The sequence below is a fragment of the Benincasa hispida genome, chromosome 7 (assembly GCF_027475165.1).
Source record: "Benincasa hispida cultivar pf3 chromosome 7, pf3_genome.v1.1, whole genome shotgun sequence".
NCBI lineage: Eukaryota > Viridiplantae > Streptophyta > Magnoliopsida > Cucurbitales > Cucurbitaceae > Benincasa > Benincasa hispida.
The window spans coordinates 49,656,837-49,728,925 of NC_143484.1; the positions used below are offsets into that span (position 1 = coordinate 49,656,837).

At 36.0% G+C, this 72,089-nt stretch overlaps 4 protein-coding genes and 1 non-coding gene across 5 annotated transcripts in view; 3 read left to right on the forward strand and 2 right to left on the reverse strand.

Annotated features, from left to right (window-relative positions):
* Positions 1-1,362, forward strand: part of LOC120080775 (uncharacterized) — a 1,819-nt gene extending 457 nt beyond the window's left edge. The window contains exons 1-3 of the mRNA XM_039035402.2: positions 1-733; positions 805-882; positions 1,075-1,362. The exon at positions 1-733 is cut by the window's left edge and continues 457 nt beyond it. Of these exons, the coding sequence (XP_038891330.1) occupies positions 1-733; positions 805-882; positions 1,075-1,080 (817 nt within the window). The 3' untranslated portion in view covers positions 1,081-1,362. The remainder of the gene's footprint in view (positions 734-804; positions 883-1,074) is intronic.
* Positions 1,363-12,426: 11,064 nt separating this feature from the next.
* TRNAL-CAA (transfer RNA leucine (anticodon CAA)) lies at positions 12,427-12,510 on the reverse strand. Its single transcript has one exon. It is a non-coding gene; the product is annotated as a tRNA-Leu (tRNA).
* Positions 12,511-12,548: 38 nt separating this feature from the next.
* LOC120081720 (acyl-acyl carrier protein thioesterase TE3, chloroplastic-like) lies at positions 12,549-15,004 on the forward strand. Its single transcript, XM_039036819.2, has 5 exons — positions 12,549-12,820; positions 13,235-13,335; positions 14,153-14,262; positions 14,390-14,485; positions 14,586-15,004. The coding sequence occupies exons 1-5, from the start codon at positions 12,633-12,635 to the stop codon at positions 14,703-14,705; spliced, it is 615 nt and encodes a 204-aa protein (XP_038892747.1). The 5' UTR covers positions 12,549-12,632; the 3' UTR covers positions 14,706-15,004.
* A 2,801-nt stretch (positions 15,005-17,805) lies between these two features.
* Positions 17,806-18,882, reverse strand: LOC150035220 (uncharacterized). Its single transcript, XM_090315271.1, has 3 exons — positions 18,814-18,882; positions 18,332-18,537; positions 17,806-18,172 (listed from the first exon to the last, which is right to left on the reverse strand). The coding sequence occupies exons 1-3, from the start codon at positions 18,880-18,882 to the stop codon at positions 17,806-17,808; spliced, it is 642 nt and encodes a 213-aa protein (XP_090171397.1).
* A 4,821-nt stretch (positions 18,883-23,703) lies between these two features.
* Positions 23,704-24,798, forward strand: LOC120081944 (acyl-acyl carrier protein thioesterase TE3, chloroplastic-like). Its single transcript, XM_039037132.2, has 5 exons — positions 23,704-23,891; positions 23,959-24,071; positions 24,153-24,262; positions 24,341-24,436; positions 24,514-24,798. The coding sequence occupies exons 1-5, from the start codon at positions 23,767-23,769 to the stop codon at positions 24,649-24,651; spliced, it is 582 nt and encodes a 193-aa protein (XP_038893060.1). The 5' UTR covers positions 23,704-23,766; the 3' UTR covers positions 24,652-24,798.
* The last annotated feature ends 47,291 nt before the right edge of the window (positions 24,799-72,089 follow it).

Sequence of the window (72,089 nt, forward strand, 5' to 3'; positions counted from 1 at the left end):
GAGGTATCTCCGCTGTATGAAATTAGACTCCGATGCCCCTCACACCGAAGACGACGACCTTCCTCCGCCCGTCGATCGCCGCCCTTCTTCCGCCCACCGGTGGAACTGCCGGAAGTTTCACACGGACAGACCGGCGTTATTTAAGGATTCCGGTAAGAGACTTAGGGCTTCTAAATCCAAGATCCACGATAATTACGATGGCGATGAAGATATAGCGGCGGTGAGAGAGAAACTCATGATTGATCTAAAAACCGCTGCCGATAGAATGAAGGTTGCATTCTGGAGAGATGGAGTGGTCGACGATGATGATGAGGATGACGACGATATGACTACCCCGGTGAAACAAATTCCGGCGGCGCCGCCGCCGGCGTCGGTACCGGCGCCGGCACCGGAGAAGGAGTTAAGACCGTGGAGTTTGAGGGTGAGGAAGGCGCCGTCGAAGGCTCCGATTGATACAATTTCCGAAGGTAGAGGCGGTGGTGGCGGCAAAGTGTTGAAGATCGAGAAGAGGTCGGAGAAAAAGGCGATTCGTAATTCGCCGTTGAGAAGCGGTGACGGCGGCGGTAGCGTGAAGTCCTCAGGGCGGCGATTGGTAACGGAGAAGAAGGAAAGGGAGAAATTCTCGGTATCACTTTCCAAAAAGGAGATCGAAGAGGATTTCATGGCTATGATTGAACGTAGGCCGCCGCGAAGGCCCAAAAAGCGGCCCAGAATTGTACAAAATCAAATGGATGTAGGGTTCTTCTCATTCTTCTGTTTTTTTTCTTTTTAATCTTCTCTGAAATTGGGTTTTCTCCATTACAGACGCTTTTCCCCGGATTATGGTTGACGGAGATCACCGCCGATCTCTACGAGGTGCCGGAAATCCAAGAAAACGGAAAGGTATTTTCCTGGCCGTCACCCTGTTTTTCCTCTGGATTTAAAATGTACGGATAACAAATCCGATTGAATGAAATCCCCTCCATGCTCGATCTATCTTCGTTTGAGAATAACCCTCGTCTGAAATCAATTCGTATGATCGGAATCTTGTGTTGTTGAAACTTAATCACACATTTACGGGAATTGATTTTACAGAGATAGTAACCGGAACCCAATCGACGAGGAGCCTTAGAAGTTAGACCACCGGCCAGCAACTTGCGTCACTGCTAAGCTAAATCCATGGAAGAAGACGTACGACGAAGCTTCATCTTCTGGAGTCGAGAAATAATTGCACATTGACATCCAGTTGATTTTGTGTGTTGTGTGTTTTTGATTCCATGGCTATGAGAACTCTAATTCTTGTGTATTAATTATAATTACATTTCATTCTTGTGTGTTCTTCCTGAATAAAGAATAATGTTTTTAGTGGAAAAAGAAAGAAAACACAAATTAATTTGTTGGGTTTATGCGATTATAGATCCAAAATGAATCCTAATTCATTCATGAAGATGAATGATTTTGTTTGTGGGGTTGAAGAAAGTGCAGAGCGGTGGTTTAATAGATTGATATATATATATATATTATATTGGGTAATGGCTCTTAATGGGAGAATTGGTGCCAGTTGGTGTTGAATTCTTCCGCCGTGGCGTTTTGGCCTTGCTTCTTTCATAGACAAGTTTACATGTGGACAAAATCTATTATATTTTTATCATTTATTTTTAACGTTTTTTTCCCCTTTAAATTGCATCCTTAATTGGACAATGAGTTGCTATTTGTTTCAGAAATTTTCGTTTTACACTTTTTTTTTTTTTTTTTCTAAAGTTGCCTAAGACATATTTTTAACCTTGCAATATTGAGTAATAACTTATATTTGTAGGATTTAGAGAGAACAAAATAAAAAACTGTACAGTGGGTACTTAAGAATAACGATCAAGGTCAAACTTTTGGTGACCTCAGGGACGAACAAATATGGTTTTCTTAAGTCTACTTAAAAAAGATTTTTTTTCCTGTTAACAAATATGTAACAAAAATTAAGCCCAATGACAACCAAGTTCAACAACATTGAAAAATTAGACGGGGTAACCCAAACATTGGAGCCATTAATCAAGACTCTACTAGCTAATTAGTGAGTTAGTTCGTTGTGCATAGTGGTAATGGATATATATACTTTTAAGTTCAAATTCTCATTTATCTCTAATTTACTCCGTTGACAAAGAGTGAGTTAAAGTGAGGGCAACTATTAAAATGAGTTAATTGATTGAGCTCAGTGGTATGCTTTCTTATGATTGAATATTCAAATTTTCATACTTACACATTTGTGTGTGTTAAAAAAGGTGAACACCCAATTCATGAGTTGGATTGGGTTATGTCCAATTTTAAGAAATTAGAGAAAATGGAAAAATTTGGGGTCCTTTAGATTTATGTGAAAAACGGAAATAATAAGAATTTTGACAAAACGTGGGTCGCTCACGTGATGTCTACTTTTATAATACCAATTTTGTAATTGCTATAGTGTGTATCAGTTCTGATTAGAAATACAATATAAATGGAAATCAACTATTAATTTTGAATAGAAATATAGTGTAATTGTTATTTCGTGTATCAATTATAAGATTCCAACCCAACAGATTCAAGAAAAAAATGTGCTGTTTTTTTTTTGGGGGAATTTGGATTTCGAATTGGTAGTTTAATATCACAATTGATTTGGTATAACCATTTTTCAAATTTATTTAAAATGAATCAATCTCTAATTTGTATATATCCATTTTGATTTTAATTTATAATAGATCTTCAAATTTTACATTATCTTATTAATTTTTTTTTACTATTTTCAATTCGTATTAATATATGATTTCGATTAAGATTTTATTAATTATTTTTATACATATTATCATCCAACAAATAATATATTTCATTCAATTTTATCATTTATCATTTTTTTTTATCATTTTCTATTACTTGTCATCTTATTATATTATTACATCATTTAAATTTTTTTATATATACTTTGTTTTTCAGTATCTAAAAAAAAGTCATCTTTTCCACAAAAAGGACGGCATTGTTTCAATCTTTATATTTTTGCTATGTTCTACAACGAGTAAGGATTCTTTTCGATGTTAGATGGGATGAAAAGTTCACACTATCATGATTATTGTGTTGGTGAGGCTTATATTCCATCAAATTAACTGTTCCAACAATTTGTTGGTTATATTCAAGGTAAGCTTTTCCGTCCTCCAATGTTTCTATATCTTGTTCGACATTATACTAGATTGTTCCAACAATTTAAATCTTATATGAATGGTTGAAGATAAGGATGTATTGTGGTTGATGTCAATTTTTTTGAAATCCCCCAGAATGATTTATGTGTAGTTGTTAACATTGTATCGTCTGGTACTTCTGGAAATACAATGTATTTTCAATAGTGAGTTAGCAGGAACAAACAAACCTCTTTCAGGTTTTAAATTTATTTTTTATTATCAAATTTGATTACTAATTTATCTTTATTTTGTTACTCTCTACTAATTCTCTGATTCCTACAAATACCTTGTATTTGAATAATAATGCATAAACAATTCCTTCTACTCAATCTTCTGAGCACGTTAATCATTGAAAATTAATTTTATCTTAAATTATTTTGGCTATGTCTCCATTTAATTTTGAATTTTAGGTCGAAATCAAAATTAAATTATTTAGGAGAATATATAAATAGATAGTTTCTATGTATATATATAATTAAATTTATTTCAGGGTTTGAGTTATATACATAAAAGTTAAAAAAAAAAAAAAACAAAAAAACAAAAAAAAAACAAAAACAAAAACAAAAGGAGGAAAGATGATGTAGGGATATTAAGGGCATTTTGGACATTTCTTGTAAAAAGGGTATTTTGGATATTTCTTGTAAAATGTAGGATTATATATATTTTTTAAATAGTTTTAATTTTAGAATAGGTGTGACAAAATCCTTCTCCTTTGGGTCTATTTAAAGGAGATTATATTAGTTAATTAGGTTGTATAAACCCTTTCCCTTTGGGCCTATTTAAAGGGAACTTATCGCTCATTTTAATCAATAAATAAAAACTTCAGCTCCAAGATTCTTCCAAGATTTCTCCAAAATTCTTTAGTCGTCACCATTTAGTATTAGAGCGACCTCGTGAAGAGACCTCATGGCGAGTAAAGGGCTCGGTAAACTCCTCACTCTTCTAATGATGCGAAAGCATCTTTTTCTACTTATGCAAAGTTCTACGACGGGTTTGCAATAAACAATTGAAAAACTGAATTTGGACGTGGGAAGAATGGTTGAAAATCAGTCAAGAACTCATCAAGAAGCACCAGGTGGACTCCAAGCTGGTGGAAACAATCAAGATCAGCTACAAGAAGTTCAACAAAGGCCTGAACCAATATCAATTACTTCAAAGAAACCAAGATTTGCCCAGGAGGGTCCATGAAATTCCTCCAAGAATTCAAAAACCAACAATAGTACATAAAAGATTTGAAGATAGAGGAGTGCATTTGCTAAATCTTGTTTATAATCATCAACATCTACCGATTTACCCACCTTTTAGACCCGTGCCACCAAATTTGTTGAGGCTGGATTCTGATACATCTAAGGATGAAGACTTGGTTAGTTCCCAACCACATTACCGAGCAAGAATAATACATCCACCTCATGGGAATAACCCACTTTTTAAATAACAAATTACTTTTATACAAGCACAAAGATATGGAAACCAAGATTATTATCAAGATTGGCATGGACAACCAAATTGGAGGTAAGAAAATGACTTTAAAATGAAGATCGACATACCCATATATAAGGCAAGATGAATATCGAAATCTTTTTGGATTGGATGAAAAAACATGGAAAATTTCTTTGATTATATAGGAACCCAAGAACAAGAAGGTAAAACTTGTTTTTTTGAAACTTAAAAGTGGCGCATTGACATGGTGGGATCAAATTCAGAGCAATCGATGTTTGTATAGTAAAAGACCTATCACTAGTTGGCAAAAAATGTCAAAATTAATGAAAAAAACGGTTCTTGTTGGCTAATCATGAGAGACTTCTTTACAACCAATTTCACCATTGCAAGCAAGGAACTCGTACAATTGAAAATTATACGGAAGGATTTCATTGCCTAAGTGCTAGGAACAATTTGGCCGAAAGTGATAGCCAACAAATAGCTCGGTTTGTCGATGGCTGGAGACAAGACATCAAGGAAAAATTACATTTATTGCCCCCATATTCTTTGACATTAGTAGTATCTATGGCATCTACGGTCGAGGAAGATGAAGTATTAAAATATAAATGATGAACTGACCAGAGTAGCAATTGGAATAGAAATTCAACAACCACCAGAAAATCCATGGTAGAAATTTCAAAAGGGTAGTCCAGTGAAGTACCTACCAAAAACAAGGGGAAAGAAGTTGAATCTAATGGAAGTCCTTATATTTTTTCTTTTAGAAATAATAATAATCCTTACAATAGACCTAATCTTTATAGATGCTTTAGGTGTGGTCAAACGGGACACCTTCTAACGATTCTCCCCAAAGGAAGAACCTCACAATTCAAGAAGAACATGAAGATGAAGAAGATGAGGACTACTTTGAGGAAGACATCAATGTGGCCTAACCGGATGAGGGAGACATTCTTTCTTGTGTAATCCAAAAGGTCTTCTTGACCCTGGTGATCGAAACAAATCCTCAAAGGCACGCTTTTTTTAGAACCCGTTATACCATCGACGGGAAGGTGTGCAACGTTATAATTGATAGTGGTTGCTCGGAAAATATGGTGTCTAAGAAACTTGTGAACCACCTTAACCTAAATTTGACCCCCATCCAAGCCCCTATAAAGTATGATGGATTAAAAAAGGGGGAGAGGTTATTGTTAATAAACTTTGTACAATTCCATTGTCGATTGGAACATATTAAAAGATCAAATCATATGTGATGTCCTAGACATAAATGCTTGTCACATTCAACTTGGAAGACCTTGGCAATATGATAATCATACCAAACATAATGGTAATACTAACACATATGAGTTTGAATGGATGGGTAAAAAGGTGATCCTTGTACCTATTGATTTGAAAACTCCTATGAGCAAACATACCATCAAGGAGAAGCACAAGGCAAACATTTTTCTATCATACCTTATAAACAAGCTTGGGCAAATGCAAACACATTCAAACTAGCTTTATTTGTCCATGCCAAACCCAAGGCCTTATTACCAACCCCTATGGACAGCAAAGTGCAAAACCTTTTAGACAAGTTTTCGTCCATTACTAAGGTCCCAAATGACTTACCTCCACTCCAGGATATCCAACATAACATAGATTTCATCCCTGGATCTTCATTACCCCACTTGCCCCACTACCAAATGAGCCCTGGTGATATCAAGCTAAGCCATTATCCAAGATCTTTTACATAAGAAACATATTCAACCTAGCCCCTCAGCTCTTGTGCTGTCCCAGCTCTTTTAGCTCCTAAAAAAGATGGTAGTTAGCGCTTATGCATTGATAGTCGTGCGGTCAATAAGATAACAATCAAATATAGATTTTCAATCCCAAGAATTTCGGACCTACTTGACCAATTAACCGGTGCAAAGGTATTTTCCAAGGTGGATCTACATAGTGGATACCACCAAATAAGAATTAGACCGGGGAATGAGTGAAAAACCGCATTCAAAACTAACCAAGGACTATTTGAATGGCTTGTAGTGTCCTTTGGGCTGTCAAATTGCACCTAGCACTTTTATAAGACTTATGGACTAAATATTTTTACCTTGCATCAACAAATTTGTGGTCATTTACTTTGATGACATCCTAATTTATAGCAAGACTGTCAATGACCACCTTACACACCTCCGGGAAGTATTCTTTATCCTTGAATCTAATGCTCTATATATCAATCCTAAGAAATATGTCTTCTTATGCAGAAACATCAAATTTCTTGGCTTCATTATTGGACAAGAAGGTGTCTAAGCGAATCTTTAAAAAAATTTAGCCATCAAAGAATGACCAATACCTATACCGGTCAAAGAGTTACAATATTTCCTTGGTTTAACATCATTTTACCACAAATTTATTAAGAATTTTAGCTTCATAGCTGTTCCTTTAACTCATTGCCTAAAGAAAGGTAAATTTGTAAGGTTTAAAGAGACTTTAGATAGTTTTAATGCTTTAAAAGACAAATTAGCCAACCCACAGGTTTTAGCTCTCCCGGATTTTACTAAAGTATTTGAAGTAGCTGTAGATGCAAGTTTTATTGGCATAGGGGCTGTCCTTTCACAAGAATCCCATCCTTTAGAATTTTTTAGTGAAAAGTTAAGCGATGCACTAGACAAAAGTGGTCCACTTATGAACAAGAACTTTATGCATTGGTCAGAGCTTTCCATCAATGGGAACATTATCTTATAGGCAAGGAATTGTTTTAATAACTGATCATTATTCCTTCAAATTTCTCCATTCTAAAAAAAACATAAACCGAATGCATGCTAGATGGATTTCTTTTATACAAAAATTTGATTTTATCATCACGCATGCATTTGGAATCACTAACAAAGTGGTTGATGCCTTGAGTAGAAAGTCATCTCTCCTTACCATGCTTCAAAGTAAAATTATTTCCTTTGATCATCTACCAAATTGTTATGAGAATGGCCCTGATTTCCATGATATTTGGCATAAATGTTTCTCTAACTCTCCTCCTAAGGACTACCACCTTTTGGATAGTTTTTTATTTTGTGGTAATAGGTTATGCATCTCACAAGGATCTTTACGCGGGGCTATCGTCATGGAAGTCCATTCGGGCGGCCTAGCAGCTCATTTAGGCCATGACAAAACCTATGAAACCTTTGCCACACGAATTTTCTGGCATCAGCTTCGAAAAGATGTTAACAATTTAGTAAAAATGTGCCTTACTTGCCAACTCTCTAAATATTACGCTCAAAACACCAGTTTGTATACTCTGTTCCAATCCCTACTAACATTTGGGAGGACTTATCGATGGATTTTATACTAGGGTTGCCAAGGACATAAAGGGGGTTTGACTCTATATTTGTCGTTGTGGATAGGTTTAGTAAAATGACTCATTTCGTACCTCATATAATGCTTTGAACATTGTTAATCTTCTCTTTCAAGATATTGTCAGGCTTCATGGAATTCCAAAGACAATTGTGTCTGATAGAGATGTCAAATTTATGAATTTTTTTGAAAAAGTTTTGGCACTAACCTCAAATTTAGCTCTTTAAGCCACAAACAAATGAACGGTCAAACATAAGTTACAAACCGAACATTGGGTAATATGCTTCGATGTCTAAGTGGAATCAACTAAAATAATGGGACACTAACCTTGCACAAGCGGAGTTAGCTTACAACATGCAAAATAAATCAACAGGGAAGTATCAATTTGAGATTGTATACACTGAACCCCCTTATTTGACTTTTATTCTTACAACTATTCCTCATAATGTAGATATTAACGAAGAAGCTGAACAACTTGCGGAACGTATTCAAGAGCTACACTCGAAAGTTATTGGCCACCTAGAGAAAGAAACCTCCACATACAAAGCTCAAGCAGATAGTCATAAAAGACATGTTGCAGTCAAGTCGAGAGACCTTGTAATGATATATCTTTGAAATGACTGCTTGCTAAAAGGAGCATACAACAAACTTAATGAAAAAAAGCTCGGACCATTTGCTATCCTTGAGAAATATAGTGATGATGCTTACAAGATCGACCTCCCATCTTCATTCAATATAAGCAATACTTTCAATGTTACAGACATCTTCCCTTATCAAGCCCCAGATGAGTTCAAGCTTTCAACTTAAAACTCGAGGACGAGTTTAATTCTAAGAGGGCCGAGTTGATGTAGGGATATTAAAGGTATTTTGGGCATTTCTTGTAAAAAGGGTATTTTGGATATTTCTTGTAAAATGACAGATTATATTCTCTTTTTAAATTCAGTTTTAATTTTAGAATAGGTGTGAAACAATCCTTATCCTTTGGGTTTATTTAAAGGAGGTTAGGTAGGTTAGTTAATTAAGTGTGTACAAGCTCTTTCCCTTTGGGCATATTTAAAGGGAACTTATCACTCATTTTAATCAATGAATAAAAACTTCAACTCCTAGATTCTTCCAAGATTTCTCCAAGAATTTTAGTCTTCACCAAAAGAACTATACAACCGTCATCCGACCCCCCTCCTATATCTCTCACTCTCGCATAGACGCTTCGCAAGGTCACCTTGCCATCGCTCCCCTTCGGACGACCTTGTTTGCCATTGGTTTGGCCACCCTGTCGCTCCAACCATGCTGGTTCTTTATCGATCGTTGTTAGCTTTTGCTACTGTCACATCCAAGGGTGGATTTTTCTGCTCCTGTTTTGTTATTCTTTCACAACTTTTTCTCTATCTCTCTCCCCTTTTTTTTTTCTTATATTCTTCTTCCACAACATAGATTGATTAGAATTGCCACTTGTAAAATTATGAGTTTTGATGTCCTTTAGAGAGATAAACGAGTGTTAGAGAAGAGTATATATGAGAAGGTTAGACTTTCTTCCATGATTTACAGTCGCTTACCGGAATGGACGAGATTATTGTGAGGGTTTGCAGAGAATTCTTGTTGTAGGTGGCTCGAGAAGTGAGGGTTTGTGATTGGTCGACCGAACAGACTTCCGCTTTTATCTTCACGCTTATGGTGTGTGTGACTTTTAGTTTATAAAAATCGAAATCCCTAATTTTGTTTTGGGGAAGATTGTTTGGTATTTTGAATGTACTCTTTAGGTTGTGTATCAATCATATCAAATAGGCTTTGATTTGATTTTTAGCAGGTGCATCGAGTACTGTGGTATTTGGTTTGGTTATAGGGTATTTTGGTATTTTATGATTTATTTATAAACTTCGCAAGTTGAATTCTTAAGTTGGATGTTTTAATTAAAGTGAGGATATTTTTAACAATTTTACACTTTTAATTTTTTTTTTTATTATTTATCCAAATTAGTCATTTTAACAATTACAATTTTTTTTTGTTATTTGTCCAAAGTAAACCTTTAGGAGCTATTTGAGACGCAGAGTTAAGATAGGATGTCTGGAGTTCATATGTCTGTAGAGTTCATATGCCTGTGTTTGGGATGCAGAGTTATTTGGTTTGAGTTCATATGTCTGTGTTTGGGTATAGAGTTCATATGTGTATGGGGTGCAGAGTTCATATATCTGGATATTTGATGCAGTTTTTTGAAACTCTTTTAATTCCATAATATGCTTTTATGATTACTATTTTTGCTTTGAAACTTTTTTTATTCAATAATTCTACCATTTATTTGAATAAAATATGGATTGCAATTTTTCTTTTAATTTTTAAAATTTTTCTTTCTTTTTTGGGCAATGACAATTAACTCATTACATTTCTTGTAGAAACATGTTTAAATAAAATAAGAAACCAAAGTAAAATAAAAACTTTTGATTCTAGTTAATTTTTCTTTATGAATTTCATTATCATCTTTTTCTTCCTATTGTTGCTCTATATTTTTACTATGTTATGATTTTTTTTTTAAAATTAAATCTCCCCCATCATCGTAACAGATAATAGAATGTCACCACATTTCTTCAACAATTTTATTTTCACTTCCTCTAAATTTGGAGGATCATCAGAGAACTAATCTCTATTTTTCACTAATTTTTGCTGGAAAATGTTCCATGATTTCTTTTCTATTTTATGGTTTTTTTTTGTTATATGTTACATACTTTTTATCTAATATTCTTAATATTTATTTGATATGTGAATTCAATTAAATAAAAATATTTTTTTACAAATTTTTACGTATAAATATTGTACTTAATGTAGAAAAATAATATTTTTTTATATAATCAATAACCCGACAACATACTTTAACAGTCATAAGTCTTATAGTCGGAAGTGGTTGTCGAAGTTGATTATCGAAGATGATTTTTGCTAGAGTTTGTAGTCAGAGATGGTTGTCATAGCCTGAAGTTGGTTGCATGAAGGTGTATTAGAGTTGGTTGTCGAAGTTTGTCATTGGAGGTGGTTGTTGAATCCCGGAGTTGTTTCGAGTGAAAGTGGTTGTCAAAGTTGATCATCGAAGATGATTTTCGCTAGAGATTGTAGTCGAAGGTGATTGTCGGAGCCCGAAGTTAGTCACATGAAGGTGGTATTAGAGATGGTTGTTGGAGTTTGTTGTCGAAGATGGTCGTCAAAGCCCCGAGTTGGTCGTTGGAGTTGCTCGCTTAAAGATGATCATTGAAGGTGATTTTCATCGGAGTTTGTAGTTGGAGTTGGTCATTGGAGTTTGTTGTCAGAGCCAATTGGTTGTTGGAGTTTGTTGTCAGAGCCAATTGGTCGTCGGAGTTTGTTGTCAGGGCCAATTGGTTGTCGGAGTTGGTAGCATGAAGGTGGTCGTCGGAGTTGGGTCATTGGAGGTGGTTGTCGAAGGCCAGAATTGGTTGTTGGAGTTGGTCGTGTGAAGGTTGTCGGAGCTCGGAGTTGGTCACTGGAGCTGTCATCGGAGGTGGTTGTCAGAGTCTGGATTTCATCTTCGAAATTTTCATCAGAGGTGGTTGTCGGAGCCCTGAGTTGGTCGTCGAAGTTATCATCGGAGGTGGTTGTTGGAGTCTGGGGATTAGTTCTCGGAGTATGAAAATGGCTGATGGGTAGAGCCATTGAAAATATGAGAAGAAGGGAGAGTTGAGGTGAGTTGGTAAAATATACAACTCAACTCAATTCATGTTGGTGAGCCAAACACCCTCTTAATTTTGCCATTTATCTAGTCAATCCTTCAATCTTTTTTCTATTTTTGCCCGATTGGGTTGGATCTCTATTTAAATAATTTTTTTCAAGTTAACCCAACCCATACATACATACATATATATATATATATATATATATATATATATGTCTGTCTGTCTTTGTCTAATACTTGACTGAGTAAGGATTCAAGGATTTTTGAATTTTTAATGTTTGACTTTTGAGATTATTACGATTTTTTCTTAGTCTAAAGTTTGTGATAGACATCGTGCATATTTGATTTTTTTTTTTTTGAAAAAATAGATATTTGATATTTAATATTTATGTTTTGTGAGATTTTAGTTATTACTTATGTGTTATAAATGAATTTAAGTATTTTAAATCTATAAGGAAAAAAAAAATAATCCGACGATCTTATCTATGGTTTTAAGCAGCCAACCTAATCAACGAAAAGTTTTGAGATTCTCAAAACTTCTCAACCCAACCGTTATTTAGCTTTAGGTGAGCTAACTGCCTGTGTAGCTTTAGATTTGTCTTCCTCTACTATCAAATTTGAAAAGCAAATTATTTCTGAAGAGACTATTTCTAATGTTTTTAAAAGACAACTTAGAAAAAAAATGACAGAGGTTTACATGAAAATTTTATGAAGTTAAAGATAATTGAAACTATTTCTAAACTTTGAGAGTATTTTATAAAATTTAGCCTCTTATTTATAAAATTGTTATACCCAACAGAAAGAAGTAAAAAGAAATAAAGATGTCAGAAGTGGGATTTGAACCCACGCCCTCTCACGAGGACCAGAACTTGAGTCTGGCGCCTTAGACCACTCGGCCATCCTGACTTCGTTTTAATATTTAATCCATTGTCTATATATTTTGTAATTTTATTTCACCGATAAATCCGGCTGACAGTACGATTCCCATTCTCGACAGATCCGTCGACGACAGCACAAGAAACCGCCCAATGTTCCAGGCTTCCATTTTTCCGATTCCGTCACCGCCTCCGATCTTCCATAACAACACTTCAGGACTCCCAATTTCTCCATCAGTTTTCTTCCCCATCAGCCGGCCGTCGACATCGTTACACCTACGATCACCCCCAGTAACGAGAAGCTCCATCACTTCTTCTTTTGATCTCAAACCCGGCAAAGGGTACTTTCCACATTTCAAAAATTTTTAATCTATTCTTCCCATTTAGCATTCTCTGTCAAGATCTTTGACATATGTTGTCCCCCACGGCTTCTTCTTGGTCGACATTAGCGGACCTTCGCGCATTATGTCCCCCCGCCCCCTCTCTCGAGGAAAAAAATTGCTAATGATTTTGACAATCGTTTCATGTCTTTACTCTTGTTTGGAATTTGGGGTGGAGTGTTGATCTTTTTTATATATAATTGCATCGGTTTCTACAATCAGGGGATGAATTATTTTGATGTTTATCCTTTTACGTTGCAATTGTTGTTTCTTAATTATCCTGAAGTAATCCCTTCCGTGTTGTTTTGGATAAAATGTCTTGTTGTTATTGAAAAATGCCAAAGATTGAACATAGAACACCTTAAACCATTACAGGATGGATGGTTTCCTAGATATTGAACTCAAAGTTCGTGATTATGAGCTGGATCAATTCGGTGTTGTGAACAATGCTGTTTATGCAAGTTATTGCCAACATGGTAAAATCCAACATCCGCTTCTATAAAGCTTCTTAGTGATGATCTTTCTCAAATTTGTTTGCTCATTATTCTTCTAGTGATCTTTGTGTGAATTGGGATGTATTTATTTTTCCTCACCAGGGTTTCTGTTTCCACTCCCTCATTTTTTTAATCTTTTTCATTATTTTATTGAGCTGTCTGACTGTATAAGTGTGGAGGCTTACACGATTTCAAATGTTTTCGTTTGTTTATAATTATGTCCTGTGGGTCGAGAATTTCTGTTTGAAGCTAATAAGCATCACATCTCATTGTAGTTTATAACCATTATGATTGCTTATTTTCTGGGGAAAGGTGTTCTAAGTAGTAAATGGTTGGTGCAAGAGCTAGTTATATCAATAATTATATTTAGTTTGGAGACAAGAATGCTGTTTGGAAACATTAGAATTTTTTTTTCTTCTGTTTGTTGCCGAAGTTGACATGAAGTTGGTAACTCCATTTGTTCGGTAAACTATATCCTATTTTCATGATAGTTCAATGCTATTGTGAATAAGCCAAAAATTTGGGGGTTAGTCTGGAAGATGTAAAATGTTGAATTTGACAGGTGCTCATAGATGACTTTTGTGGTAGGTTTAGAACTTTGAAGTGTTTTCCGGCCTAGATTGAGTTGGGAAATAGATGATTAAAGCACTTTTCGCCCTCAAGATTTTCAATCATCGATCAGTAGTAGCCTGATTTCTTAAATCTTATTATTCTCAAAGAAATAGACTTACAGCATTATCACTGAATTCAAAACATGTTATATCTGGTTTCCAAGACATTAAATCGAGGACATAATCAGGTCGTCATGAACTGCTGGAAAGTATAGGCCTCAGTCCTGATGCAGTTGCTCGTGATGGAGATGCATTAGCTTTATCAGAATTGTCTTTGAAGTTCCTTGCACCACTTAGAGTATGATGTCTTTTGTAGCTTCCATGGGATGACTGATAACTGATAAACCATTGTGCCATAAATTTTGCACCTAAATAATTTACTCAGTATCTTACTATTTATATGTTGTCTTGATGAATGCAACTAGACTGGAGACAGATTTGTTGTTAAGGTGAGGATCTCAGGCACATCAGCTGCTCGCTTCTACTTTGATCATTTCATTTTCAAGCTTCCAAATATGGAGGTTGGTAATGGAACAATTAATTTGCCTCTCAGTTTAATTACCTTATTTGGATGCCTGATAACTTTGTAATCTCATTTTCTGTCTTGTGTTCTTTCCCTAGCCAATCTTGGAGGCAAAGGGTACAGCAGTTTGGCTTAATAAAAGTTATCGCCCAGTGCGTATCCCACAAGAATTTCTATCCAAATTTGCTCAATTTGTTCGGGATCACGAGTCGAAGTGATCTACTTTGAGGTGATTTAGTATCTTCTAGAGAAGGCCAAAGGAGGTACTTTGCTTTAGCCTGAGAGAACACAATGGAGAAAATATCTGATTCATATACTAAAATATATGCTAATGAATTCTTGCTTTTTCTCATACACTCATACCACAACTACTCAAACAGTGGTACATATATACACAACATCACTGATTTGCATTGGTTTTGCTGTAGTAAAAAGTATAGAGAAACGTTCTTACTGAACAAGATCTATTCTAATACCTTCGTATGCAGCTATAAAGATTTCATACTCATATATATTATATCCATCTTCTTCGTTCGAGAAAAATGGAAGCTTTTCATATTGTTGCTTGAGATTTTTTTTTTATAAAATAATAATAATAATTATTTTTAAATAGTGTACAAAGTTCCAAATTTTTCTTAAAATTTAAATATATATTGCATCATTATTATGAAAATTTAATTGTATTTGAATGATCAATTTTGTTTAATGATTTCTATCCGATGATTAAAATATTTGTCGATTCGTTGATAAGCCTAATGCACTACTCGAGATATGAATGAAGCCCTGGAGAGTAGCCTGCCCAATTCTGCTTACTCTCATTACTTCGATTCCTTTTTCTGAAACCTACATTTTACATTCACTGAAGGTTGGGCAAAGGGTTGTCTTTTATGAATGCATATGGTTTTCATCTTTCTTTGGCTGGTTAACGCACCTTTTTCTAAATGCGGTGGTAGTAATTTTGGTTTTATACAACTCGGAATCCTTAAATGGAAGAGTTTGACATAGATATCAAAGTTGATATCTTCAATATTTAGATATTATTTTATTTTTGACAACTGTGGACTCGGGGTGAAACCTCTAACCTTGAGGTTATCATATATACTTGATATTAGTCGAGTTATGTTCATTTTGGTAAAAAATATACACCAATTAATCACCAATAAAAATATAAATATTAATAATAAGATTTATAATTTATCTCGAGAGTGAAAAGAGTTTAATTAATTATTTAAATGATTTTGGTTTACATAAATATTTGTCAATGTCAATACATCTATAGAATTGAAACCTTTTATATATATTAGAAAAAAATGTGTTTATTTTCTCTCAATTTATTTACTATAATTTTCAAATTCTTTAACCAATTTCTAAAACCAAAAACAATTTTTTTAAAAAAAACTAAGGCTCAATTTGGTAACTATTTTGTTTTTCAAAATTAAGCCTATATCATCCAATTTTTTTTTACCATGATTTGTAACTTTTTTAAGTACACTGGTTGAATTCTTAGCCAAATTCCTAAAATAAAAATAACTTTTTGAAAACAACTATTTTTAGTTCTTAAAATTTGGCTTGCTTTTTTTAAACCATTGGTGAAAAATGATAACAAAGGAAGAAATTGGGATGTGAAAGTAGTGTCTATAGACTTAATTTTCGAAAGTAAAAATAAAAAATAAAATGGTTACCAAATGGGATCTAAGTTTCTTTATTTTGTTATTCATTTCTACAATGTTTATAAAACTAAGCCACATTTTGAAAATTAAAAAAGATAAAAGTAGTTTTAAAAAAATTATTTTTATTTTTAAAATTTAATTAAAATCAAGCGTTTCTTTAGGGTTTAGGAACGGTGAAAATGGTTAGAAGAAAGATTAGGTTAATTATCATGAGGATATATATATATATATTTAGAATATGTGATATTATTATACAACAACAAGGGGATCCCACAGTCCAGGATTAAAGTATCAAAGCAACAAAGCACAAGCAAAAACAGGACAACAAAACCAAAACAAAGGCAATGCCAACAGGATAAGACCAGAACAAAATCAACACATAAATGCAAACTCGCAAACCACCAAGGAGAAAGATAGAGAAAAGAACCCAAAACCCCACAAACTAAGGGCTACAACAAAACAGAGAATAACGTAAAGCTCAAAAAGAAAAAAACATTCGTACACACACTAGATAAGACCAAGAAGGTCAACTCGCTAGGAAGTAGTATGAGCATGAACCGTAGAGACCATAAAGTGAACCAGAGCAGACACCGACCTTGGTTGACCTCCATGCAGTTGCCGATTACGCTCCTACTAAATGTAGTATATGGAAGCACACTAGAAAATACAGAATAACTTACTACGCACCCCTTTACCCGACCCCACTCTGCACAACCAACTCAACTCTACATCCCAACCAGCCACCCGATGCGTCGATCTCAACTGACGCAACACACTAGACCACACCTTTCTCCCAAACCCACACTCAAAAAATAAATGATCCCGCGACTCCACACCTCTCCCACACAGAAGACACCCCCCTCTGACAACACACCCCAACTCCTCAACCAATCCCGCATACCCAACCTGTCCCTCACTACTAACCATGCACAAAAGGAGTGGTGCGGAATACTACCCTCCGCCCATAAAATACCAGCCTAAGAAACCCTAGGACGACGAGGACGTATACTCTCCCAAGCACTAGCGATAGAAAACCAACCACTAGCATCCGACACCCAAACCCAATAATCCTTTCCCCTCACCCTAGGCCTGGATAAAAATCTAGATCTCAAGCAGCTCCCAAGACACTGTAGGCCACTTTCAACCTCCCTCACCATCCATGAACTCCGACAACCACACTTCCAAACTACTCCTTGCATCATGAACCACCGTAGACCCGTATGAATCCAAAATCGCACCCCCCGGCAGCCAAAGATTCCACCAAACAAAACAAGACCGTCCATCGCCAATCATCAAACGAACCAGATGCTTGAATCTATCTCTACTTCGCAAGATAGCCTCAAGCACCAAGACCTCCCAACTTCACTCCGAACAGCCCACAACGACCGCCCACGCAAAACATACGCTTCCACCCACGTCACCCATAGTGACCTCGATTTAATTAAGAGAAGCCAGAGCAGCTTCATAATAGCAGACTGGTTCCAAGAGGCCACATGCTTCACACCCAACCTCCCCCTCCCCCAACGGCAAGCACACCTCATCCTACGCCACCCGTGCACCACCCCGACTCACCACACTACCCTTCCATAAATAATTATGTAATAGATGATCAACCTCATGAGTTACACACGCAGACAACACGAAGATGCTACACCAAAAAAACCTGAAAAGACTGTAAAACAGACCTAACAAGCTGCAACCTTCCAGAAAAGGAGAGGAACCTCGCTGCCCAGCTTCTAATACGAGCTGTAATCCTCTGTATCAAAGGTGCACAATCCACAGCCCTCAACCGACCCGCCAATAAAGGTAAACCCAGATACCTAACAGGCAACAAACCAAGAGAGACACCCATATACGCAGTTAGTTCCTTCGCCTCCCCCGACTCCACATCCGTAACAAACATGGAACTCTTTCCAACATTTGTAACTAACCTAGACAGCTCTGCAAACTCTGTCAATACTTGCCTCACAAACTCCAAAGAATCTCTCTCAGCTAACAGAAAATCATCAAATCGTCTGCAAAAACCAAATGAGTTAGGCTGAAACACTCACACCGATCATGGTACCTAAAGCACACAGGATGTTTATTCAACAACCTAGACAAGACCTCCATCATCATCACAAACAAAAAAGGAGACAACAAATCCCCCTGCCTCAACCCCTACCAGAAAAAACCCTTTAAGGGAACCATTAATCATCACTAAGAACTTAAGCAAAGTAACACAAGCCCTCACCCAACTCACAAACTGAAGGGGCGTATCTATAGCCAACAACACACCAAACAGAAAATCCCAATTCATCGAATCGTACGCCTTCTGAAGATCAACCTTTAGCATACAACACGGCTTCCCTCTGCCCTCCTTATAGTTCCCCATGAGCTCCTGACACAATAAAATGTTATAAAAAATCGACCTACCTGGAACAAACGCAGACTGATTTCTACTGATGAAATCAGGCAATCACAACCGCAATCTCTCAGCTAAGATCCTCGAGATACACTTATACATAACATTGCAACATGAAATAGGACAAAACTCCTCCATACGTTCAGCTCCCTGCCTCTTAGGGATGAGAGTAACGGCTGTAGAATTAACTCCACCAGGCAGGTAACATGTCTAAAAAAAATTCAGCACAACGCCACAAAAATCATCCCTAACCACACTCCAAGCAGCTCTGTAAAAATCCACTGAAAACCCATCAGGCCCAGGAGCCTTCCCAGACTTCATCGAGAATCAAGCCTTCTGTATCTCCTCTCGACTCACTGGCCAACCAAGTGTCTCCACCCCCTCATCGGGCCAGCTGAACTGCACAATATCCCCAATTCGAGTAGTAAGATCCCTATACCCCACATACTGAGTCCCTAAGCAACCTCGAAAGAATTCTACCACCACCCCTACCACCCTGTCATGCATCGTCTGGTGAGTTCCCCCAGTATCCATGACTATAAACAAACCACTACAGCTGCGATGAGAACGAACAGACAGCGATGAAAAAAAGCTATGTTCATATCACCTAACTCTAGCCATCTGACCCTGGCCTTCTACCGAAGGATGCCTCCTTCAATCTCGCCACTGACCAAAACATCTCAGTAGCCCGAGCTGCCTTCGCACACACCGACTCTGAATCAGTATTCCATTCTACCGCAGCCTGAGCAGCCTCCATAACCTGCCTAGTTGCCCACACCTCATAAGCTAACACAGAGATACACCTACCAAATGAAGTACGAAAAACTCGCTTCACTACCTTCAAATTTCGTACAAAACTAACCATAGGAGACACATCCTCAGACCTTCTCTACACTGACCTGATAGTATCAAGAAAACCCTCTGCCTCAGCCTAATGAGAGAAATAACGAAACGTAGCAGGCGGCCTACTCCTCGTCTCCCCTGTAGAAACCAGAAGAGGGCTATGATCAGAAATCCTCACTGACCAACCGTAACCTCCGAATACGGAAAAACTACATTCCACGCCTTAATGGACAAGCATCGATCCAAACGGCGCAAGATACCATTCTTCTGAAGTTTACTAGTCCAGGTAAACCAGTTACCTGTCACACCCAACTCAACCAGATCCGCCTCCAATAACACCCCTATCAAACCCCCAAGTTAGGGCAACCACCAAAATCCTCCGAGCTACTACGAATAGCATTAAAATCCCCCAAAACAACTCTAGGAAGCTACCACGAGGCACACACATCAATCAACTGAGACCATAAGTTCCTCCTCTCGCTCACGTGATTAGAGGCATACACAGCACCAATATGTACCCTAGCACTAAATACAATATCCATTAAGGTTCCAGAAATGAATTGATCCCTACTGACATCAATGGAAAAATCATAGACACTCTTCCTCCACATCACCCAGATCCTCCCAACTCTCTGCACACTATAGCTACACACACAACTCCAAGCATCACCAAGCCTACCCATCACTATACCAAAATTCTCACGACGAACCCTCATCGCAAGCAAACAACAGAAAGTAACAGATGAGGAAGCTAGAAAGTCTGCCACCACCCTACATTTGATAGGGTCATTCAACCCCCTAACATTCCAGGAACACCAAATCATGAATCTTGCAAGAGATCACACCTATCACTTCCCACTAGGCCTCTGCCCAAACTCCCGAACATCCCATCTATAACAAACAACAGATCAGGATCTGTCTGCATTAGTGCCAATGCCAACGAGTCTCCCTTCTTATCATACAAAACATCAAACTGATTACGATCATCAACATGCTTTACAAACCCAGTTATTCCAGGGGGACCCATAAACTACTCTGCTCTTCAATGGCGTCGTACCCGGTGACCCACTACCACCCTTATGCCCTACACCTTCTCTATCACGCCTACGCCAACTAACCATAGTAAACTCTTCAACCTTCCCCACGCCCTTAATCTCATCCATTGGGCCAGTTCCCTTTGCACCCATACCCAAGTCCTGCCCCTTACTCACACTCTCGATTCCCCCATTCTCCTCCAAACACCCTTCATTGATTGCCACAATACATAACTCCTGACCTTTCTCCACTTCCTGTTGCTCACACACTGCCTCAGTATGCCCAAAAGAACCACAACAAGAACACCTACGAGGTTTCCACTCATACACAACTGGAATAATAAACTTCTGACCCCGCATTCTAACAGTGATTGAAGGGGGCATTAACGAATCACCATCCACTTGAACACAAACCCTAGCATACGATAACTGTCGCCGCTCTCTTGTTGCAACATCAAAAGAGATAGGTTTACCCACGACATTAGCTAACATTGCTAAACCTCTATCCGTCCACAACTCCAAGGGAACATGCTCCAATTAAATCCAAATAGAAACAGAATAAAAAATAAAGGTTTTAGGAACAATACCTGGAGACCACTGTCGTAATAAGATGGGCTTGTTACCCAAGTGCCATGGACCATTCTCCAGCACCCAATCCCGTGACTCTACCTTCTGAAATTTAAAGATAATAAAACCGTTATCCAACAAGGTAATAGTTGGCATCTCTACACGTCCCCAAATTCTCTGAATAAGACGACAAATAACAGAATGCGGGAGTTTGGCATCCAAAAACTGACCAACCAGAGATTTTTCCCACATACAGACACCCTCATCAATAATCTCCTCACAAGGTTCAACGATAACTTTATCATTTTCAACTAATGGGGGAATGAACTCCAAATTACTCCTCAACTTAGACCCAAAAAGGCCTGCCCACGAATTTCCCTCTTTCACACCAGAACCAGAACCATACCCCTTCTCCAACGGAACCACCTTTGGACTAAACCCCCTAGCTAAATCGGTTTTAGGAACCGACTCCTCTCGCTCACAAAGAACCTGAGTGTCCACCAAACGATCCTCACTTCCACAAAGCCCAGCCCGTGAAACCTCCTTACTATCTGACTTCTGCCACCCCAAGCCTCCCAACTCTGACCCAACACCATGCGGCCCACCCCCACGCCTATCGAACCTTTCCCCAGCTCCCCCTGCACCATTCCACTCCCTTCACTCAGCCTCAGCCCATTCCTATCAGGCACACTCAATCCAACTTCCTTAAGGACCACCTCAACACCCCTCACAACCCGGTTTTCATCTGGGCCCCCAACATCCTCAAGGCTCCCAGACATCCCTTTCATTTCCTGCCCATCAACTAACCCAATACCCAACCCACCTGGTTCAACCCTCACAACCCGAATTTCCTTCTTCAACCTAACACTCCCCAAACCAGACCCTTCACCTTCCTCAGAGCGACCGTCAGACAATCCAAAATCCTTTACCTCCGAAGAATGAGCACCCACTCCCACATTGATCTCCGGTCTATGCAGATGAAAGGGTTGACGAGCAACTCGCCCTCCATTCTTCTCCTTCAGTCTTAGAGGCGACCACTTATGCAACATCATCACCAACTCTCACCGTTTTAAACCCACACCTCAATAAGATCACCGTTTGCCAACCAACAGAACCCAACCTACCAGTCGACCACGGACACCTCTACAGCTTCGAACCTACCAGTCAACAAGTTGCAAGCTCCTTTACCAGTCAGTCGACGACGGCCTTTGAACACATCTACGGATCCAGGAACCCAGATGACCGGCGGCACGGCGGCAGGAATACAGGAACGCAACTTCTGTCAGACGTAGAAGCAGCAAAGAAGCTTTTGTAGCAACTTCTGTCAATCCAGGCGAAGACGAAAGCTTTTGCAGAAGCTTTTGGCGCGAACCGACGACTGGCAAAGACGAAACAACGGCTCCCTACCCATATCGAACGAAGCAGCGACGACAAACCCTAGGCAAACCCGTATCGGTTGAGGATATTTGAGTTTTTGTTATGCATTGATAATTAATCGGGAAGATCACAGTATAGTCAATTAACTATTAAATATTTATTAATTAGCACTTCTTAGCTATTGGGTAAAAAATATTTTGTCCCTAAACTTTTATGAATGTAATAATTTAATCTATGAACTTTGGTTTGGAACGATTTAATCCTCATATTCATAAATTTGGAACAATTTAGTTCCTAAACTTTCAGTCTTTTACGATGTAGACTTTGTAGCTTATAAGTATATTGGGTCTCTTATTAAATCTTAACACTAATTTCAATAATAGAGACCATATCGTTATATATTTTGTAGTATAAAGACTAAATTGTTACATACTAAAGTTCAAGATCTAAATTGTTACAAAATTGAAAATTCAAGACTAAATAATTATACATCAATATTTAGGAACTAAATTATCACTTACGTGGAAGGTTTGGAACCAAAAATGGTTTTTAACCAAACTTTTAAAATGAATCCATTTAAATGAATCCTATTTTACCAGAGTGTATATACAAAAATTTAACTGCAATTAGTGGCAAATGGTTGAATCAATTGTGTAATACAATTCATACAAAATTATATGACAAATTTTTATTTGATACTACGGTAGGATTTTGGGAGAAAATAATAAAGAGATACACCTTCATTAACGGTGATTTGATCCTAGAAACTGACGCCCAATTTGTTAATAATTTGGCTTTTATTTTTTTTATTATTTAAAAATTAAGCCTATAAATATTACTTTCATCTCCAAATTTCTTTATTTGTTATCTACTTATTATCAATGATTTAAAAAATGAAGCCAAGTTTTGAAAACTAAAAAAAAAAAACTTTTAAAAACTAGTTTTTGTTTTTGAAATTTGGTTAAGAATTCAGTCATTATATTTAAGAAAGATGTAAATCGTTATAAAAAATTGAAGGAAATAGATTTAATTTTAAAAAACCAAAAATAAAAACCGAAATGATTACTGAGACTTAAAAAGTTAAGCGTACTTGAAAAAAACTAATCCTAACCCTAGGTTGAAGCATTGCAATTTTCCATCAAACAGATTAATTTGTTTGGCCAACCATATAAATGTAATTTAATTTAAAGTTTTGATTGATAAATAAATATCAGCATTAGAAATGATATTAATTACAATAATAATGACATTATAATCAATGACACTAATTAGTTTTGGAAGTGTTTATGAAGAAGAAACAGAATGTCCATATTATTAATACTTACATTAACATTCCCCAAATTCTCATGGATCGAGGAGAGAATTAAGTGAGAAATTAGAAGATATGTTGCAGTTTCAAGCAGCTTCCATGAATCCAATGATTCAATTCTCACCTACCAAGCCCAAATTCCCTTCTTCTTCGCCAATTTTCTGCACCAAAACCTCTGTTTCTCAAACATTTTCCAATAGGTACTCTGCTTTTCTCCATCACCACTAATTATGATATATACTAAAAATCTTCAATATTGATTGGCAGTCAGAGTTACAAGATGGATTGGTTCCAAGAATTTGAGCTAAAAGTTCGTGATTATGAGCTGGATCAGTTCGGTGTTGTCAACAATGCTGTTTATGCAGATTATTGCTACCATGGTCTAAACTCTAAACTAAACTTTATGTTTTTAGAATTGTTGGATTTGATTAATGAATTAAGCTGATAATCCTATTAAACAGGTCGCCACGAACTGCTAGAAAGGATCGGGGTGAGTCGTGATGCAATTACTGGGAGAGGGGATTCCTTAGCGCTATCAGAATTGTCTTTGAACTTCCTTTCACCACTTAGAGTATGAAACTAACTATAAACCATTAGAAATTTTGCTTTAATCAAGATACAAATTGAATTAATTTAGTACTTACTATAGAGTGGAGACAGATTTGTACTTAAGGTCAGGGTGTCGGGAACCTCAAGGGTTCGCATCTACATTCAACACTTAATCTTCAAGCTTCCAAATATGGAGGTTAGTAATGAAATTAAACTTAATTAGATGTGGATTAAAGTTACTAATATATGTGTTGTGTTTTGCATTGTGTATAGGCAATCTTAGAGGCAAAGGCTACGGCCGTTTGGGTTAATAAAAACAATCGTCCAGTGCGTATTCCAGAAGAGTATATGGCCAAATTTGCTGAATTTGTTGGGGATCAGCATCACTTCAAAACAGAACAACAAATATGAACTTGATCACTTCTTGCTTTCTCATATGCTCAATAATACCACACTGATACTACTATTGCCATCTTTCAAATCTTTACCCCAATATATGTGGTTGAACTTTAAAAAACATAAAAATAAACTTACTTTTTATCCTTTTGATTGAGGTGATTTAAAGACTTATTCTGAACTTTTTACTATTAGTTTAAGATTCGTTAAAAAATACACATGAAAAAAACTATATAATACGATTATTGAGGATAATTTGACTGACATAAAACAAAGATCGAATTATATATCATGGTGAGTTAAAATTTTCATTGATATTTTCATATGAGAGTTCAACATTGATATAAAGGGGCGAATATATTGACATTTTAAAACAAAACTTTCTAATGATGTTAGTAAGCCTCTTTTCAAATTATTTTTTTTTCACTTTTGTTCTAGCTCTAGCCCACTTTCTCGCTCATGCTTTTGTTCTTGCTCATGTGTTCACTTTTGTTTTATACACTTGGTTGGTTTAGAGTCTGGAAAAACTACTTTCGTGTTAAACTTTGTCATGGAAGAAATAATTTTACTAGTTATTGTCGTTGTCGTTGTCAAAGGCAAAACTAAAGCAATAGAGTATTATCTTCTGAAACCCCATGCAATTCCATGGCCAAGCGATACATTTTACATCCTCATATTCGTCGCCAGTGGGAGCTTGAAGTGCTCGGGGAGCTTTTCCACCGTGATGTTATTGATGAAGAGGGCACTATCTGTTTTTAGTAGTTCTTTGGCGAGCTCCACGCACCCTAGTGGTGCATTGCCTTTTTTTTCTTTTGTGGCAATTTTGGCGTCTACCTCTCTCAAAATCTCCAACTCCAACCTCTCGTAGTCGAAGACCCCTTGTTGGTTCAGTCAGTAGGAAATCTGGATGGTGCGGCCTTTTCCCATCCGCGTCGACCAACGATCTTGCAGCTCAGGAGTTCTCTCAGGTTGGTGCCGGTTCCTTCTAGCCGACTCATGAGAGTATGGGTGGGAACCAATTGAAAAATATAGTGCAAAATATGTAAAATTGAGGGATGCATAACCTTTTAAATAAATTAATACAAAGGGGAACATACTTTGAAATACTCTTTTTAATAATTTTGAAAGGTTTGTTATATTTATTTTAAAACAACTATGAAAATAGAACTTGTTTTTGTCATCTTTTGTGTTTTAAGGAAAAGAAAAAAAAAAATTATGAAGTCAATTTTTTAGGGCTTTTTATTCAAAAGAATGTCAATAGGTTGTTTTAGAGAAAGTCAAAGTTTCCTTTTGAAATAAAACCACCTTTTAGGATATCAAACCAAGATAAGAAAGGAAAAATAAAATGAATTTTTTTTCTTAAATACTTTTTTTTTAAAAAAATAAAACACATTGAAATCGAATTTTAATATCATAATAACAAGTGTTCCCACCTCAGCAGCCCAAATATCCATATCATGAATATTCTAGGTTCCATCATTGGAAAAGTTTACCATTTTTTTTTTTTTTTTTTTTTTTTTTTTTTTTTTGTAAATATTGAATCAAGTGCGAAAAATAAATCTACATACACATCATAGACTGAATATTATAAAATAGGAAAGATATTTAAAGAATCAATCCTAGAAAAAATAAAAAAAACCATATGAAAATTGTTAGGATTAGTGCCCTAAGTCTCGTGGATCTCGTAGTTCATAATATTATATAGACGAATTGTTTAATTAATAAAATAAAGAATTATTTTATTTGTGCATAACCCATTCTATTAAACTAAGATCCAAAATTAGGTTATTGTATGTAACTTGAATAGCATGTGGTAGATATACAGGAGAATCATGTTAAAGTAATAAGTTAAAAGGTCTATAGTATATTGATAAGGTTGGGTGCCTTATCTTAGTAACACTACAGATATGACCCATTTTGTAAATGTTACAAGAGTCGTAAGTGTTACAAACGATATGATCCAAATCGTTCATGTGGAGACATGTGAGCATGAGTAACCTATACAAAGAGTTTGTATAAGACCGGACCATGAAATGATTAATCTCTTTTTATAACACTGTTGATTGAAGAGATTAACATGTCATAGGATGACTATGGATAACTCAATCTCAATCCTAAATGAGTTATGAACGAGTCTATGAGGGCAGTCCTTTGATTTGTATGAGTGAGAGTGGCTCGAGCCGTTGGCTCCAATATGCCTACTATTTTGGGGACTTGTCTAAGTATGATAAGTAGATGAATTGATCTTAAGACTGGTTGTAGGTCTTGAAAAATGAGGTCTCACCCTCTCATTGGTCCGAGAGAGATTTAATTTATAGTTGGACTATAAACTGATTATTCATTAGAGAGATCAATGATACTTAAAGAGTAAGAGATAACTACATGGGTAAAACAGTAATTTGACCTAATTGTAATTACGTGAAGGGTTCATTTACTAGTAATTGGTTATATCCATAGATACAAAAATATATTTATAATGCGAAAAGTGTAGCTGTGAGCTTTTAGTGGAGCGACTCGCAGTTAATGAATGTTGATTAACATAATTAAAGAGTTTAATTATTTTATCATGAATCATTGGAATTTCTAATATGTAGGTCCATTAGGTTTTCTCTGCTAGCTTACTAAGGATAAACAAGGAACATTTGTTTTTGAAAGAATTTGAAGAGTTCAAATTATATTAGGGAATTAATTGTATAAGGTACAATTAATATGTATACTGAGATATAATGTAAAGTTAATTTTGAAGAGATTCAAAATTAAACTTTATAAGATAAGAGAGATATCTATTTGAATAAAATTCAAATATTAATTATGTTGAATAAGATTAAAATATTATTTAATATGAACCATATTTGTATTAAAACTATAGGTTAGGAGGGGGGAACATATTTAAATATGATTAGAATATAAATTAAATAAATATGCGATATTTAATCTATTAATTAATTAATTAATTAATATTTATTTAATTATATATTAAACTAGATTTAATATTAAATTAAATAAATAATAAGATAACTCTACTGTGTGAGGAGGATTAGTTCAAGTCTTTCTCTAGACGATGATTGTTTTTGCAAAAGAAACACACGAATTTTGAAATTAAAACAATATTTTTCTTTTAAACTCTCAAAAAAACTTTGAGGAATAGAGAAAAGTTCTCTGAGGTATTCCTCCCCTTAATTCTTTCATAATTCTCGGATCTCACCATCCGTTCCTTGTTGGAGAATAGCGGAGAAGATATTAGTGGTAGTGTCCCTTTGATTCTATTTGTGGAAAGAGTTCTTGAAGAGAATAGGAAAATTGTTGAAGTCTTTAAGGACAAACTTTTCTTATTCCTCTATACTATATTGTAAAACATGCTTAGTACTGAAGAGTTCCGAATACTCACACCGAAAGTATGTGAATGCGATTGAGTCTCAATTTCATTTTACAGAATGTATAATAAACTAGAGGATGTAAATTGATAAACAAAATTCATTGAGCATGTTTTTTACAACTGTGATTTACAGAGGAGAAAGGGAACCAAGAACTCACCATTAAAGATATCGGTCTTTTCACTTCCTCTCCAAACCACAACACGATCACAAACAGATCTCCGTCTCCCTTCTGGTTTCACCAACTTAGCAACAACAAACCAGAAGGAACATCACCACGAGAGCTTACTTGTTATTCTCTAGAATGAGAATCAGAGGGGAGGTGTGGGCTTGCTGAGTTTAATTTTGGGGAAAAGGGAGCATCTATAATAATAACATATATATTATATATATTATTAATTTTAAAATTCAAAAAGATTAGTTCAATAATAATAATATATGTATATATATATATAATAACCAACTTAATGTACATATAACTTATAAATTATATTATATCATATATAATATAACCTATAGTTTATTAATCTCTTATATAACATATAGAATTAATATGAATCATATTCATATTAATTTTAACCTATAGTTGATTATTTTCTCATATAACCTATAGAATTAATATGAATCATATTCATATTAATTTTAATCTATAGTTTATTAATCTCCCTTGTAACTTATAGAATTGATATGAATCATATTTATATTAATTTTAATTTACAATTTTTTTATATGAATCATATTCATATAATTAATATTTGTTTTAGAAGTGATTTGTATTATTATTATAAGACATTTTGGGCATAGATACATCAAAGGCTAAAGCCCAATTTGGAAAATCCTTACACCAAAGCCTAGACATCCTAAATCTTCTAGCCTTGAAAGCAATATCATTAGCCAAAACATTAATTTTCCGATTTACAAAAGAGAAGTAGACTTCGAGGAGAAGGGGTCGTAGTGACCAAGTCCGGGCAACTCTCAATAAGCTTCCATATTTCCTTGGATAAACACGGAGCTTTGTCGAGGTAAGAAATCTTCCTGTTTAAGATTTATTTCTCTCATTTATTTGAATCATATTCAAATATTTATTTCTCTCATTACAATTTTATATTATAATATATCATATACATTATATTAATTATATCTCATATAATTAATTCTCTTTAATTAATTTGAATAATTCAAGTTAATCCAAAATTAATTTGATTCTCATTAATCTTAGTTGAGCTAACGAGGGGACCTTATAGACTTATACATTGAAGCTCCAATGATATTTAATTAATTAATTAAAATTTTTAATTAAATTAATCAATCTTCATTAAATGTCGGTCACTTAATGAAGGGACCTTGCGAAAGAACCAATAAAGGTTTGCAGCGGAAGGGGATCATCCCAATTTTCATTTTTTTCCTTAGAATTCCAATTTTACAGAACAAGAAAAATATTATGCATTAAAAGAGATTTACAACATGCTTAATACAAGAAGGAAGAAGGAGAAAATAGGACTTACCCTTGAAGCCCAATAATTCCTCACGAATTTCCTTGATTCGGATCACAAACCCTTCATTATGGATCTCGATCTCCAAAAAAATAAAAAAAAATAAAAAAACAAAAAACAAAATCCCAAATGGCCACCACCACAAACGAAACCTCCTGTATTTTCTTGGGATTGAGAATTCAGCAAGAGTAATGGGCTCTGCTTATTTTGGAAGATGGATAAAATTGAGAGGAGGAAAAAGAAGAACTTTTCTTCTCTCTGAATTCCAACGAGAGAAAACCTGAGAGATTTTTCTGTCAAGCCAGAGGAAGAAAATGATTGAGCATTCGTGAAAACTGAAGCCCCCACATTCTGGTTGAGAGAGAATTAAAAGGAGAGAGTTATAACTTCTCCAAAATTAAATTAGAATAAAAATAATTAAATTAAATTAATAATTATATATATACCTACACACTATATGTTATATCAAATATAACACAACCTATAATTTTTATATTGTATCAAATACAATATAACTTATAGTTTTATTTTCTCTCAACTATGCATGATATTTAATATAAATCACACTTATACTAAATTCAATTATATGAATCTCACCCATATAATTAATATATGAATCATATTCAAATATTTAATTCATCTCTACCATTTATGGTTTTTAACATAAATCATATTTATATTAAATTTAATTATATGAAATTCATTCATATAATTATTATTTGAATCGTATTCAAATATTTAATTCATCTCAAAGTAAACTTTATGTTATAATGTATCGAATACATTATATTAATTATATCACATATAATTAAATTAATTAATTATATCACATATAATTAATTCACTCAAATAATTTGAACAATTCAAATTAATCCAAAATTAATTCTTAATAATTCCTGTTGAGCTACAGAGGGGACCTTATGGACCTATAGATTGAAGCTCCAATGGTACTTACATAATTAACTAAACTCTTTAATTCAATTACCCAACATCCATTAACTACCGATCACTCCACTAAAGACTAACAACTTCACTCTTCGCACTACAAATATATTTCTGTGTCCATTAGATATGACCAGTCAATAGCACGATGACCCTTCACAAATTGCTCGTAAGTATAGCTGGACCAAAATTATCGTTTTGCCTCTGTAGTTACATCTAACTCCTTAAGTACCACTAATCTCTCTTGTTGGGGTTGATGCCCTAAATCTCGTAGGGTCCTATAGTTTATAATTGTAATGTACAAACATTTTCTTTATGTAATAAAATATTTGATGTTTTATTTCAAAATTAGTTGCATTAACCACAAACCAATAAACTAACATCCAGAGTTATCTAGTAGCTTAGACATATATGTAGAGACATACGGGTGGATCATGTTTAAGTAATAACCTAAATGGTCTATAGTAGATGGATAAGGCTGAATACCTTATCTTGGTGACACTACGAGTATGACTCGCTTTGTAGGTGTAACAATATTTGTAAAGTGCTACAAATGATCTGATCCTGATCATTCATGTGGGTATATGTGAGCAGGGATATTCTATACAAAGGAGTTTGTAAAAGACCGAACCACGAAATGTTTAGTCTCTTTATATAACACTGTTCATAATAGAGACTTATTTCACCAAGATGACCATAAGTAACATGACCTGAATCCTGAGTGAGTTGTGAACTCCTGCCTATGAGGGTGGTCTTTTGATTTGTATGGGTGAGAGTGGTTAGAATGCCGACTCAACAAGCCTACCATTTTGGAGATTCGTATGATTGGGGAGTTGGGAACCCAACTACACAAGAAAGAATTCACTCCTTCCCCAATATCGGGGCAAGTGGATAAATTACTTCCTTAAGGGTGGATTCTAGGGCTTGAACAATGTGGCGCCACACCCTCTCCTGGCCCGAGAGGGGTTTGATCTTAGTTGGACTATGATTTATTATTCATTGAAGGGATCAATGATATTTAAGGAGTTAGAAGTAACTATAGGGGTAAAACGGTAATTTTGGCCCAACTGTACTTATGAGAAATTCGTGAAGGGTCATCATACTATTGATTGGTTATATCCAATAGATACAGAAATATATCTGTAGTGTGAAGAGTGCAGTTGTCGGTCTATAATGGAGTGCTCGACAGTTAACAAATGGTAAATAATTTAATTAAAGAGTTTAATTAATTATTCACATACCGTTGGAGTTTCAAGCTATAGGTCCATGAGGTCCCCTTGGTAGCTCAATAGGATTAAATGAGAATCAGTTTTTGGATTAATTTGAATTGGTCAAATTAATTGAGGAAATTAATTATATATGATATAATTAATTAAATTTTAATTATATGTGATATAATTACTATAGTGTATTTGATACATTATAATATTAAGTATTTATGAAAGGAAATAAATATTTGAATATGATTCAAATATTAATTATATGAATTGGATTCATATAATCAAATTTAATATAAATATGATTTATATTAAAAGCCATTGGTGAGAAAAAAGAAACTATAGGTTATATTGTATATGATACAATATTAAAACTATAGGTTATATGTTATATTTGATATAGCATAGTTTAATATATATATTATATGATAAGTTAGCTATCATATTAATATATATTAAATTAAATTAAATAAATCAATTTTATTAATTTAAAATTAATTTAAATTAATTAAGGGAAGGAGTAACTCCCTCCCTTTTTTCTCTCTCAAAACGTGCAGAGTGGATGCTCCTTCTGGGCAATCTTCTTCTTCCTACAAAATTTGGTCAGAGGAGATTTCTCTGTTGATTTGAGAAATCTCAGAGAAAGCAAAATCAATCATTCCTCTTTCTCTCCTTTTTTTCCTTCTCCCTCTCAACCAAAATAACCAGAGTCCACACCTCCTAGGTTCTCTGCTTGAGAATACTGAGTTTCCCTATTAGTAGTGCCCATTTGGCCTTTACAATTTGTATGTGTTTTTTCACAGAAGGGGTTTTAACGTGAAGTGTTGAGATCTTCAAGGGTAAGTCTTTCTAGAACTTTTTCTTTTCCTCTTCTTTAAGCATGCTACTATTTTTATGTAAATGCATATTTTCTACTTTTCTGTAAAATTTCAATGATGTAAAATTGGGAATTTTGGGACGATCCCGCTTCCGCTCATAGACTCTTCATTGAGATCCTTCAATTGGTATCAGAGCGTATTTTTTATCCCATTTTCCCTTAATTTCATATTAATTTTATAGTTGTTGGTGGGATTTTATCAATCTGTCTTTTCTCTTCACGTGATGAATGTTCTTGATGGGTTTTTTTTTTTTTGAAATTATTGGATGTTTGATGGGATTGACACTATTTACTGCTTTCATTTACATTTTGGCATGTAAAGGCCCATGTTTTGGGTATAATCCTTGCTATCAAGTATGTATTTGGAAGTCCTTGAGTCTTTCGTGGCTTTTTCGCGGCAGATCTAGAGAAAACGGTACCAATTTTGGCGGAGAAACGATGGAGATCGTTGCTGTGCAGTCGGGACTGCATCGCAACATTGTACACTGTGCCTTAGAGTTAGAAGGCTGCAATGAAGAACAATGTTGTGTTCTTTTCGTAGTGCCCAGCGTTGCAATGCTGCGATACAAAAAGAATCAACTGGTTTTGGTCCGGTTTGGTTTGTGGCTCACTTGGTCTGGTTACGGTTCAGTCAGTTTGAGCGGTTCCGATTCGGTTCGATGGCTAGTTGGTCCGGTTCGGGCAGTTCAAGGCCTGGTTCGCTTGTTTTTTTAACCGGTTGACTTTTATTCTTGTAATAGTTAGTAGTTTGGTTAATTAAATTAATATAAATGTTATATTAATTTAATTGATTGTTTAGTGTCCAATCCCAATCCAATAATTTTTTGTTTAATTAATTATACATGTGATGTATGTTTTAATTTTATATATATGTCATATAGTATGCCATATAGTATAAAATCCTACCATAGGTTATGCATTTATTTTCATGCATCATTTTATATTATAAGTGTTATAATATTTGAATATAGATGATTTAAATTATATAGCATGCTCATGCATCATATAGTATAAATGTTATAATATATGCATGCATGCATTAACAGCATATCCATGCATCATTTATATTATAAATGTTATAATATATAGTTCAATGTATGTATGGATGTATGCTATTGTGGGTTTCATTACTTTATTATATACTTGTTATGTGTTAGTAATGAAATAAAATTGCATGAAGCATGACACTACTTTAGGTTAATTTATAAATATTATAATTTACTAAAATTTGTCAATGCATGCAATGTATGGTTTTCATTTATTTCTTTTGTTTATAATTGTTATAACAAAATGAAATTAGAAATTAAAATCAATAATTAAGAGTTGCATACAAATTTTAGGTTTTAATCATCTTTTAAAATTATTTTAAAATATGATTCACATAGACCTAAGATCACGTTTCTAATAGGATTACAAATTTTAGTTTAATCTTTTAATCGGTTTAATAGGACTAAATTGATTCATAATAAAATATTAATAATGTAACAAATGTATCTATAAGGGATCTTTTTATCTAAGACGAGTTCTGTCTAGGCTGGGGTATTTAAATTGACGGAAACGTAACGCCCCTACCTGGGAACTTACCTGGAAAGGTGAATTAGATAGATTTGTTACATGCATGCAAATTTGATTAAAGTTTATTAAAGAGTTTAATGGACCTTGATCAAATTTTTTTTAACAATCCAAAGACAAATGATGTTTTTTGGGCAAATTAAACATTCACTTAGTTGAAATCAGTAGCCAGATTTTCCTAAATAATTTAACCCTAGGTAAAATGCTCAGTGAGAGGAAAATGGGGTATATGATACTTCATTTTTATCTTCTTCACGTTTCTCCCTTAAAATTCACACGGTGAAGTTTATATTCTGTCTCGAGGCACCATGGATGTCCTCCTAGGGGTGGCATTTGTATAGATCAATATCAAGGTGAATGAAGAGAGTGTTTATAGTAAGTGGGAGTGGGTTGTGTGACAACACATCCCTCGGTCTCTCTCATTAGGTTGAAGTAAAGTTTCGTGCATGGCCTCGTGGCACTGTGGGTGTCCACCTAAAGGATGATATTTTTGCATGACACTCTATTCGATCTCCAGAAATGGATAGGGTTACTTTAGTTTCATGTCCCAATTGGTTTTTCCCTACGGTTGGCTCATTGGGGGGGGGGGGGGGGGGAACTCTAGAACCTAAAATGAGGGGTTACACTTACAAAAATTGTTAAGCAAGTTAACAAATTATGGACCGAACAATGGTGACTGTTAGTTACAGTTACAAGGTGTTTTATCTGTCTAATGATTGAAAATGTCTCATTTCAGTGAAGGGGCACTTGATCACCCTACGGTGGCTTTTGTCCTACCTCACTGAAACATCATTGCAAAATAGATGTCACTTAGGGTACATTAGACTTTTTTTTTTTTTGCTAAAACTTATTGGTTGTCTTAGTGGTTTAATGCAAACATACTAATAATAAATAATTTGTATGTTTTAGGAATTTTTTAATTTGTTATGGCTACCGTTACGTTAAACTTGCTCACCGCTAATAAACTAACAGGCGAAAATTATTTTTCATGGAAAAACACGATCAACACAATTTTAATCATTGATGACCTCCGTTTCGTCCTGATAGAGGACTGTCCTCCCATTCCAGCTCCAAAGCCCGTGAGATCATGGCGTCTCTAAAGGGAATGTTCGAACAACCGTCCGCACAACTCAGGCATGATACTTTCAAACATATCTCCAATACCCGTATGTAAGAAGGGGCATCTGTTCAAGAACATGTTTTTAACATGATGGTCCACTTGAACGTGGTAGAGATGAATGGGTCCGTCATCGATGAATCCAGTCAGGTTAACTTCGTTTTGGAATCTTTTTTTGAAAGTTTCCTTCATTTCCGTAGCAATTTTGTTTTGAACAGGATTGGCTACAACTTAACTACCTTCCTCAATGAGCTACAGACATTCAGTCATTAATGAAAAGCAAAGAATAGAAGGGTGAAGCAAATCTTTACATGAGATGACGATGCGAGTAGGCACCGGGCATGTCGTCTCAGTTGTGGCAGTGGAAGGACTCCAGTTAGCTTTACATAATAGGTTTCTTATTTTACATCATGTATTTATTGTTCTTGAACTAAAAAGGAACCTTATTTCTGTAAAGTGTTTATTGCAATGTAAATATAGTATCTCGTTTAATGTGGATAAAGTGTTTATTCATAAATGGTGTTTTTATTTGCACAGCAAATCTGGAATCGAATTTATATATGCTAAGGCCGTTAGCCATTAATTCCCTCCATAATACTGAATTGTTCAGAATTGCCGTAACTTAAACAAAACATCGACAAATTTCTCCAAAAGAAAATGCCCAACTTTGGCATCTTCGTTTAGGGCATATCAATCTCAATAGGATTGAGATATTAGTAAAGAATGGACTTCTAAATGAGTTAGAAGAAAATTCTTTACTAGTGTGCGAATCTTGCCTTAAGGGTAAGATGACTAAACGACCTTTTACTGGAAAAGGTTTTAGAGCCAAGGAGCCTCTTGAGTTAGTATATTCTGACCTTTGTGATTTTATGAATGTGCGAGCCCGAGGTGGCTGAGTATTTTATCAGTTTTACTGATGATTACTCCAGGTACGGGTATGTTTATCTTATGCAACGGAAGTCTGAATCCTTTGAAAAGTTCAAAAAGTTCAAGGCTGAAGTTGAAACGCATTAGATAGACGGAGTAAGACACTTCGATCGGATTGAGGTGGAGAGTTTTTGGACTCGACATTTCAGGACTATTTGATAGAACATGGAATCGTTTCCCAACTCTCAGCGCTGGGTACACCTTAGGAGAATGGTGTAGCGGAGAGGAGAAATAGAACCTTGTTAGACATGGTTCACTCGATGATAAGTTAGGCTTCCTTACCGGACTCGTTTTGGGGTTTCGCAGTGGAGACTGCGGTAAATATACTTAACTGTGTTCCCTCCAAGAGTGTTGCAAGAATACCTCTGGAGTTGTGGAACGGGCGTAAAGCTAGTTTACGTCACTTCCGCATTTGGGGTCTCCCTGCACATGTGCTTGAGGCTAATCACAAGAAGTTGGAACCACGGTCGAGGTTATGCCTCTTTGTAGGCTACCCCAAAGGTACACGAGGGGGTTATTTTTATGATCCGACGAAAAATAGGGTGTTTGTTTCAACAAACGCTACTTTTCTGGAGGAGGATTATATAAAGGAGCACAGTCCACGAAACAAAGTCGTGTTGCGTGAGCTTTCCAATGAAACTACTGAAACTTCGACAAGAGTTGTTGAAGAGCCAGCTACATCAGCAAGAGTTGTTGATGGGAGTTCATCCAGTAGGTCGGTTCCACCTCAAGAGTTGAGGGAACCTCGACGTAGTGGGAGGGTTGCGAACCCACCCGTTCGCTATCTGGGTTTCACTAAAATCCTAGCTATGGTAGCAGAAGGCGATGTTGAGGATCCGTTGTCTTATAAGAAGACAATGGAGGATGTTGATCGGGATGGCGACTTTGATGAACCTTGTATTTACAAGAAGATCATCAACGCTTCAGTAATCTTCTTAGTGTTATACGTAGACGATATCCTACTCATTAGGAATGATGTAGATCTACTGACTACAGTTACGAACTGACTAGCGACCCAATTCCAAATGAAATATTTGGGAGAGGATTGATTTTTTCTAAGTATACAGATCTTTCGGGATCGTAAGAACAAAGTGCTAGCACTATCTCAGACATCGTACATTGACAAGATGTTGCTCAAGTACTCGATGCAAGACTCCAGGAGGGGCCTATTGCTGTTTAGGCGTGGAGTCACTTTGTCTAAGGACATGTATCCTAAGATGCCTCAGGAGGTTGAGGAGATAAGTCAGTAGGTATCAGTCTAGCCCAGGACATTTTAATGTTGCTGATGTTGGGATTGGTGTCCTAATTCTCCCAGAGTCTCGTTGTTTTTAAAGATACACATTGTTCAATGAATAAAATAAGTATTATTTAATTCTGGCATTTACTCATATCCAATAAACAAAGGTCCTTGGTTATCTTATGTGAACTTAAACATGTATATGTGATGTACAAGTGGATCATGCCTTAAGTGATAACCTAAATAGGTCTGTAGTATAAGGATTAAGGTGAGATACTTGATCCTGGTGACACTACGGATACGGCCCGCTTTGTAGAGGTTTGCAAGTGTTGTAAACTACTACAAATGATTGATCCTGACCATTCATGTAGAGATGTGGAGCGGGGGTGTCCTATACAAAGAGTGTGTATAAGACCTGGACTATGAGATGAGTAGACTCTGTATAGATCGCCGTTGATACTAGAGACTTGCATCTCACCTAAATGACCATAGGTGACACGACCTTAATCCTGAGTGTTTTGAGAATTCCTGCCTTTGAGGGCGGTCCTTTGATTAGTATGGGTGAGAGTGGCCAGATTGCCAACTCAACATGCTTACTTTTTTGGGGACTTGTCTGATCTGGGAGCTGGGAACGCAATCCACACTATGGAATTTACTCCTTTCCCGAAGCAGAGATAAGTAAAGAGATTGCTCCCTTAAGGGCTGATTCCGGGGCTTGAACATAGTAGCCACAACTTCTCTTTGGAAGAGAAGACTCATTCATAGTAGGACTATGACTTATGTTCATTACAAGGATCAATGGTACTTGAGGAGACAAATGTAACTATAGGGGTAAAACGGTTATTGGTCTAACTGTGCTTACGAGTGATTTGTGAAGGGTTGTCGCACTGCTAATTGGTTAAGATGGACACATAATATATCTGTAGTAAGGAGAGTTCAGCTGTCGGTCTTTAGTGGAGTGCCTGGCAGTTAAAGGATGGTGGATCCCATGACTAAATTGTTTAGTCAATTATTCACGTACCGTTGGAGCTTCGAGCTACAGGTCCATGAGGTTCCTTTGGTACCTCAATGGATTCAGTTGAGGACCAATTTTTGGTGTTGATTTGAAATGTTCAAATTGACAAGAGGTATTTTGATTATATATGATATAATCGGTATGATGTATAAGATACATCTAGTGGAGGATTGATGTAAATGAGATTTACATTAAGTACCATGGAGTAGAAAAAAAACTATGGTTTATATGTTTCATGAGATGAAATATTAAAACTATAGGTTATAAATATAGTATGATAAGTTGATTATCATTTAGGTTTATAATGATATTAATTATTAGATGATTAATTCTTTTTCTTTTAAATAACCAAAGTAGTGGGTGATTATTGGATCATGGTAACCGTGAGTTTAAAAGGAAATTGGTTTTCCTATTTGAAAAAGAAGTTTTTTTTTTTTTTTACAAAATATTGAAAAAGTAGTTTGAGTTTTCTCTCCGCGCAAAAGAGACTCACGATAGTCATCAAGTAAATACATATTACTAAACGACGGCTGGGCTAGCTAAACGATCGTGCAGTATTTACTAAACGATCATATAGTTTTGCTAGACGATTGCTGGCCCAAGGTAAACGATCGTATAGTACCTGTAGGCGACCGACCGAGCTAAACGATAGACTAAACAATTGCATAGCTTTTGCTAGACGATCGTTTAGCTTTATCTAAATGATTGGGCATCGACTTATATGATAGCTCTCCACCATCTCCCACTTGCCCAGTCGTGTATGCGATCGTTGTTTCCTCCTTCGATTACCTCATACAAAGTCCGAACAGAGCCCACCCTCTGGATTCTCACACCGAGAATACCAAGGTCGCCTTGTTGGAGGTGTCAGACTCAACTCGACACTGTCGAGGTTTTCTGGAGGCCGTTTGGGGTGCTGTGGAGGCTGTTCGTGTTGCGGAGGAGTTCATTAAGGACGAGTGCGAAGTGTTCGTGCTGTGTTGATGCGGTGTTGCGGTCGTGTAGATTGGGCGTTTGAGGTTGCTGATTGTTTGAGCGTTCATGCGCAACGGAGTGTGGAGACGCTTCTGCCATTGTTTGTATAGTTTTCCCTTTGTGCTTTTGAGATTTTCATGTTGTAATTTCTATATGATTTGCATAACTGCTTGTTTGAAGTCGACTGTAAATGCATTGTTTATTCATGATTGTAATTTGGAATAGTCTTGTTCCGCTACTCATGAAAATCCGCTTCCAATTTCCTTCAACTGAACCGTTTATGAAGGCTCTCACGGCTACGGTGTTTGTGGGTCACCTACGGAGTATGGGTCTACAAGATCGCCCGCGGTTGGACTTGGGCAAGTGAGAGATTTTCTTGTATTGGGCTTTTATGCCCTAGTTTATTCTTTTGTACTAGTTTTTTATACACCCCACTTCGCTTTAGGACAAGTGGGAGATTGTTGGGGTTGATGCCCTAAAGTCTCGTGTCTTGTAGTTTGTAAACAATTTGTAAAAACACTTGTGTTGTTAATATATGATATTTACTTCACATCTTGTATTTTCCTTAATTACCTGTTTATTTACTTTACTACAAACAAATAAACATAAAATCCCTGGTTATCTTTATGTGACTCAAGCATGTATATGGTGACATACAAGTGGATCATGTCTTGAGTGATAACCAAAATGGTCTGTAGTATATGGATACAGGAGGAAAACCTTATCCTGGTAACGCTAAGGATGCGACCTACTTTATAGAATGGTCACAAGTGTTGTGACTTGTCACAGATGGTCTGATCCTGATCATTCGTGTTGTGGACATGCGAGTGTGGGCATCCTATACAAAGAGTTTGTATAAGATCTGACCACGAAGTGTTAACGTCTCGTCATATAACACCATTCATGATAGAGACTTCACTTCACTAGGATGACCATAGGTAACATGACCTCAATCCTGAGTGAGTTGGGAACTCCTTCTATTGAGGGTGATCATTTGATTTGTATGGTGCGAGTGGCTAGGTCGCCGATTCAAACTTACCATTTTAGGGATTCGTTTGAGTTGGGAGCTAGGAACTTAGCTACACAGAGGTAAGTAGATAGATAGCTCCCTTAAGGGATGATTTCGGGGCTTGAATGATGTGGCGCCACACACCTTCTCTTGGCCCGAGAGGTGTTTACACATAGTTAGACTATGTTGTATTGTTCATTAGAGGAATCGGTGGTACTTAAGGAATGAGATGTAACTACAGGGGCATAACGGTAATTTGGCCAAACTGTACTTACGAGCATCTGTGAAGGGTCATCGTACTCATGATTGATTATATCCGATGGACATAGAAATATATCTGTGGTAAAAAGAGTTTAGCTGTTGGTCTTTAGTGGAATGCCTGACAGTTAACGAATGGTGGATCTCGTGGCTAAAGAGTTTATTCAGCTATTCACGGACCGTTGGAGCTTTGAGCCACGGGTTCATTAGGTCCCCTGGGTAGCTTGGATAATGTCGAGAACCAGTATTTGGGTTAATTTGAAATGTTCAAATTGACAAGAGAAAATTCGATTATATATGATATAATTGGACTGGTTAATTATATATTATATAATTGGCTAAATGTATGAGATACATTATTTTGGAGGAAATTGATATAAATATGATTTATATCAAGTAGAGGAGAAAATACTATAGTAGATATGTGATATCAAACTATAGGATAAAAATATAATATGATTATATTAATTAATTAATTAGTTGGTTAATTATATGATAATTAATCCAAAATTCACATTCGAACGTGGGTTAGTGGGGCAACGTTGGTTATTGTAACCGATGAGTTAAAATGAAAATAGTTTTCATTTTGATCAATCGCCCGAAGAGAAAAAGAGAGAGCGCGCTGGTGTTTCCTAAATGATTGCTTAAGAAAATCAAGAGAATATAGGATAGCTCCTCTCCGCCTAAACGATCGCTCACTATCACCTACACGATCGCATAACTTCTCTAAACGATTGTATAGTGTGCCGATTTTACTAAACGATTGTATACGTTTTTCTAAACGATCATTCAGTAAAACCTACACGATCGTGTAGCTTTTCCTAAACGATAAGCAGTCTGCTATGTGATAGCGTTTTTTCCCTCCCACTTGCTTATTTCCTACACGATTCGTGTTTCCTCCTTACTCTACCAAATTCAGCATAGACCACGCTTTGGGTTATCACTCCGAGAATACCCAGGGCTCTTTTCTGGTGGTGTCGTCCCCGCGGCGTTCGTGTTCGTGTGGTTGTTCGTGCTGCTGCTGTTGACGCTGCTGGTGGGCGTTGGTAGATCATGTGGAGGGTTCCGCTGCTTTGAGTGCTGATGTTTGAAGAACGTCTTCAACTGGTATGGTACTCTTTTCCTTGTTTTTTGTTGTTCATAGCATGCTGATAATTAGTGTTATTTGCATAACTGTATGTATTGAATGTATAATATGTATTTCGGTCATGGTGACATTGGAGTGATTCGAACGCACTCATGGAACTCTTCGGTGATTCTATCTGGATTATAGATTCTGGTACTACTAACCACATTTATTTTTCACTTCAAAGAATTAATTTCTGGCAGCAACTTGATGTTGGTGATATGATGATACGGGTTGGGACTAGGCACGTAGTCTTTGTTGTGGTAGTGGGAGATCTCTAGTTGACTTTACAGAATAAATTCCTTTTGTTAGAAAATGTATATGTAGTTCCTGGTTTAAAGAGGAACTTGATTTTTGTAAAGTGTTTGCTAGAACAATCATATTGTTTTAATTTTCTTGTAAATAAAGTGTTTATTTCTAAGAATGGTGTCAATATTTGTTCAGTTGAACTGGAAAATAATTTATATGTGCTAAGGCTGTTAGCTACTAAAGCCCTCCACAACACTGAGATGTTTAAAACCGCGGTAACTCTTCTCCCATAGAAAATGCCTAACTTTGACACCTGAGGTTAAGACACATTAATCTCAACAGGATTGAGAGATTTGTGAAAAATGGACATCTAAGCGAGTTAGAAAAAAATTCTTTACCTGTGTGCGAGTCATGTCTAAAAGGCAAAATGACTACAAAACCCTTTACTGGAAAAGGCCACAGGGCCAAAGAGCCTCTGAAGCTGGTACATTCAGACCTCTGTGATCCAATGAATGTAAAAGCTAAAGGAGGTTATGAATATTTCATCATTTTTACTAATGATTATTCAAGATATGGGTACGTTTATTTAATGCAACATAAGTCTGAATCTTTTGAAAATTTCAAAGAATTCAAGGTTGAAGTTGAAAATACATTAAGTAAAAGAATAAAGCATTTTGATCTGATCGAGATGGAGAGTTTATGAATTTGACATTCCAAAACTATTTGGTACACCTCAATAGAATAGTGTATCAGAAAGGAGAAATCGAACCCTGTTGGACATGGTTCGGTCTATGATGAGTTACGCTTCCTTACCTGACTCATTTTGGGGTTATGCATTAGAGACTACAACATATATTTTGAATTGTGTTCCATCCAAGAGTATTTCCAGAATACCTTTGGAGTCATGGAATGGTTATAAAGCTAGTATATGTCATTTCAGAATCTGGGGTTGCCCAGCACATATGCTTGAGGAAAATCCTAAGAAACTGGAATCTTGTTCAAAATTGTGCTTATTTGTAGGCTATCAACAAATGCTACTTTTCTTGAAGAAGACTACATAAGGGAGCACAAGTTTCACAGTAAAATTGTGTTGAATGAATTTTCCAAAGAAATTACTGAACCTTCGATAAGAGTTGTTGAAGAACCCAAAACCTCAACAAAAGTTGTTGAAGTTGGGTAATCTAGTAGGTCAAATGCACCTCAAATATTGAGGGAACCTCGACGCAATGGGAGGGTTGCGAATCCACCTATCCATTATATGGGTTTAACTGAAATCCTAGCTATGGTAGCTGACGGAAATATTGAGGATCCATTGTCTTACAAGAAGGCAATGGAGGATGTTGACAAAGATAAGTGGATCAAAGCTATGGATCTCGAAATGGAGTTAATGTACTTCAACTCAGTATGGGATCTTGTAGATCAACCTAATGGGGTAAAACCTATATGTTGTAAGTGGATCTACAAGAGAAAACGGGGTGTTGATGGGAAGGTGTAAACCTTCAATGCTAGATTTGTGGCAAAGGATTATACCCAAGTTGAGGGAGTGGACTATGAGGAGACTTTCTCACCTGTTTCCATGCTGAAGTCTATAAGAATCCTCCTGTCTATTGTCTCATATTATGACTATGAGATTTGAAAAATGGACGTCTCGATTTATGTGTCTAATATGCATTACTAAACATTTTTTTTAGAAAAAATACTATAATTGTTGCTTACAAAATTGAAAATTTGAGCTTCAATTAGATTTTTTTTGATAAAAAATAATGGCTAATTGTTAAGACTTTCTTTCTGAATGGTAATCTTGAGGAGACCATTTATATGTAGCAGCTTGAGGAATTCATAACCCAAGGTCAAGAACAAAAGGTTTGCAGGCTTAATCGGTCCATTCATGGACTGAAGCAAGCTTCTCGCTCTTTGAACATAAGGTTTGATACTACGATCAAATCTTATGACTTTGATCAAAATGTTGATGAGTTTTTTGTATATAAGAAGATCATCAACAGTTCAATAGCTTTCTTAGTGTATATGTAGATGATATCCTACTCATTGGGAATGATGCAGGTCTACTAACTAAAGTTAAGAACTGGCTAGCGACCCAATTCCAAATGAAAGATTTGGAAGAGGCTCAGTTCATTTTGGGAATTCAGATATTTTGAGATCGAATGAACAAAACGCTAGGTTTGTCTCAAACATCGTATATTGATAAGATTCTTGTAAAGTATTCAATGCAGACTCTACGAGAGGCTTACTGCCTTTTAGGCATAAAGTGATATTGTCTAAGGAACAGTGTTCTAAGACACTTCAAGAGGTTTAGAAAATGAGACAGATCCCCTATGCATCGGCTGTTGGCAGCATGATGTATGCGATGTTATGTACGAGACCTAACATCTGCTATGCAGAGGCGATAGTCAGTAGATATCAGTCTAATCCAGGATTTGATAACTGGACCACCATTAAAAATATCCTCAAGTATCTACGGAGAACAAGGGACTACATGCTCGTGTATGGTTCTAAAGATATGATCCTTACTAGATACATAGACTCTGATTTTCAAACTGATAAAGATCCCAAAAAATCCACATCAAGATCAGTGTTTACTCTTAACGAATGAGTAGTAGTTTGGAGGAGCACTAAGCAAGGGTGCATTGCTAACTCCACTATGGAGGCCGAGTATGTAGTAACTTGTGAAACTTCTAAGGAAGTTGTTTGGCTCAAAAAATTCTAAACGGATCTGGAAGTTGTTCCAGACATGTTAAAGCCCATCACACTTTATTGTGATAATAGTAGTGTTGTGGCTAATTCCAGAGAGCCTAGGAGTAACAAGTGCGACAAACACATCGAGCGAAAGTATCATCTCATGCAAGAGATTGTGCATTGAAGAGACGTGATTGTCACACAAATAGCTTTGGAGCACAACGTTGCTGATCTGTTTACAAAGGCCCTCATGTCTAAAGTGTTTGAGGATCACCTGTAGAGTATGAGTCTATGAGACAGGCCACGTTTAAACTAGGGCAAGTTGAAGATTTTGTCTTGGGTGGTTTATGCCCTAGTTTATTGTTTTGTGTACTTTGTGTTACAATTTGACTTTTACACTGTACACCCTACTAGCTTTAGGTCAAGTGGGAGATTGTTGGGGTTGATGTCCTAAATCTCATAGGATCCTATAGTTTGTAATTTTAATGTACAAACATTTTATTTATGTAATAAAATATTTGATGTTTTATTTCAAAATTAGTTGTATTAACCACAAACCAATAAACTAACTGTTGGGGTTGATGCCTTAAATCTCATAGGGTCCTATAGCTTGTAAACCTTGTGAACAAACTTATAAGTGATTTATAATATATGATGTTTTATTCACTTTGTTTATGAAATATGTGATATTTTAGTTGCATTAACCACAAACCAATAAACTAACATCCAAGGTTATCGTTGTAACTTAAACATGTATGTGGAGACATACAGGTGGATCATGTTTAAGTGATAACCTAAATGATTTGTAGTAGATGGATAAGGCTGGGTACCTTATCCTGGTGACACTATGAGTATGACCCGTTTTATAGATGTTACAAATGTTGTAAAGTGCTACAAATGATCTGATCCTGATCATTCATGTATTAGACATGCGAGCGAGAATACTCTATACAAAGGAGTTTGTATAAGACCAGACCACGAAATGTTTAGTCTCATTATATAACACCATTCATAATAGAGACTTTCATTTTACTAGGATGACCATAGGTAACATGACCTTAATCCTGAGTGAGTTGTGAACTCCTGCCTATGAGGGCGGTCTTTTGATTTGTATGGGTGAGAGTGGCTAGATCACCAACTCAACAAGCCTATCATTTTGGGGATTCGTCTGATTGGGGAGTTGGGAACTCAGCTACACAAAATGAAATTCACTCCTTCTATGATGCAGGGGTAAGTAGATAAATTGCTCATTTAAGGGCTGATTCTAGGTCTTGGACAATGTAGCGCCACACCCTCTCCTAGCCCGAGAGGGGTTTAGTCATAGTGAGACTATGATCAATTGTTCATTATAGAGATCAGTGGTACTTAAAGAGTTAGATGTAACTAGGGGGTAAAACGGTAATTTGGCCTAGCTGTACTTACAAGCAATTTATGAAGGGTCATCATACTATTGATTGCTTATATCCAATGGACACAGAAATATATCTGTAGTGCGAAGAGTGCAACTGTTGGTCTTTAGTGGAGTGCCCGACAGTTAACAGATAGTGGATAATGTAATTAAAGAGTTTAATTAATTATTCACGTACTGTTGGAGCTTCAAAAGGATTTAGTTGAGAATAAGTTGTTTGGGTTAATTTAAATTGATAAATTAATAAGAGGGAATTTAATTATATATAATATAATTAAAATAATTCAATTATATATGATATAATTGACATAATGTATTTGATACATGAAGGAACTCTGATTCAAGAGTACCTACGAGCGGAAGCGGATCTTTCCAATTCATTGTGACAGAATTATTGCATATACATTCAAACATACTTTCATAATGCTAAAGAGATCAAGAAATCATACCAGATGAAGATTTCTTCTTCACAGCGAGTCTGAAGCCCAACCATCTACCTCGAACAATCACCAATCGGACAGAAGGAAACAGAGAAGACAACACTACTCAGAGTCCTCATTATTCTTGGAGTGAGAATCCAAAGTGTGGGCTTTGTTCGGGTTTAGTATAGGGAAAGAGGAAGAGAGACTGTAGACAACGATCAAGCAAGTGGGAGATGCGGTCGTCTATCACATGGACAAGATGCTTGATCGTTTAGGTGAAGTATACGATCGTGTAGGAAAAGTAAGCGATCGTCTAGGAAAAGGTAAACGATTGTGTAGGAAAAAGGTGAGCGATCGTCCGAATGATCGCGTAGGAAAAACTAAGCGATCGTCTATACGATCGTTTAGTAAATACTGGGAGCTAAACAATTACTTAGGAAAAAGGTAAACAATTGTTTAGATAATAGCGCGCGACGGTGTAATCGGTATGCGATCGCTTAGCAATATCGTATATGTAAGCGATTGTGCAGTCACTATCGTATAGGCACTGATTTTCTAAACGACGACACTATCTTTTCACAATGTCCGCGCACTCGTCTCCTGCACATTGGTAGCTATTTATAATGCACCCATCCGTTATTTAGAATAGAAGAGGCACCTTCCCATTTCCTTTATAACCATCCAATGAATGTGGTCTTATCATTTTCATAACATATAATTAATATCATATATTAATTATAATATTTTTCTCTACTAGATATAAATCATATTTATATCCAATTTCCTCCAAATTAATGTATCTCATACATAAAGTTAATTATATCATATTTAATTAACTTGTTCAATTATATTATATATAATCGAACTCCCTCTAGTCAATTTAAACATTTCAAACTGACCCAAAAACTGATTCTCAACTTGTATCCAAGCTACCAAGGGGACCTTAGGAATCTATGGCTCGAAGCTTCAACGGTACGTGAATAGCTGACTAAACTCTTTAGTCACGATATCCACCATTCGTTAACTATCAGGCACTCCACTAAAGACCGACAGTTGAACTCTTCTTGCCATAGATATATTTCTATGTCCATTGGATATAACCAATTATCAGTACGATGATCCTTCACAGATGCTTGTAATTATAGCTGGCCAATTACCATTTTTTCCATGTAATTACATCTTCCTCCTTAAGTACCACTGATCTCTCTAATGAACAATACAACATAGTCCTACTATGTGTGAACACCTCTCGGGCCATGAGAAGGTGCGTGGCGCCACATCGTTCAAACCTCGGGATCAACTCTTAAGAGAACAATTTATCTACTTACCCCTACTTTGGGGAAGAAGTGAACTCTATCTTGTGAAGCTGAGTTCCCAGCTCCCAAATCAGACGAATCCCCAAAATGGTAGGTTTGAGTTGGTGTTCTGGCCACCCGCACCCATGCAAATCAAAGGTCTGCCCTCAATGGTAGGAGTTTCCAACTCACTCAGGATTGAGGTCATGTTACCTATGGTCATCCTAGTGAAGTGAAGTCTCAATCATGAATGGTGTTATATAACGAGATGTTAACACTTCGTGGTCAGGTCATATACAAACTCTTTATATAGGATGCCCCCGCTCGCATGTCTCCTACACGAATGATCAGGATCAGAATATCTGTGATAAATCACAACACTTATGATCATTTCACAAAGCAGGCCGCATCCGTAGCGTTACCAGGATAATGTTTCCCTCTTATATCCATATAATATAGACCATTTTGGTTATCACTCAAGACATGATCCACTTGTATGTCACCACATACATGCTTAAGTTACATACAGATAACCAAGGATATTAAGTTTATTGGTTTATGGTAAACACATCTAAATGTGCAAAGTCAAGTAATGAAGTAAATATCATTTATATTATACATCACAAGTGTTCGTACAAAGTTATTTACAAACTACAGGATACAGGACTTTAGGGAAAAAACCCCAACAATACATTATTGTTTAATTGGAGGAATAAATATTTGAATGTGATTCAAATATATTTTCTATGAATGAGATTTGTTGTTAAATTTAATATAATATGATTTATATTAAAATGCCATAAAATAGAGAAAAAGAGTTTATATTGTATATGATGCAATATTAAAACTATAGGTTATAAATATAATATGATAAGTTAGTTGTCATATTTATTTATATTATTTATTATTTTGGATAATTAATCCTTTTTTTCTCTCTAACCATCTTAGTGGGTGGTTAAGTGGTTTTTGTGGCAAATGGAATAAATAAAATAGGATTTTATTTTTCCATAACTAATCTACATAAATTTTAAGAGACTATACAATAGGCTCTATCAATAAACGATTGAAGTAGAAACTATACGATACTACTTCTTCCTCATTCGTCTTCCTCCTCCAAATTCTCTAAAACTCCCTCATAACTAAAATAGTCAGAGCCCACTACTTCTGGGTTCTCACCTCAAGTATACCGAGGAAACCAAGTGGTTGTGTCTCATTTTTGGTTCGTGATTTTCTTGAAGAGGGACTTCAAGTTCTTGTTGTTGTTTGAAGAGTTCGTGACTGTTCGAGGGTTGTACGAGAAAAAGTGTTCTTCAAAGGTATAATCACTTGAACCCTTTTCATTGTTTAAAAAGCATGATGTAATTTGCTTAGAATGCATACTTTGTATGTTTACTGTAAATTCGTGTTTTCAATCTAAATGGAATTTGGACGATCCGCTTGCATTTAAATATTAAATGAATGTGGATGGTTGTTGATGGATGTTTGAGGGTAGTAATCTTTATTTTTTGACTTTTTGTTTAAATTACAAAAGTTAATTTGTAAGGGCCTCTACGTTTTTTGGCATTAAACTTGCAATCTAGTCTGTATTTGTTTAGTTTTTGAGTGGTTCGTAAAGCTTCAGAAGAAAGGTTCGATGGATAAGACGAGCATCGTGTAGCTAGAGCTAAACGATCGTTTAGATTTTGTTATGCGATCATGTAGAGTTTACTACACTATCGTGTAGCATTTTTAAATGATCGCATAACTAATGCTACGCGATCGTGTAAAGTTTGTTACACGATCATGTTGCGTTAGCTGCATGATCACATAGGTGCTAGATGGGTAGACGATCGGGTGGTATATGATACTCAACGCAAGGCTTGCGTGCTAAACGATCGTGTAGACTATCATGCTTATCGCATATTCAATTGCTACACGATCGCATAGTATACGATACTTGATGCTCGCTACATGATCGTATAGAGTATCATACTCATCGCATAGTAAGTAGCTACACGATCGCATGGTATGTGCTACTCGATACATGCTGCACGATTGTGTAGACTTTCATGCTCGTCACATAGTCAAAAGCTACACGATTGCGTTTACACGATCGTCTATACTCGAGACATGTTACTCGACGATCAGGAGTTTGCTACACGATCAAGCTGCAAGGGTTCTTGGTGGAGCGGTCCAAGGTGAGTAGTTTAAGACCCGGTTCACCTGGTCTGAATCGGTGGGCTTAACTTTTGTAATAGTTTAGCTTTTTAATTTCCGGTTTCAAGATTAACTATTCCAGTCCATCAACTTTAATTAAATATGCATGTGATGTATATTTTATTTTATATGCCATAATGTATGTCATATAGTTTTAAAACCCACCATAGGTTATGCATTTATTTTCATGCATCATTTTTATATTATAAGTGTTATAATATATAGTATGCATGATTTAAATTACATAAAGCATGCTCATGCATCATATAATATAAGACTTATAGTATATGTATGCATGCATTATAGTATATACATGCATCATTTATATTATAAATGTTATAATATAATGTTGAATGTTTGTATGGAATGTATGCTATAATTTAATTCATTACTTACTTATATAAAAGTTATATATTAGTAATGAATGAACATTGCATGAAGCATGATGCTATCTTAAGTTAATTTATAATTGTTATAAATAACTTATGTATGTCTAGCATGCAATGTTAATTGGTTTTAATTGTTTCATTTCTTATAAGTGTTATAATGAATGAAATTAGAATTAAAATCAATAATAAAGAGTTGCATTCAAACCTTAGGCTTTAATCATTTTTAAAAAGATTTTAAAATTTAATTGAGATAGACCTAAGATAACTTTTCTAATAAGATTAAAAATCTAAGTTTGATCTTTTAAATCGATTTAATAGGATTAAATTGATTCTTAATAAAAGATTAAATATGTATCAAATGTATCTATAAGAGATCTTTTGTCTAAGGCTGGTTCTGGCTAGGTTAGGGTACTTAAGTCGATGGAAACGTCGCATCCCTACCTGGGAACCTACCTGGAAAGGTGAATTAGATAGATTTGTTACATGCATGCAAATTTGATGAAAGTCCCTTAAAGAGTTTAGTAAGACTTAAATCAAAGTTGTTTAATCATAAAAAACAAGTGTTCTTTTTTAGCAAATTAAAAAAATCACTTAGATAAAATTAATAGCCGGATTTTCTAGGTTAATGAACCCTAGGTAGAACATCAGTGGGAGGAAAATGGACTATATGATACTTCACTTTAACCTCAACACGTTTCTCCCTAAAGGTTCACACTGTGAGATCTATCATCAACCTCGAAGAACCATGGGTTTCCCTCTACAGGTGGCATTTTTGTAGGTCAATACCAAGGTGAATGGAGAGAGTGTACATAGTAAGTAGGAGTGAGACGTGTGACAACATATCCCTCAATCTCTCTTATTAGGTAGGATAAAGTTTTATGCATCGCCTCGTGGCATCTTGGGTGACAACATATCCCTTCAGAAATCGAAACGGTTGATTTAGTCTCTTGTCCTAATTGGCTTTTCCCTAAGGTTGGCTCATTAGGGTAGGACTTTAGGACCTAAAATGAGGGGTTACACTTACATAGAATTGTTAAGGATGTTAACAAATTCTGGACTGAACAATGGTGACTATTAGATTCAGTTACAAGGAGTTGTTTTTGTCTAATGGTTGAGAATGTCTCATTTCAGCGAAGGGGCACTTGATCACCCTACGGTGACTTTTGTCCTGCCCACTGAAGCATCATTGTAAAATAGATGTCACTTAGGGTACACTAAACTATTTTGCTAAAACATGATTGATTTTCTAAAACTGGTTTAATGCAAGTAGACTTAATTAAGTTTGTTCTATTTTCAGCAATTTTTATTATGGCCACCGCGACCTTAAGTTTGCTTGCAACCGATAATTTGACTGGCGAGAATTATGCTAGTTGGAAAAATACAATAAACATGATTTTAATCATCGATGATCTCAGATTCGTCCTCACAGAGGAATGTCATCCTATTCCAGCTTCTACTGCTCCTTAAAATGTTCGAGAAGCATACGAGCGATGGACAAGGGCGAATGAGAAGGCCCGAGTGTACATCTTGGTCAGTCTTAACGAAGTTTTGGCCAAGAAGCTTAAGCCCATGGTCAATGAACGTGAGATCATGGAGTCCCTATAGGGAATATTTGGACAACTGTCTGCACAGTTCAGGTACGACGCTCTCAAGTACATCTTCAACTCACAGATGTAAGAGGGGTCATCTATTAGGGAACACGTTCTTAACATGATGATCCACTTCAACGTGGCTGAGATGAATGGGTTTAGCATCAATGAGGCCAACCAGGTTAGCATTATTTTGGAATCCTTGCCAAATAGCTTCCTTCATTTTCGTAGCAATGTTGTTCTGAACAGAATTGACTACAACCTTACAACTCTACTCAACGAGTTGTAACTTTCCAATACTTTTTGAAAAAACAAGGAGAAGAAGGGTGAAAAAAATGTTATTTCATCATCTAAAAAGTTCCACAAAGGTTCGACCTCTGGAACTAAGTCTACACCTTCTTCCTTCGACACCAGAAAGTGCAAGAAGAATAAGGGTGGTAAGGGGAAGAATCTTGCTAACCCACAACCTGCTGCTCTAAGGGTAGACAACCAGTGAGGGTTGACAAGGAAAAATGTTTCCATTGCAACTATGATATCAAACTATAGGGTAAAAATATAATATGATTATATATAAATATGATTTATATCAAGTAGAGGAGAAATTACTATAGTAGATATATGATATCAAACTATAGGGTAAAAATATAATATGATTATATTTATTAATTATTAAATTGGTTAATTATATGATAATTGGCCTAAAATTTCTCTCGGACGTGTGTTGGTGGGAGTAGCCGCATTCGATTATAGTAACCGATGAATAAAATGAAAACTTGTTTCATTTTGTAAAAGTTCGAAAAATTGGCAATCGGTGTGAAAACGTAACGATCACATAGCTTGAGAGCCTATACGATAGTCGCTCATCGCCTAAACGATTGAACACTTCGTGCCTAAACGATCTCTTAGTTTTCCTAAACGATCGCATAGTGTGCCGTGTTTTCTAAACGATCGTCTACCATTTACTAAACAATCGCTTAGTAAAACCTACATGATCGTGTAGCTTCTTTTAAACGATAGCTCTTTTTCTCTCCCACTTGCTTATTGTCTATACGATTTATTCTTTCACCAACCTTTACCAAATTCACCAAAGACCACTCTTTGGATTCTAACTCCGAGAATACCAAGGGCTCCATTTTGGTTGTGTCGTTCCCACTGTTGTTCACTTGTTCGTGACCGATTGTGCTGCTGAAACCAACTTATTTGCTAGGTGATAGAGTTCACGTAGAGGTCTTCCGCTGCATAAGGGTTTCAAAGCTTGAAGAGGGTCTTCAACTGGAATCAGAACTTTTTCCTTTATATTTTAGTGTTCAAAGCATACCGTTAATTACTGTTTATTTGCATAACTGTATGTTAGAATGTATATGTTGTATTTAGGTCATAATGAAATCAGAAAGATCCGAATGCTCTCATGGATGCTCTTCGTTAAGAGTTTCTTCACTATTCACTATATGTGTCTAACTAAATTCTTAGCTATGGTAGCTGATGGTGAAGGTGAAGATCCATTATCTTATAAGAAGGCAATTGAGGATATTGGCAGAGATTAATGGATCAAAGCCACGGATCTCGAAATGGACTCTATTTACTTCAATTCAGTTTGGGATCTTGTAAATCAACCTAATGGGGTTAAATCTATAGGTTGTAAATGGATCTACAAGAGGAAACAGTGTGCTGATGGGAAGGTATAAACCTTCAAGGCTAGATTGGTGGCAAAGGGTTCTACCCAAGTAGAGGGAGTCGATTGTGAGGAGACTTTCTCGCCTATTGCCATGCTGAAGTCTATCTAAATCCTCCTAACCATTACCTCATATTATGATTATGAGATATGACAAATGGATGTCAAGACTGCATTTCTTAATGGCAATCTTGAGAAGACTATTTATATGGTGCAACCCGAGGGATTCATAGTTCAAGGTCAAGAGCAAAAGGTTTGCAAGCTTAATCGATCCATTTATGGACTGAAACAGACATTTTGATCTTGGAATATAAGGTTTGATACGACGATCAAATCTTATGGCTTTGATTAGAATGTTAATGAGCCTTGTGTCTACAAGAAGATCATCAATAGTTCAATTATTTTCCTTGTATTGTATATAGATGATATCCTACTCATTGGGAATGATGTAGGCTTACTGACTACAATTAAGAATTGGCTAGCGACCCAATTCCAAATGAAAGATTTGGGAGAAGCTTAGTTTGTTTTGTATATTTAAATCTTTCGAGATCGTAAGAATAAAATGCTAGCACTGTCTCGGGCATCGTATATTGACAAGATTTTGATCAAGTATTCGATGCAAAACTCCAAGTGGGGCCTATTGCCTTTCAGGCACAGAGTTATGTTGTCTAAGGACAGTGTCCTAAGACACCTCAAGAGGTTGAGGATATGAGACAAGTCCCCTATGCATATGTTGTTGGTAGTTTGATGTATGCGATGTTATGTACTAGACTTGACATTTGCTAGGCAGTAGGGGTAGTCAGTAGATATCAATCTAATCCAGGATATAAACACTGGACAACCGTTAGAACATCCTCAAGTATCTACGGAGAATGAGGGACTACATGCTTGTGTATGGTGCTAAGGATTTGATCCTTACAGGATACACGAACTCTGATTTTCAGACTGATAGGGATTCTCGAAAATCCACACCAGGATCAATGTTTACTCTTAACGGAGGGGCAGTAGTACGGTGAAGCACCAAGTAGGGGTGTATCGTAGACTCCACCATGGAGGCTGAGTATATAGCGGCTTGTGAAGCTGCTAAGGAGGTCGTTTGGCTCAGGAAATTTCTGATTGATCTGGAAGTTATTCTAGACATGTCAAAACCCATCACACTTTATTGTGATAATAGTGGTGTTGTGGCTAATTCCCGTGAGCCCAGGAGTCATAAACACGACAAGCACATAGAGTGAAAGTATCATCTCATTCGAGAGATTGTTCATTGAGGGGATGTGATTGTCACAAAGATAGCTTATAATAATGAGACTATGGTCATCCTGGTGATATATAAGTCTCTATTATTAACGGCATTATATAATGAGACCATTCTTTTTGTGGTCCAGTCTTACATAAAGTCTTTATATAGGATACCCCTGCTCAACTATCTCAACATGAATGTTCAGGAACATATCATTTCTATCACTTTACAACACTTGTAATATCTACAAAGTGGGTCGTATCCATAGTGTCACCAAGATAAGGTACCCAGCCTTATCCATTTACTACAGACCATTTGGGTTATCATTTATACATGATCCACCCGTATGTCTCTACATACATGTTTAAATTACATAAAATAACCTAATCTTTGTTTATTGGATTAAGTGTATGTTCATAAAATAACAATTATTTTATTAATATCAATTTGTTTATACAATGTTTATAAACTATGAGAATACAAGAGCGATTTAGGACACCAATCCCAACAAGCTCTCACTTGTCCTAAAACTTAGGGAGCCAAATTTACAATACAAATAAAGTACAAAATACAATAAACTAGGGCATACACTATACCCCAGTAACATCTCCCACTTGCCCTAGACAATATGCCGCATCTCCCATAGACCCAAACTTTTTAGATGGCCCTCGAACACTTTAGCCATGGGAGTCTTTGTAAATGGATTAGCAACATTGTGCTTTGAAGCAATCTTCATGAGAATCACGTCACCTCGATGCACAACCTCCCAAATCAAGTGATATTTTCGCTCTATGTGTTTGCCTCTTCAACGACTCTTAGGTTCTTTAGAATTTTCCACAACACCATAATTATCACAATAAAGTGTGATGGGAAAAGACATATTTGGAACAACTTCCAAATTAGTAAGGAACTTCTTAAACCAAACAGCCTCTTTAGCGGCTTCACAAGTAGCTATGTATTCGGCTTCCATAGTGGAATCTGCGATGCATCCTTCTTGATGCTCTGCCAAACTATAGCTCCTCAATTCAGAGTAAATACTGATCTTGATGTAGATTTTCGAAAATCCCGATCAGTCAAAGTTAGAGTCTGTGTATCCTATAAGGATCAAATTCTTATCTCCATACACAAGCATATAGTCTCTCGTTCTCCAAAGGTACTTGAGGATTGTTTTGAACGTTGTCCAGTGATCTAATATTGGATTGAATTCATATCTACTGACAATCCCTACTACATAGCCAATGTCAGATATGGTATATAACATTGCATACATAAGGCTATCAATAGTCGATGCATAGGAAATTTGTCTCATTGCCTCAACCTCTTGAGGAGTCTTAGGACACTACTCCTTAGACAATACAATTTCATGCTTGAAAGGTAATAAACCCTTCATAGAATTGTACATCAAAGATCTGACAAGCATTTTGTCAATATACAATGCTTGAAACAAGGCTAACCTTTTGTTCTTACGATCCCTGATGATCTAGATCCCTAGAACAAACTGCACCTCTCCCAAATCTTTAATTTGAAAATTTATTTACATCAGTCAGAAAACCTACATCATTTCCAATGAGTAGTATATCATCCACATATAACACAAGGAAAGCTATTGAGTTGTTGATGATTTTCTTGTAAACACAAGGCTCATCAACATTCTGATCAAACCATCAGATTTGATCGCAGTATCAAATCTTATATTCCAAGATCGAGATGCTTGTTTCAGTCCATAAATAGACCAAGTAAGCTTGCAAACCTTTTGTTCTTGATCTTGTTCAATGAATCCTTCTGGTTGATTCATGTAGATGGTCTTTTTAAGATTGCCAGTCAAAAAGGCAGTCTTGACGTCCATTTTTCATATTTTATAGTCATAATATCTTGTTATGGATAAGAGAATTCTAATAGACTTTAACATGACAACATGTAAGAAAGTTTCTTCATAGCCCACTCCCTCAACCTGGGTACAACCCTTTGCCACAAGTCTAACTTTAAAGGTATGTACCTTTCCATCTACACATCTTTTCCTCTTGTAGATCCATTTACAACCTATAGGTTTTACCCTATCAGATTGATCTACAAGCTCCCAGACAAAATTGAAGTACATAGACTCCATTTATAGATTCATGGCTTTAATCCATTCATTCTTGTCAACATCTTCCATTGCTTGTTTATAAAACAACGGATCCTCAACATCATCTTTAACTATGATGTCTTGGGCTTCTGTTATACCCATGTAGCATATAGGTGGGTTCATAAGCCTCCCAGTACGTTGAGACAATCTCAACTCTTAAGATGGATGCGAATGACTAGACGTCTTGGGCATCTGTTAAACCCATGCGAATGACTAGATGAGGCAATCTTTGTGACGATCACATTTCCCCTTTGCACAATCTCCTGTATCAGGTGATACTTTCTCTTAATATGCTTTCCTCGTTTATGACTATGAGGTTCTTTAAAGTTTGCTACTACCCCACTGTTGTCACAGTATAAGGTGATGGACAAGTTCATATTTAGAACCACTTCCAAATCACTCAGGAACTTCCTTAGCCAAACTGCATCCTCTGCTGCTTCACAAGTAGTTACATACTCAGCTTCCATAGTGGAATATACAGTGCATCATTGCATGATACCACACAATACTGCGGCTCCTCGTTTAGGATAAACACTGATCTTGACATGGATTTCCTAGAATCCTTATCAGTTTGAAAATCAAAGCTTGTGTATCCTATAAGGATCAAATCCTTAGCTCCATACACCAGTTTGTAGACCCTCGTTCTCCTAAGATACTCGAGGATGTTCTTAACTACTATCCAGTGGTCTAACCCTGGATTGGACTGGTACCTATTGACAATTCCCACTATATAACAAATGTCTGGCCTAGTGTAGACCATATCATACATTGAGTTTCCCACAGTTGAGGCATAGGGAATACTTCTCATATCTTCAACTTCTTAAGGTGTCTTAGGACATTGTTCCTTAGACAAGTGAACCCTGTGCCTGAAAGGTAACAAACCCATCTTAGAGTTATGCATCGAATATTGAGTCAACATTTTGTTGATATAAGTGGCTTGAGATAGAGCTAGCGTTCTGTTCTTGTGATCCTTGATGATTTGGATCCCAAGTACATAATGCACCTCTCCCAAATCTTTCATTTGGAATTGGGCTACCAGCCAATGTTAGTAAGGGAATGAGTAGGATATCATCCACATAAAATATTAGAAAAGCTACTTTATCCTTGATGATTTTCTTGTAGATACAAGGTGAAGGAACTCTAATAGGGAGAATCTTGAGCGGAAGCGGATGGACCAAATTCCATTTTTATTGAATACAAAGTTTACAGTAAACAAACAATAAGATATGCATTTAATTCTAAATTACATCATGCTTTAGAAAGAAAGGATTACAAGAAACCTCACCTTTGAAGACATTTCTTCGCATTTTTCCTTCGAACGGATCACAAACTTCTTGAAGACCTTCTTCAAAAATAACCTCGAACAAAATCGGGACACTACCACAAAATTACCTTGGTATTCTCGGGGTGAGAAATTAGGAGTGGTGGACTCTGACTATTTTGGTTAAGAGGGAAAGCATGAGAACGCTAAAAAATCAAAACAAAACACAGAACTCTTCTGCATTTTTCCTTTCTATCTTAGTCGTTTTACAGCCTTGAAGAAGAAGAAGAAGAAAATTTTATTTTTCTACTTGCCATAAATAACCACTACCCACTAATGTGGGTGGAGGGAAAAGATGGGGAAGGGAGTTCTAACTCCCTTCCTTATTATTAAAATAATAATAATAATATAAATATAAATATGAATATTATATATTTATTAAATTATATGTTATATCGAATATAATATATTACCTATAGTTTTAATATTGTATTAGTTTTTTTTCTCTATTATATGACATTTAATATAAATAATAATAATAATATAAATATAAATATGATAACTAAGTTATCATATTATATATTTATTAAATTATATGTTATATCGAATATAACATATAACCTATAGTTTTAATATTGTATTAGTTTTTTTCTCTATTATATGACATTTAATATAAATTTTATTTATATTAAACGTAACCACTATGAATCTAATTCATAGAAACTATATTTGAATCTCATTCAAATACTCATTTCCTCCCATTAAGCTATAATGTATCAAATATATTATGACAATTATATCATATATAATTGAAACAATTTAATTATATGCATATATAATTAAATCCCTCTATTAATTTGAACAATTCAAATTAATCCAAAAACTGATTCTCAACTAAATTCTATTGAGCTACCAAGGGAACCTCATGGACTTGTAGATCGAAGCTTCAATGATACATGAATAATTAATTAAACTTTTTAATTACATTATTCACCATCTGTTAACTATCGGACACTCCATTAAAGATCGACAGCTGCACTCTTTGCATTAAAGATATATTTCTGTGTCCATTAGATATAACCAATCAACAGTACGCTAACCCTTCACAAATTGCTCGTAAGTACAACTAGGACAAATTACCATTTTGCTCCTGTAGTTACATCTAACTCTTTAAGTACCACTGATCCCTCTAATGAATAATAGATCATAGTCCAACTATGACTAAATCCCTCTTGGGTCAGAAGAGGGTGTGGTGCACATTGTTCAAGACCCGAAATCATCCCTTAAGGGAAAAATTTATCTACTTACCACTACCTCGGGGAAGGAGTGAATTCCATCATATGTAGCTGTGTTCCAGCTCCCCAATCAGACGAATCTCCAAAATGGAAGGCTTGTTGAGGCGACGATCAGACGAATCGATAAAATGATAGACAGGAGTTCATAACTCACTCAGGATTCAGGTCATGTTATCTATGGTCTTATACAAACTCCTTTGTATAGAATATCCCTGCTCGCATGTCTATACATGAATGATCAGGATTATATCATTTGTAGCACTTTACAACAATTGTAACACCTACAATACATACTTGTTTAAGTTACAAAGATAACATTGGATGTTAGTTTATTGGTTTGTGGTTAATGCAACTAAAATATCAACTATTTTATTAAATACGTAATGAGTTTGTTCAACAATGTTTACAATTATAGGACCCTACAAGATTTAGGGCATCAACCCCAATAATAGGGTTATTTAGACTTTTTTGTGGTCATCCCTATGTTGATCAAATAGAGTTGTTAGACATTTCTGGTGTCATCACTATGTTGATTAAATAGGATTGTTAGACTGAGGTCATCTTATGTTGATCAAGAAGTGACGATGTAATAAGATTGTTAGACCTTTCTGGGAATGTAATAAAGCTGTTTAGACCTTTCCGGGGTCATATGTAATAAGGTTGTTTAGACCTTTCTGGGGTCATCCTTATGTGGATTAAGAAGTTGTGATATGATTGGATTGTTAGACTTCATCCCTATGTTGATCAAGGAGTGACGATACAATAGGGTTGTTTAGACCGGTCATCCCTATGTGTGTCAAGGCGATACTCACGTATTGGGACATTGCTACAAAAAGAAAGAAACTCACAAGAGTTGGCAAGATAAAAAAAAATGTTACAAGTAGCTTTAATTCTGGTAAAAAAAAATGGGGCAAGTTAGTAAAATTTTAAAAGTGATAAAATGAAGAAAAAAACAAAGAAAAAATGTGAAAGAAAAGAAACTGAAAAAAATGAAAAATGAAAAAAGAATTGGAAAATTTGAAAAAAAAAAGAAAAGAAAAGAAATAAAATAAAGGAAAATGTGAAAAAATAAAATAAAAAGAAAATAAAATTTGAAAAAAAAAAAAGCAGGGAGAGAAAAGGATTTTTTTAAATAATGTTATTTTAATATATATTAATAAAAATAGGGTAGGATTGAAAGTATTGAAGAAAATAGGTTTTTAAATCGTGTACCCAATACACAATTAGCCCTAAATCGTGTACTCGGTACATGAGTACCTGTGTATCTGGCACACGCAGTCTGCCGTGGCAGTTATACAGCGTTGAGTCGTGTACCCCTCTATTAAACCGCTACGACCCTTCTTCTTCCTCCATCCGAAAGCCTTCTACCTCTTTGCTTCCTCTTCTTCGTCCACTTATTGCTTCCGTCTTCTCCGTCCAAAATCGTCCGAAAACCTCATCCGTTTGCTTCCGTCTTGTGCATCCAAACGTATCATTTTGCCTCCATTTAACCGTTGGTCCAAAATCGTCTGAAAGCTTCTGCTTCTCTTTGACTGTGGTAAAATTTTTTCCCTATGTTATTTTCCAATATATAATCTTCATATATAGATCATTTTGTTTGTCGGGCTGAACATAATGTGTAGTTTATGGATCCATGATTTATTTGTTGGGTTGAATCTAGAAATATATGTATATGTTTGTCTATTTGTTGGGCTAATTTTGTCTAATACAGTTTATGAACTTAGAAATTAGATTTTGTTGGGCTAATTTTCTAGATGATTATGTTTGTCTATTTGTTGGGCTTTATTTTTTAATGATTAATTTGTTGGATAATTATGTATTTCTTGGGTTAAATCTAGAAATATATATATGTTTATAAAAATGAAGATTGGTTCACTATTTTGTTTGCATTTGGGTTGAATTAAATGTATGATTCATGGATATATTATTTTGTTTTTATTTAGGCTGATTTAAATGTATAGTTTATGGATCTTAGATTTAGGCTGATTTAAATGTATAGTTTATCAATCTTAGATTTGGGCTGATTTAAATGTATAGTTTATAAATCTTAGATTTGGGCTGATTTAAATGTATAGTTTATGAATCTTAGATTTTGGCTGATTTAAATGTATAATATTTAGATCTTATATGTTGAACTTAGAAATTGGATTTTGTTGGGTTGACATATTAACATATTTTGTGTCAACTATAACAGTTGAAAAAATCATAATAAATATGCCAGTGCATCCTGAAGATTTAATTATTCTTGAACATAGAAATGATGGAGACAGTGACATTAACGTTGAAGTTGATGAATTATTTGGAAACGGAAGTAGTGGGGAACATGATCTTGAGCTGGTACTGTCGGATATATTCACCCAAATAGATTGAGAAATTACAAATTCAACATGTGAACTAGGGTTTACTTTGGAGGAAAGGAATATAGGTGTAGATAATTGTAGTTTAATACAGAAAGGAATGTTGTTTAATACTAAAGAAGATTTATAGCTTGCTATAAAAAATATTGTGTGACAGAACACTACGAAATTATTGTTGTGGAATCAAATCAAGATCTTTGGTGTATCAGATGTAAATCATAAAGCGATGGTTGTGCTTCGAGGTTACGGGCATATCGGCATAAAACTCATGAGATGTTCGAAATCACCAAACTTTAAGGGGAACACTTATGTTTGTTTTTAGAATTGACACAGAATCATTCACAACTTGATTCAAATTTTATGAGTATCGAAATCCAAAATTTGGTTAGAGCTGATCTTGAGTACCTGTGGCCCTATTCCAAGAAGCAATTAATTGCTGTGTTTGGTGGTTGGGAGAAATCATATTCAGAGCTTCCATGTTGGTTGAGTGCTCTTGTTCATTACAATACAGGAACACAAACAGATTGGTTTTTCCTTCCCTCTGATGTGCCAGGTACGACTATTTTTTTGTCGAGTATTTGGTCCTTTGGTCCTGCAAGAAAAGGATTCAAACATTGTAGGAAATTAATCCAGATCAATGGAACTCATCTCTACGGAAAGTATATGAGGAAATTATTGACCGCCTTATCTATTGATGCAAACGAGCTTATATTTCCCCTTGCTTTTGCTATTGTTGAAGGTGAAAATTTGTCCAATTGGTCATGGTTTTTGTGGGCATTGCTTGAATATATTATCCAAAGAGATGGTATTTTCTTGTTTTCTAATAGACAAAAGGGCATTCTTGCTACAATTAATAATGAGAAAATTGGTTGGAGTGAACCTAAAGCGTACCATCGATATTGTCTTCGCCATGTTGCCAGTAATTTTAATACGAAATATAAATCAAAGCAACTAAAAAATTTGGTGTTTAACGCAAGAAATCAATACCAAAGGTGCAAATTAATTCAGTATATGAAAGAATTGAAAAACTTCCACCCTGAATGCCTTGAATATTTTTCAGATATTGACTTGGAAAAATGGACCCAATCACATGATGGTTGGTACTGCTATGGGTGGATGAAAAACAATGCAGCTGAATGCATGAATTGTGTTTTCAAAGGTGAAAGAATGTTACGAATTACTTCTTTGGTTAGGCTAACATTTTATCGCACAATATTGTGTTTTGAACGTCGAAGACAAGAAATCAGTGAAGCACTCAATCATGGGGACATGTATACAGAATATGCCTTAAGAAAACTTAAGAGGTGGGAAAAACGAGCATCTGCACATACAGTGACATCTATTGACAGGGAAAGTCAAACTTTTGAAGTACAAACTGGCATAAGTATGATTTCTCCCTATAAAGGACAACACACCCAAGTTTTGAGCTTGAAAGAAGGAACATGTTCTTGTAATAAGTGGAGGTCATTCAAGATTCCATGCTCTCATATAATTGCAGTTTGTAATTACATGCATATGACATACATACCACTTATTGATGAATGGTACAAATTGTCTAATTTCAAGCGATGTTATGAAGGTCGCTTCCATCCAATAGAACACCCAGATTATTGGCCAGAATTATCATTTACAGAAGTTCGTCCCAATGTGGACTTACTAAGAACACAAGGTCGGCCAAAAAGTATGCGCATTCATAATGAAATGGGTTGGAGAGAAGCAAGCCAAAAAATTCGATGTACAATTTGCAAGAGAGAAGGACATAATAGATGTACCTATCCACAACGTACATTAGTGCTTCGTCTTCGGGTTATTAGGTGTATCTTTTTTTTTACTTGTATTTTTTATGTAATTGTATATTTTATGTAATTATATTTTTCATGTAATTGTATCTTTTATGTACTTATATTTTTTTATGTAATTGTTTCATTTTATGTAATTTTACTTTTTATGTAATGAATTTATTTTTCATGTAATTGTATCTTTTTATGTACTTTTTATGTATCTTTTATGTGATGGATTTTATTATGTCATGTAATTTGAACTTCTTAGGTAATGGAGTCTGGTTCTTCTAATCCTGTACAATTATATCAACAAAATTTGCATCGTTCACAATCGGTATGGGATAATTCTTCCACAATAGTTTTGAGTTGTCGGAGAAGGGAGGCGTCTGCAATATATACTATCCCATTTGATCACCGCATTATTCCGTACGTTGAGCAGATAGGTTTTCTTGGGGTTGCACAAATCAGATTTATCCAGCTTGATTGACACCTTATTATTGCTCTAGTTGAGCGTTGGAGACCAAAGAACCACACATTTCACCTGCCTTATGGGGAATGTAGGATCACGCTGCAGGATGTTGTCGTACAGTTTGGGTTACGAGTAGACGGGCAACCATTGACAGGTTCACTGCAATATGACTGGAAGAACATTTATGAAGAGCTCTTAGGCATTCTACCAGATGATCTGAAAGGATCAAGATCGAGTATCCCCTGGTTGGCGTCCCAGTTTCCAGAATTACCTCCCGATGCTGACGACATCAGCATACATAGGTATGCACGAGCATACATCATGCAGCTTATTGGAGGATTTTTGTTCGCTGACAAGTCAAATACTCTAGTGCATCTCATGTTCCTTCCGCTACTGTTTGATTTCGAGCATGCTGGTATGTACTCGTGGGGTGGTGCATGTCTTGCACGGTTGTATATAGAGAACTTTGTCAGGCTACCAATGCATAAGCGTTGAAAATAACGGGGGCACTGATACAACTACAGGTGTGGGCTTATGATAAATTTTCAATTATAGCACCGCAAGTCCAATTACAGGCCCCAGCTCATCGTCCACTTAGTGTCAGGTATTATTTCATTCATATATTTATTTCGTTATCATTTTATGTAAGAATATAAATTAATTGTATTTTTATAATTTTAGATGGAGTGGTGTATTAGCTGCCTCTGAATAGTAAGAAAATATGTTGCTCGTGTTCCGAAAAATATTTGACAGACTGATGCACAATCAGTAACAAATGTATATATAAATGAATATTTAAAAAATTTTGGATATATGTTTATCTTTTTTTTTTTTTGTTAGATTATTTGGACGTCATACACACAATAGATTTGGTCATCCTTACCTGCTTACTGTCGTGATGGTGAAGACATCTGGTTGACTGTTAGCCTTCTTATATGCTTCCATATAGTAGAGTGACATCATCTAGATCGTGTTTTGAGACAGTTCGGTCTGCGACAAACAATACGTTCGTTGTTCTATACACTCCCAGCACTACACCAGATCGATTTGAGAGGTAGGCACGACCAAGACTGGCGTCGAATCCACGCGGAATATATATCCTACTGGCATGGACGACATGATCATTGTGCACAGGGAGAATTAACAAATGGGCTAACTGTATCAGATGACTACTTTTCCTTGTACAATTGAATCACGAGGCAATTTATCACGCCATCATTTCCTGGTACAATCCAATCACGAGGCGATTTATCACACCTAACGACACTTACTATTATTGCATGGTAAGAGATTTAAAATCAGACATTTTCCATATATATGATATGAATATGGTTTAATATTTATTTTTTTCATTGTACAAAATAATTTTATCGAAGATGTACAACAATATTCAGCGCAGTACAACTTACCAGACTTGGGTTCAATGTGTCAGCAAACATTGGTCAACATAGCTGGTATTCGGCTCATTGTTGCTGACACTGATCGAAGACGTATTCGTCGTAGACAACAACGACACGAAGACAACTCCATGAGGGTAAGGGCTAGGGGGTCGTTTTTAAATTTCATGTAAACTTTCATTTTCAAATTGTAAATTAAAGAACTAATTGTAAATCTTCTTTAATATCATGACATTTTTTTTAATATGAGTGCAAAATAATTATGTTTTCATTGTAGATTAAATTTATAATTAAGTTTAATAATGAAAGAATTTGTGGATCCGTTCCTAAAGTCATAATATTGTTGTACATCTTCAATTAAAAATAATAAATATTCAATCTATTTTTTTTTTTAAAAAAAAGAAAAACAAATCATGGATCGGGACCACAAGTTTCCATGCGACCAGTCAACCAGTCAGTCATCGGCTGACTGAATTAAATGGTAATCATGTACCCGTACACGATTTTTCCACATAGCAATCATGTACCCCGTACACGATTTCACTATCCTACTTTTGTCAAACATAGGTTCTCATATACCCTATTTTTGTCAATATATATTAAAATAACATTATAAAAAAGTAAAAAAAAAAGCATAAAAAGCAAAAAAAATGGAAACAAATTAAAAAAAACCATAACTCCATTTTTTTCTCCTCTTTCCTCACATTGCCGCCCCACCCCCCAACTTTTTTGTATCTCCCATTCTCTTTCACTCCTCTCTCTCCAACTTCTCTCACTCATCTTTATGATACCATCGAAGAAGACCAAACCACAGTAGCTAAAACGGTTCGATGCCCATGAATGGGACCTCTTCCGACAGAGCAAGCCCACCGACGGCTGCGTCAATGACTAAAAAAGAAAACAAAAGAAGAAGATAGGCGCAGTGAATCTGGTTTGGGTCATGAAGTGGGGCTGAAAGTGAGTTAGATGGACGACACGACAATCAGCATTAATGCGGGCAATGGTGTACGACGTTTGGTGGCAAATTCGACTGGTGGGGACAGACCGTAGCCATGAGAGGTATGAAAACAAAGGAAAGAATTGGAATTAGAGATGCTAAAAAAACCCAAAGAATATTACAAAGAAAAGAAAGCCAATAAAAAAAAAAAAAAGAAGAATTGAAGATGCAAGATGTTGGGTGAAAATTTAACTTCCAAAACAAGAGGGAACCAACCTTTTGGGTTGGAGAATCCCACATTGGAAAATTTGGTGTTGGGAGTCTTCTTTATATATTCCAATCTTGAGTTTTGGGTTTGGGCCCCAAGGGCTACCCATGTTTTGGAGGGAGTGAGAAGATAGACCAATGTGGGTTCGGTTGACGTCTCACACGTGCGCTACCGCCGCCGCCGCTATCCGATCGGGCAGGACGAATGTTTGTGTGATGATTTTTTATTTTTTTTATTCTATTATTATTATTTTTAACCAAAAAAAGGAGGAAACGGTCTGTTCCGATCCGTCCGCGTTCGTTTCGTCCGCCCATTCACTTCCGTCCGCACATGTTCTAAGGTAGAGAGCCTTTTTCGCTCCCTACGGTTCGACGTTGAAGGCCTATATAAAAGGCTTGGCCTACAGCAGTTCAAAAACGTACAATTGATTCTTCGCTTATCACTCTATTTTCCCTCTCCTCCTCCATTTTAGCTTTCCGAGCAGTGAATTTAGCAAGGGTGTGTGTTCCGATCGGTTTCTTTTGGCTGTTTTATCTTGGGGACGATGTGGTATTTTTCAGACCTGCTTACACACTAGGGCAGAGCCGTGAAACGTCTTAAAGAGAGTGAGCTCTACGACTCAGCCTATAACGAGTTTCTGTTTTGTAGATTTTGCTCTTCGCTTGACCGTCGTGCCTTGACGGTTTATTGTTCGTCGTTTTGAGGGTCCTGCAATTTCCAAAAATTTTAAGACGTGACGCCACATCATCAATGGCTCTCACTACCAATAATGATGTTATGATATCTGACCTCAACCGTCCATTCCGATTCGAAGGCGCGAACTTCAAGCGGTGGAAGCAAAAGATGTTGTTCTTTCTCACCGTAAAAAAAGTTATTGAAACTTGTACCAGAGCTAAGTCGATCGTCCCTTTAAAAGAACCAACTAAATAACAAATAAAAGAAGCTGCTGACTGGGAGGATAAAGATTTTCTCTGTAAGAATTTCATTTTAAATGGTTTGACTAATAATCTGTATGACTACTACAGTACAATGAAGACAGCGAAGGAGGTCTGGGATGCCCTGTAAAAGAAGTATGACACCGAGAGGTCGAGTCAAAGAAATATGTTGTTAGCCGTTATCTCAAGTTTCAGATCACGGATGACAAATCCGTGGAGGCCCAATCCCATGAACTCCAAAAGATAGCCCATGAGATAATTTCTGAAGGTATGCCTCTAGAAGAACAATTCCAAGTTGTGTTATTATTGATAAACTGCCCCCTTTGTGGAAGGACTTTAAGAACACCTTGAGGCATAAGACCAAGGAGTTCTCATTGGAAAGTCTTATAACCCAACTAAGGATCGAGGAGGAAGCTCGAAAGCAGGACCAGAGGGAGGAGGTTAACACAATACCTGGGAAACCCGCCTGAGCCGTGGTAAAACCTGACCAAAAGTCTAAAGGGATAAAGAGAAAAGGTCAGAACCGTGGCTCCAGCAACTAAAACCAACAGAAAAAATAGAAGCTCCCTTCAGGAGGAACGGTACAGTTCCCCTGGTTTAATTGTAATAAACCTGGGCACATGGCTAGGAACTGTAGGAATAGGTGTCGTCCTGTTGGTCAGGTGAACCTGATAGAAGAACCGTTAGTCGCCATGATCACAAAAGTAAATGTGATCGGTGGGGTGGTGGATAGACACTAGCGCTACGCGCCATGTCTGTCACGACCTTAGTCTATTTAAAACTTATACTAAAACTAAGGATAAAAATATTCTTTTGGGAGATCACCACTCCACGAAAGTTGCTGGAACCGGCGAGGTGGAACTGAAGTTTACCTCTGGGAAGACCCTCACGTTGAAGGATGTTCTGCACACTCTGGAGATAAGAAAGAATTTGGTTTCGAGCTATCTCCTCAACAAAGCCGGGTTTACTCAAACTATAGGGGCAGACCTATATACCCTTACAAACAATAATGTATTTGTAGGGAAGGGGTATGCAACTGAAAGAATGTTCAAATTAAATTTAGACCTTAATAAAATGAAATCTTTTGTGTATATGTTGTGTTATATGAATAAGAATCTGTCATGTGAATAAGAATTTAATTTTAAAACGATTAAGCTAAAATGATACCTAAGTTACCCATGAATGATTTTGATAAATGCGAGTATTGTAGTCAGCGAAAATTATTAAAACTCCGCATAAATCTGTACTTAGGAATTCTGAGCCTCTAGATTTGATTCATTCTGATGTTTGTGAATTTGATGGCATCTTGACTAGGAACAACAAAAGATATTTCATTACCTTATTGACATCTGCTCTGATTTTACTTTTGTATACTTGCTAAAAAACAAAAGTGATGCTTTTGAAGCCTTTAAACTTTTTTGTTTCTGAAATAGAGAATCAGTTTAATAGAAAGGTTAAAAGACTTCGTAGTGATAGGGGAACCGAGTACGACTCAGACAGTTTTAATGAGTTCTTTAACTCACATGGAATAATACACGAAAAGACCGCACCTTATTCTCCTGATATGAACGGAAAAGTCGAAAGGAAAAATAGAACTTTAGCTGAGCTAGTAGTTGCTATTTTACTTAGTTCAGGAGCCGCGTCTTATTGGTGGGGTGAAATCATCCTTACCGTGTGTTATGTCCTAAATAGAATCCCAAAATCTAAAAACAAAACTTCGCCTTACGAAATTCTCAAGAATAAGAAACCAAACTTGTCCTACTTTAGAACTTGAGGTTGTCTAGCCTTTGTAAATTCTAGACTCTGAAAAGGAGAAAGTTGGCTAATAGAGCTTATGAGTGTATCTTTATAGGTTATGCCTTAAATAGTAAAGCCTACAGGTTCTATGATCTAGGGTACCAAGTGATCATTGAGTCAAATGATGTCGACTTCTTTGAAGGTAGATTTCCCTTTAACTCAAGGAATAGTAGAGGCTCTGGATCAAGTAGTATAACCCTAGTTAGAAATCCTAACCCTAGAGAGGAAACTGACCCAAAACCTAGAAGAAGCAAAAGAGCTAGAACCGCCAAAGATTTCGGAAATGACTTCCTGACCTACAATGTAGAAGAAGACCCTAAAGTTTTGAGAGCCCTGTCCTTAGTAGATGCCAACCTATGGCAAAAAGCCATAAATGATGAGATGTACTCACTTGAGTCAAATAGGACTTGACACTTAGTAGATCTACCTCTAGGATGTAAGGTAATAGGGTGAAAATGGATCTTAAGGAGGAAATTTAGACCTGATGGGACTGTCGACAAATTTAAAGCTAGGTTAGTAGCGAAGGACTTTAGACAGAGAGAAGCCGTAGATTTCTTTGACACCTTCTCCTCTGTCACTAGAATTACCTCTATCCGTGTCCTGTTCTCTCTCGCTTCCCTGTATAACCTCGTAGTACATCAGATGGATGTAAATACCGCTTTCCTAAATGGTGAGCTTAAAAAAGAGATTTACATGGAACAACTTGAGGGTTTTGTTGTCCATGGTCAAGAAAATAAGGTGTGTAAATTAGACAAATCTCTCTATGGACTAAACAAACTCCTAAGCAATTGCATGAAAAATTTGAAAACCATATCCTATTTAAAGGTTTTAAGGTCAATGAAAGTGACAAATGCATCTACTATAAGTTTAATAATAATCTCTGCACTATCTTATGTCTATATGCAGATGATTTATTGATCTTTGGTTTGAACTTGTACGTCATAAATGATGTAAAATCAATATTGAGTGCGAACTTCGACATGAAAGACTTAGGAGAAGCTAGTGTAATCTTAGGCATAAAAGTAAATAAGTTTGAAAAGGGAATTTCTTTGGATCAATCTTGCTATATAGAAAAGATTCTAAAGAAATATAATTACTTTGAGTATAAATCAGCCTGTACTCCTTATGACTCTAGTATCAAGTTGTTAAAGAACACTGATGACAGTGTTAATCAATCTGAGTATGCGAGCATCATAGGCAGTCTTAGATATGTTGCTGACTGTACTAGGCCTGACATAGCTTATGCTATAGGATTATTTTGTAGGTTTACAAGTAGACCTAGTAAAGAGTATTGGATTGCTATAGAAAGGGTAATGAGATACTTGAAGAAAACCCAAAACCTAGGATTACATTATCAAAAGTTTCTTGTTGTCCTGGAAGGGTTCAGCGATGCTGATTGGAACTCTCTTTTGGATGATTCAAAAGCTATAAGTGGCTATATCTTTAATATAGCTGACGAAGCTGTCTCTTGGAAGTCCAAGAAACGGACTATTTTAGCTCAATCTACGATGGAGTCAGAAATGATAGCACTAGCGACAACTAATAAAGAAGCGGGTTGGCTTAGAAGTCTGCTATCAGAGATTCCCTTATGGGAAAAGTCGGTACCAGCCATATTGATCCATTGCAATAGTATTACAACAATCGCAAAAGTTCAGAACCGTTACTACAACGAAAAGAGACGTCAAATACGCGTAAGCACAGTACCATTAGAGAGTTTCTCACTAATGGTCCAGTTAGAGTGGATCACATACGGACTGATGAAAATTTGGCAGATCCTTTGACGAAAGGATTGGCCAGAGAAAAGGCTTTCAGAACCTCAGAAAGAATGGGACTCATGCCTATCGAAGGATGAATCATAGTGAGGAAAACCCAACCTATAGACTGGAGATCCCAAGAAACAGGTTCAACGAGTAATAACTGATCACAAGTGATATATAGTGAATCATGCTAAACCGAACACAGAGTTCCATTCCTATGACTTAAAGTTTGAGCATGATATCCTGAAACGTAAGAAAGTTTGAACTCAGTTCTTAATGAGATCTATACTTGATAACAAGTAAGATATCTAGCTACAGGAGTACTCTTGATAGACTCACATGTGTGAATGTGGAAGTGAGGGCCGCTTCCTATGGAGTTTTTAGGCAAACTCTCTAGAGAATTCACTAAACCGGGATTCACGTGCTAGGCCTTAAAGCACGGGCTTTCATACTACACCCTAATAACACTTTGTGTGAGATGCTGTCAGAGATAGAGTTCAAAACCAAGAGTTACTCTAGTATATTTTGAATCATCTACACTATGTAAAGGTTCAAGTCGTAAGACACCTTCGCTTATGCACAGTGTTGTATAGACTGAAACTACTCGATGAAAATCTTCTCTTTCTTTCTCTTATTGATTAAATTTCTAAGAGGGGAATTGTTGAGTGAAAATTTAACTTTTAAATCAAGAGGGAACCAACCTTTTTGGTTGGAGAATCCCACGTTGGAAACTTTGTTGTTGGGAGTCTCATTTATGTACTCCAATCTTGAGTTTTGGGTTTGG

Bases quoted from the DNA above. Each gene is read 5' to 3' on its own strand.
- LOC150035220 (XM_090315271.1), bottom strand. From the start codon at position 18,882: ATGAAGTCTGGGAAGGCTCCTGGGCCTGATGGGTTTTCAGTGGATTTT. The intron at 18,538-18,813 runs GTTAGGGATGAT...TTATTGTGTCAG, and splicing joins ACAGAGCTGCTTGGAGTGTG to GAGCTCATGGGGAACTATAA. The intron at 18,173-18,331 runs GTTTTTTCTGGT...TGGTTTTTGCAG, and splicing joins ATTAATGGTTCCCTTAAAGG to ACGATTTGATGATTTTCTGT.
- LOC120081720 (XM_039036819.2), top strand. From the start codon at position 12,633: ATGTTCCAGGCTTCCATTTTTCCGATTCCGTCACCGCCTCCGATCTTC. The intron at 12,821-13,234 runs GTACTTTCCACA...AAACCATTACAG, and splicing joins GATCTCAAACCCGGCAAAGG to GATGGATGGTTTCCTAGATA. The intron at 13,336-14,152 runs GTAAAATCCAAC...GGACATAATCAG, and splicing joins TGCAAGTTATTGCCAACATG to GTCGTCATGAACTGCTGGAA.
- LOC120081944 (XM_039037132.2), top strand. From the start codon at position 23,767: ATGTTGCAGTTTCAAGCAGCTTCCATGAATCCAATGATTCAATTCTCA. The intron at 23,892-23,958 runs GTACTCTGCTTT...ATTGATTGGCAG, and splicing joins TCTCAAACATTTTCCAATAG to TCAGAGTTACAAGATGGATT. The intron at 24,072-24,152 runs GTCTAAACTCTA...CCTATTAAACAG, and splicing joins TGCAGATTATTGCTACCATG to GTCGCCACGAACTGCTAGAA.